This window comes from Xenopus tropicalis, chromosome 6, assembly GCF_000004195.4.
Source record: "Xenopus tropicalis strain Nigerian chromosome 6, UCB_Xtro_10.0, whole genome shotgun sequence".
NCBI classification, from domain to species: Eukaryota; Metazoa; Chordata; class Amphibia; order Anura; family Pipidae; genus Xenopus; species Xenopus tropicalis.
The window spans coordinates 6,636,935-6,703,798 of NC_030682.2; the positions used below are offsets into that span (position 1 = coordinate 6,636,935).

General features: G+C 44.3%; 2 protein-coding genes across 3 annotated transcripts; both read left to right on the forward strand.

Moving 5' to 3' along the window:
• Positions 1–562: 562 nt before the first annotated feature.
• On the forward strand, positions 563–21,820 carry znf665l (zinc finger protein 665-like). 2 transcript variants are annotated; one of them, XM_004919560.4, is made up of 3 exons: positions 563–900; positions 17,285–17,450; positions 19,051–21,820. In XM_004919560.4, exons 1-3 carry the CDS (start codon positions 808–810, stop codon positions 20,886–20,888), a joined length of 2,097 nt encoding a protein of 698 aa, XP_004919617.1. In that variant the 5' UTR covers positions 563–807; the 3' UTR covers positions 20,889–21,820. The 2 variants fall into 2 exon arrangements, with proteins under 2 accessions (XP_004919617.1, XP_002942030.1); XM_002941984.5 differs by having other exon boundaries at positions 17,285–17,411.
• Positions 21,821–37,071: 15,251 nt separating this feature from the next.
• On the forward strand, positions 37,072–59,876 carry LOC100486247. Its single transcript, XM_002941979.4, has 5 exons — positions 37,072–37,308; positions 50,087–50,207; positions 52,415–52,543; positions 53,283–53,762; positions 54,945–59,876. Exons 1-5 carry the CDS (start codon positions 37,285–37,287, stop codon positions 57,683–57,685), a joined length of 3,495 nt encoding a protein of 1,164 aa, XP_002942025.1. The 5' UTR covers positions 37,072–37,284; the 3' UTR covers positions 57,686–59,876.
• The last annotated feature ends 6,988 nt before the right edge of the window (positions 59,877–66,864 follow it).

Sequence of the window (66,864 nt, forward strand, 5' to 3'; positions counted from 1 at the left end):
TTCCGATGGTCTTAGGAATAATTTGATGGTTGGGGGTCACCACTACATGAGGAACTGTATTAAAGGGTCACGGCAATAGGCAGGTTGAGAAATACTGTTTTAAACCAATGCTTGCGGGGGGGGGGGTTAAACACACATGCACATTCTGACACGCACACGCGCACACTGATATGCTGCTGTCCTCAGATGACCGAGGTATACTGTATATATCCGTAGTACATATATATTGCCAGTTTGCTTGGAAGGAACCGGCCCCATGTCCTTTCCGCTCCTGCTGCAGCAGATCTCATATTTACTCCAGTCAGGTTGCCACCTGGCTAGTGTTTTAGTGCCGCTGCCAGTACAAGTGCCAGCCGGTGCCAATGTTATTAATAGGGAAGAAAGATAACGGAGGTAGGAAGAGCCGAAGCAGCCGTAGGTGTGCCACAGTGTAAGCCGTGCTGTGTCCCAGCAGTGACAGTGGCAGAGGGGGGGGCTGGCTGGCGGAGCGTAGCTACAGGAGTAGGAGGAGCGCAGCTGACAGCCAGGAAAGGGAGGGCAGGCAGAGAGCTGGAAGGGAGTGCTAGTGGCAGAGCAGGGCTGATTCCTTCTCCTGATGTCAGACTGAGGGAGGAACTTCCTGCTTCCTCTCAATCCCCTGCTGCCACCCATATAGGCTTTTTTTTAAAAAAAAAATTTTAGGGGCCTAGCGTCCATTGCTGCGTTGGATGTTTCGGGGCTGCTGCCCTGGTTCTTGGATGTGGGGGGAGGCACGTAGCCCCGTCAGGTTGGTCTGATCCGCTGAAAGGCCCCTATTCCGGCTCCGTTATGATCTGCTCGGTGACAGCTGGGGACAGGCTGAGCCTCACAGCAGCCCGGAGGGAACTGGAGAAGCCCCTGCCAGAGGGAGACTCGGCGCAGGTACAGGGGGGGAAAGGGGCCGGCTCTGTTGGGGGGGATGCTGGGAATTGTAGTACATTAATAGCTGCAGGTTGGACAGTGGTAAAGTGTTACTGGCACTATCTTGCCTTACTATACACACTTACAGATTTATCTCCTTTCCAAATACAGAGAGAAATCTCTGAGGGGGAGTTGATTTACTTTCCCCTCTACATGCTCTGCGGGGCCCCAAAAACAACCACTTTGGGGCCACAGAGAAATGGATGTATCTCTACCCGTGTTTGTCTGTGCTGTCAGCGCTGGGCAATCTGTGCATATGTGTGTGTGTGTATGTGGCCAGTGTGTGTGTGTGTGCGTGTTTGTGCGCACGTGTGTGTATGAGGCCAGTGTGTGTATGTGTGCATATGTGCCCAGTGTGTGTGTTTGTGTATATGTACATGTTTGTGGCCAGTGTGTGTGGCCAGTTTGTGTGTGTGTATGTGGCTTGTGTGTGTGTTTGTGTGCATATGTGGCCAGTGTATGTGTGTATGTACATATTTGGCTAGTGTGTGTGTTTGTGTATGTGGCCAGTTTGTGTATGTGTGCATATGTGGTTTGTGTGTGTTTGTGTATGTGTGCATATGTGGCCAGTGTGTGTGTTTATGTACATATTTGGCTAGTATGTGTGTGTGGCCAGTTTGTGTGTATGTTTGTGTATGTGTGCATATGTGGCGTGTGTGTGTATGTGGCAAGTGTGTGCAGAATGTTTGTGTGTGTATGTCTGTATGGCCAGTATGTGCAGTATGTGCGTGTGTATGTGAGTGTGTGCAGCAGACCCAACATGCGTGACTGGCTGAGTGGGGGGTTAGAAAGCAAGCTGCTAGGTCCAGCAGCCTGTATATTATGCACACCCACTGGGTTACCCACTGCTGCCTACCCCTGTGGTACAGCCACTCATAGCTCCCTCCTACAGGTGCACCCTAGCACCCCCCCCGCATTCTAACATAATCACCCACATTAACTTTGTTACCCTGCACAGTGTCACACTGAAGAAAGAATAGGTATGGCACGTTCATATATCTTTTAGGCTCCATTTATTTCAAGCCATAGTATAAAGGGATTCTGTCATTATATTTATGGGGTACTTTTTATCTCTAAATGACACTGTTACACAGCAAATAATTCCCTCTGCCATTTAACCTTTTATTCTTGTACCAACAAATGTATTTGTAGCTGTAATATTTGTGTGTAGGCGCCATCTCAGTGCCTTGTGCCTGAGTCTGAGCTTTCAGCCAGCGCTACACATTAGAACTGCTTTCAGCTAACCTATTGTTTCTCCTACTTCCATGTAACTGAAGGAGTCCCAAGCCGGACTTGGGTTTCTTACTATTGAGTGCTATTCTGATACCTACTGGAAGCTGCTATCTTGCTCCCTTCCCACTGTTCTGCTGATCGGCTGCTGGGGGTGAGGGGGATATCACTCCAACTTGCAGCGCAGCAGTAAAGTGTGCCTGAGTCTGAGCTTTCAGCCAGCGCTACACATTAGAACTGCTTTCAGCTAACCTATTGTTTCTCCTACTCCCATGTAACTGGAGGAGTCCCAAGCCGGACTTGGATTTCTTGCTATTGAGTGCTATTCTGATACCTACTGGGAGCTGCTATCTTGCTCCCTTCCCATTGTTCTGCTGATCGGCTGCTGGAGGTGAGGGGGGGGGGGGGATATCACTCCAACTTGCAGCGCAGCAGTAAAGTGTGAGTGAAGTTTATCAGAGCACAGGTCACATGGCTGTGGCACCATGGGAAAAACAGATTACAATGCAGGATTCTGCGGGAGAAGCTCTATTAACTGATGGGTTTTGAAAAAAAAAAAAACATATTTTCCCCTGACAGTATTCCTTTAACTTGTGCAGTGAATTAATTTTACTCCCCGTGGGTAAGTGAAACCAGACTAGACCAGTACTTACACATGGACAAAGCTCTGCTTCTTTATATTCACTGTTTTTGGGCTGCTCTCTTCCCCGTAGTCAGACAAGGGGCAGGATATGATTGGGTTGATTTCTGTAGAATAGAGAGAGCAACGTCAAACAGTTGGTGGAACAGGGGCACCCACAAGAGACCAAGCATTATCAGCCTCCCAACGCTACCAGTTATTGCAATGGGCAAACCCTCCAGCTGGCTTCTCACCAAGACCATCAAGTTTAGCTGTTTCACCAAGTAAACGTGCCTAAATTTTCCTTTAAACATTACTGAACACATTCATAAATATATATATATATGTCAGCAGATCACCCCCAGCTCATCCCTGCCTGATAGGGTGCTTATGGCATGTAATATGTACATTTATTTCTGTATCTAACTCTTTTATTAATATTTTTCTGAGGCTGAAAATGATTGCTATTGCAAACATTCTGATTTCCATGATATAGATATTTTAGAATTCTGTGCAAACAAGCAAAGTCTGTGGTTTTATATAGTATTATGATTATCTGCATGTTGTATTTGTTTTCTTTTTTTCCTCTGTCCCCAAACAATATAAGTGGCGTTTATAGGAGATGATGTGTGGGGCATCTGGCAGTGATGCCCCCTGGCTACTTTAATTGCCCTACAGACGCAGCTTTATTTGGTGCCGTATGGCCCTTGGTTGGCTGCCAGTTTGTAGCAGAGACTCAGTAGAACCACAGTATAACCTCAGTATAACACAGTATTTCCTCCTCGGTGACCAAATGTTCTACTTTGCTCTCAGTAGAGCATAAAAACCAAATACTTCTTGTTTATGGAGTTACCGCTGAAGCAATGCAGCGACATTACTCAACCCTCCATGTCTTGCTGCAAGTGGATGCTGAAACATGAATAATTTCGCTTGTGAAAGGACTGAATCTGAAATAATATCACTGAGATCTGTGTTTATGGGTCACAGCCTGACCCATAAACAGTTTAGTGCTATTAGTACACTTTGGGCCCTAGAGAGACTGACTCCATTTATGTCGCTGGGATTAGTGAACTTTGGGCGAGGAAGGGCTGACAAATAAACATGTCACTAAAATTAGTACACGTTGAGACTCCATTCACATCTCTTAAATGAATACACAGGCACAACCAAGATGCCCCTAGATCACTTTGGATCTAGCTTGGCACCCCTAGAAACCAACCTATAAACATGGCATGGCCATCGGTACACTTTGAGTATTGGAAAGAGTGACCCATAAACATGTCACTGTCACTACTACAATTGGGGCCCAAGTGGACTGACCCATAAACATGTCACTGTCACTACTACACTTGGGGCCTAGGTGGGACTGACCCATAAACATGTCACTGTCACTACTACACTTGGGGCCTAGGTGGGACTGACCCATAAACATGTCACTGTCACTACTACACTTGGGGCCCAAGTGGGACTGACCCATAAACATGTCACTGTCACTACTACACTTGGGGCCTAGGAGGGACTGACCCATAAACATGTCACTGTCACTACTACACTTGGGGCCCAAGTGGGACTGACCCATAAACATGTCACTGTCACTACTACACTTGGGGCCCAAGTGGGACTGACCCATAAACATGTCACTGTCACTACTACACTTGGGGCCTAGGTGGGACTGACCCATAAACATGTCACTGTCACTACTACACTTGGGGCCTAGAAGGGACTGACCCATAAACATGTCACTGTCACTACTACACTTGGGGCCTAGGTGGAACTGACCCATAAACATGTCACTGTCACTACTACACTTGGGGCCTAGGAGGGACTGACCCATAAACATGTCACTGTCACTACTACACTTGGGGCCCAAGTGGGACTGACCCATAAACATGTCACTGTCACTACTACACTTGGGGCCCAAGTGGGACTGACCCATAAACATGTCACTGTCACTACTACACTTGGGGCCCAAGTGGGACTGACCCATAAACATGTCACTGTCACTACTACACTTGGGGCCTAGGAGGGACTGACCCATAAACATGTCACTGTCACTACTACACTTGGGGCCCAAGTGGGACTGACCCATAAACATGTCACTGTCACTACTACACTTGGGGCCCAAGTGGGACTGACCCATAAACATGTCACTGTCACTACTACACTTGGGGCCCAAGTGGGACTGACCCATAAACATGTCACTGTCACTACTACACTTGGGGCCTAGGTGGGACTGACCCATAAACATGTCACTGTCACTACTACACTTGGGGCCTAGAAGGGACTGACCCATAAACATGTCACTGTCACTACTACACTTGGGGCCCAAGTGGGACTGACCCATAAATATGTCACTGTCACTACTACACTTGGGGCCTAGAAGGGACTGACCCATAAACATGTCACTGTCACTACTACAATTGGGGCCTAGGAAGGACTGACCCATAAACATGTCACTGTCACTACTACACTTGAGGCCCAAGTGGGACTGACCCATAAACATGTCACTGTCACTACTACACTTGGGGCCCAAGTGGGACTGACCCATAAACATGTCACTGTCACTACTACACTTGGGGCCCAAGTGGGACTGACCCATAAACATGTCACTGTCACTACTACACTTGGGGCCTAGGAGGGACTGACCCATAAACATGTCACTGTCACTACTACACTTGGGGCCAAAGTGGGACTGACCCATAAACATGTCACTGTCACTACTACACTTGGGGCCTAGGAGGGACTGACCCATAAACATGTCACTGTCACTACTACACTTGGGGCCCAAGTGGGACTGACCCATAAACACGTCACTGTCACTACTACACTTGGGGCCTAGAAGGGACTGACCCATAAACATGTCACTGTCACTACTACACTTGGGGCCTAGGATGGACTGACCCATAAACATGTCACTGTCACTACTACACTTGGGGCCCAAGTGGGACTGACCCATAAACATGTCACTGTCACTACTACACTTGGGGCCCAAGTGGGACTGACCCATAAACATGTCACTGTCACTACTACACTTGGGGCCCAAGTGGGACTGACCCATAAACATGTCACTGTCACTACTACACTTGGGGCCCAAGTGGGACTGACCCATAAACATGTCACTGTCACTACTACACTTGGGGCCCAAGTTGGACTGACCCACAAACATGTCACTGTCACTGCTACACTTGGGGCCCAAGTGGGACTGACCCATAAACATGTCACTGTCACTACTACACTTGGGGCCTAGGAGGGACTGACCCATAAACATGTCACTGTCACTACTACACTTGGGGCCCAAGTGGGACTGACCCATAAACATGTCACTGTCACTACTACACTTGGGGCCCAAGTGGGACTGACCCATAAACATGTCACTGTCACTACTACACTTGGGGCCCAAGTGGGACTGACCCATAAACATGTCACTGTCACTACTATACTTGGGGCCCAAGTGGGACTGACCCATAAACATGTCACTGTCACTACTACACTTGGGGCCTAGGAGGGACTGACCCATAAACATGTCACTGTCACTACTACACTTGGGGCCCAAGTGGGACTGACCCATAAACACGTCACTGTCACTACTACACTTGGGGCCTAGGAGGGACTGACCCATAAACATGTCACTGTCACTACTACACTTGGGGCCTAGGATGGACTGACCCATAAACATGTCACTGTCACTACTACACTTGGGGCCCAAGTGGGACTGACCCATAAACATGTCACTGTCACTACTACACTTGGGGCCCAAGTGGGACTGACCCATAAACATGTCACTGTCACTACTACACTTGGGGCCTAGGAGGGACTGACCCATAAACATGTCACTGTCACTACTACACTTGGGGCCCAAGTGGGACTGACCCATAAACATGTCACTGTCACTACTACACTTGGGGCCCAAGTGGGACTGACCCATAAACATGTCACTGTCACTGCTACACTTGGGGCCCAAGTGGGACTGACCCATAAACATGTCACTGTCACTACTATACTTGGGGCCCAAGTGGGACTGACCCATAAACATGTCACTGTCACTACTACACTTGGGGCCTAGGAGGGACTGACCCATAAACATGTCACTGTCACTACTACACTTGGGGCCCAAGTGGGACTGACCCATAAACATGTCACTGTCACTACTACACTTGGGGCCCAAGTGGGACTGACCCATAAACATGTCACTGTCACTACTACACTTGGGGCCCAAGTGGGACTGACCCATAAACATGTCACTGTCACTACTACACTTGGGGCCCAAGTGGGACTGACCCATAAACATGTCACTGTCACTACTACACTTGGGGCCCAAGTGGGACTGACCCATAAACATGTCACTGTCACTACTACACTTGGGGCCTAGGAGGGACTGACCCATAAACATGTCACTGTCACTACTACACTTGGGGCCCAAGTGGGACTGACCCATAAACATGTCACTGTCACTACTACACTTGGGGCCCAAGTGGGACTGACCCATAAACATGTCACTGTCACTACTACACTTGGGGCCCAAGTGGGACTGACCCATAAACATGTCACTGTCACTACTACACTTGGGGCCTAGGTGGGACTGACCCATAAACATGTCACTGTCACTACTACACTTGGGGCCTAGAAGGGACTGACCCATAAACATGTCACTGTCACTACTACACTTGGGGCCCAAGTGGGACTGACCCATAAATATGTCACTGTCACTACTACACTTGGGGCCTAGAAGGGACTGACCCATAAACATGTCACTGTCACTACTACAATTGGGGCCTAGGAGGGACTGACCCATAAACATGTCACTGTCACTACTACACTTGAGGCCCAAGTGGGACTGACCCATAAACATGTCACTGTCACTACTACACTTGGGGCCCAAGTGGGACTGACCCATAAACATGTCACTGTCACTACTACACTTGGGGCCCAAGTGGGACTGACCCATAAACATGTCACTGTCACTACTACACTTGGGGCCTAGGAGGGACTGACCCATAAACATGTCACTGTCACTACTACACTTGGGGCCAAAGTGGGACTGACCCATAAACATGTCACTGTCACTACTACACTTGGGGCCTAGGAGGGACTGACCCATAAACATGTCACTGTCACTACTACACTTGGGGCCCAAGTGGGACTGACCCATAAACACGTCACTGTCACTACTACACTTGGGGCCTAGAAGGGACTGACCCATAAACATGTCACTGTCACTACTACACTTGGGGCCTAGGATGGACTGACCCATAAACATGTCACTGTCACTACTACACTTGGGGCCCAAGTGGGACTGACCCATAAACATGTCACTGTCACTACTACACTTGGGGCCCAAGTGGGACTGACCCATAAACATGTCACTGTCACTACTACACTTGGGGCCCAAGTGGGACTGACCCATAAACATGTCACTGTCACTACTACACTTGGGGCCCAAGTGGGACTGACCCATAAACATGTCACTGTCACTACTACACTTGGGGCCCAAGTGGGACTGACCCATAAACATGTCACTGTCACTACTACACTTGGGGCCCAAGTTGGACTGACCCACAAACATGTCACTGTCACTGCTACACTTGGGGCCCAAGTGGGACTGACCCATAAACATGTCACTGTCACTACTACACTTGGGGCCTAGGAGGGACTGACCCATAAACATGTCACTGTCACTACTACACTTGGGGCCCAAGTGGGACTGACCCATAAACATGTCACTGTCACTACTACACTTGGGGCCCAAGTGGGACTGACCCATAAACATGTCACTGTCACTACTACACTTGGGGCCCAAGTGGGACTGACCCATAAACATGTCACTGTCACTACTATACTTGGGGCCCAAGTGGGACTGACCCATAAACATGTCACTGTCACTACTACACTTGGGGCCTAGGAGGGACTGACCCATAAACATGTCACTGTCACTACTACACTTGGGGCCCAAGTGGGACTGACCCATAAACACGTCACTGTCACTACTACACTTGGGGCCTAGGAGGGACTGACCCATAAACATGTCACTGTCACTACTACACTTGGGGCCTAGGATGGACTGACCCATAAACATGTCACTGTCACTACTACACTTGGGGCCCAAGTGGGACTGACCCATAAACATGTCACTGTCACTACTACACTTGGGGCCCAAGTGGGACTGACCCATAAACATGTCACTGTCACTACTACACTTGGGGCCTAGGAGGGACTGACCCATAAACATGTCACTGTCACTACTACACTTGGGGCCCAAGTGGGACTGACCCATAAACATGTCACTGTCACTACTACACTTGGGGCCCAAGTGGGACTGACCCATAAACATGTCACTGTCACTGCTACACTTGGGGCCCAAGTGGGACTGACCCATAAACATGTCACTGTCACTACTATACTTGGGGCCCAAGTGGGACTGACCCATAAACATGTCACTGTCACTACTACACTTGGGGCCTAGGAGGGACTGACCCATAAACATGTCACTGTCACTACTACACTTGGGGCCCAAGTGGGACTGACCCATAAACATGTCACTGTCACTACTACACTTGGGGCCCAAGTGGGACTGACCCATAAACATGTCACTGTCACTACTACACTTGGGGCCCAAGTGGGACTGACCCATAAACATGTCACTGTCACTACTATACTTGGGGCCCAAGTGGGACTGACCCATAAACATGTCACTGTCACTACTACACTTGGGGCCTAGGAGGGACTGACCCATAAACATGTCACTGTCACTACTACACTTGGGGCCCAAGTGGGACTGACCCATAAACACGTCACTGTCACTACTACACTTGGGGCCTAGGAGGGACTGACCCATAAACATGTCACTGTCACTACTACACTTGGGGCCTAGGATGGACTGACCCATAAACATGTCACTGTCACTACTACACTTGGGGCCCAAGTGGGACTGACCCATAAACATGTCACTGTCACTACTACACTTGGGGCCCAAGTGGGACTGACCCATAAACATGTCACTGTCACTACTACACTTGGGGCCTAGGAGGGACTGACCCATAAACATGTCACTGTCACTACTACACTTGGGGCCCAAGTGGGACTGACCCATAAACATGTCACTGTCACTACTACACTTGGGGCCCAAGTGGGACTGACCCATAAACATGTCACTGTCACTGCTACACTTGGGGCCCAAGTGGGACTGACCCATAAACATGTCACTGTCACTACTATACTTGGGGCCCAAGTGGGACTGACCCATAAACATGTCACTGTCACTACTACACTTGGGGCCTAGGAGGGACTGACCCATAAACATGTCACTGTCACTACTACACTTGGGGCCCAAGTGGGACTGACCCATAAACATGTCACTGTCACTACTACACTTGGGGCCTAGGTGGGACTGACCCATAAACATGTCACTGTCACTACTACACTTGGGGCCTAGGTGGGACTGACCCATAAACATGTCACTGTCACTACTACACTTGGGGCCTAGAAGGGACTGACCCATAAACATGTCACTGTCACTACTACACTTGGGGCCCAAGTGGGACTGACCCATAAACATGTCACTGTCACTACTACACTTGGGGCCCAAGTGGGACTGACCCATAAACATGTCACTGTCACTACTACACTTGGGGCCCAAGTGGGACTGACCCATAAACATGTCACTGTCACTACTACACCTGGGGCCTAGGTGGGACTGACCCATAAACATGTCACTGTCACTACTACACTTGGGGCCCAAGTGGGACTGACCCATAAACATGTCACTGTCACTACTACACTTGGGGCCTAGGTGGGACTGACCCATAAACATGTCACTGTCACTACTACACTTGGGGCCTAGAAGGGACTGACCCATAAACATGTCACTGTCACTACTACACTTGGGGCCTAGGTGGGACTGACCCATAAACATGTCACTGTCACTACTACACTTGGGGCCCAAGTGGGACTGACCCATAAACATGTCACTACTACACTTGGGGCCCAAGTGGGACTGACCCATAAACATGTCACTGTCACTACTACACTTGGGGCCCAAGTGGGACTGACCCATAAACATGTCACTGTCACTACTACACTTGGGGCCTAGGTGGGACTGACCCATAAACATGTCACTGTCACTACTACACTTGGGGCCTAGAAGGGACTGACCCATAAACATGTCACTGTCACTACTACACTTGGGGCCTAGGTGGGACTGACCCATAAACATGTCACTGTCACTACTACACTTGGGGCCTAATTGGGACTGACCCATAAACATGTCACTGTCACTACTACACTTTGGGCCGAGGTTGGACTGACCCATAAACATGTCACTGTCACTACTACACTTTGGGCCTAGGTTGGACTGACCCATAAACCTCTTATTGCCATTAGTACACTTTGGGCCTAGAACTGGCATATTAGTAGTTTAAAACCATTAATAATTCATAATGATTACAGTTTGTCTGTTTAAATAGAGACAAAAAATGTAACATTCAATGTAATAATTATAATTATAAGCTGGCGTATATTATGGCAAAGTTAATGCAGGATGGATGAATGGATGAACCAAAAACCAATCATACCTAAAGTGTAAAATGACCCAGGTGTAGGAATCCTGAGTCTGTCACTCGTATCTCAACGACCAGCTCGTAATGGGATTTTAAAAAACTCACCACTGTCGATGAGAGGTCCGGGTGCTCAAAGCCCCAAACCCGTAGCCTGAAGGAGCAATCATAGAGCAACAAGAAGTCTACGTCTTACAGCATTCCGGTGTGCAACCAAAGCCGCTTCTTGTTGATCTAGTTTGTCTATTCACCCAATACCATACATATATTTATCTGATAAGGGCATAGGCTCCGGACCCTTATCAGATATACTTTGCTGACAACCCACATTCTAACATAGAATTATAAATATAATATTAAATATTATATCCCTTGCTTCCCTTTTCATTTTTCCTTTTTCCGTCGGTGTGCAAGAATACATAATTTTATATGTAGGTACAGGTATAGGACCCGTTATCCAGAATGCTCAGGACCAAGGGTATTCCGGATAAGGGGTGTTTCCATAATTTGGATCTCCATACCTTAAGTCTACTAAAGAATCAATAAAACATGAATTAAACCCTATGGGATTGTTTTGTATTCAATAAGGATTATTTATATCTTAGTTGGGATCAATTACAGGTACTGTTTTATTATTACAGAGAAAAGGGAATCATTTAACCATTAAATAAACCCAATAGGGCTGTTCTGCCCCCAATAAGGGGTAATTATATCTTAGTTGGGATCAAGTACAGGTACTGTTTTATTATTACAGAGAAAAGGGAATCATTTAACCATTAAATAAACCCAATAGGGCTGTTCTGCCCCCAATAAGGGGTAATTATATCTTAGTTGGGATCAAGTACAGGTACTGTTTTATTATTACAGAGAAAAGGGAATCATTTAACCATGAAATAAACCCAATAGGGCTGTTCTGCCCCAATAAGGGGTAATTATATCTTAGTTGGGATCAATTACGGGTACTCTTTTATTATTACAGAGAAAAGGGAATCATTTAACCATTAAATAAACCCAATGGGGCTGTTCTGCCCCCAATAAGGGGTAATTATATCTTAGTTGGGATCAAGTACAGGTACTGTTTTATTATTACAGAGAAAAGGGAATCATTTAACCATGAAATAAACCCAATAGGGCTGTTCTGCCCCCAATAAGGGGTAATTATATCTTAGTTGGGATCAAGTACAGGTACTGTTTTATTATTACAGAGAAAAGGGAATCATTTAACCATTAAATAAACCCAATAGGGCTGTTCTGCCCCCAATAAGGGGTAATTATATCTTAGTTGGGATCAAGTACAGGTACTGTTTTATTATTACAGAGAAAAGGGAATCATTTAACCATGAAATAAACCCAATAGGGCTGTTCTGCCCCAATAAGGGGTAATTATATCTTAGTTGGGATCAAGTACAGGTACTGTTTTATTATTACGGAGAAAAGGGAATCATTTAACCATTAAATAAACCCAATAGGGCTGTTCTGCCCCCAATAAGGGGTAATTATATCTTAGTTAGGATCAAGTACAGGTACTGTTTTATTATTACAGAGAAAAGGGAATCATTTAACCATGAAATAAACCCAATAGGGCTGTTCTGCCCCCAATAAGGGGTAATTATATCTTAGTTGGGATCAAGTACAGGTACTGTATTATTATTACAGGGAAAAAGGAAATCAGTTTTAAAATTCTGAATTATTTGATTAAAATGGAGTCTATGGGAGACGGCCTTCCATAATTTGGAGCTTTCTGGATAACGGGTTTGCGGATAAGGGATCCCATACCTGTACAGGCAAATCGCTCCTGGGATTATCCCTCTATGAGACGGCTTTGGTTGGATAATACAGCCTGGGCTGTCACAGAGGGTATGGTGGCTGTGATAATTACAGTCTTGCTTTCCAATATGGTTCCCCACAACCTGAATAAATAATATATATATATGTGCCCTGGCATTCCAAGATCACTATACCAATCTCACTTTCATTTTTTGCAGTGTTTTTTTAATGTGATTTTAATTTGTAGGCAACATAACATTAAAAAATACCCACAACAATATGTCTTCAAATGGCAACACTGACACTGCATTTCCCATTACTACCAGTTATGAAGAGGAATGGCTAATGGGGCATCTAATAGGATTCCACCCCAGCATGTACCGAATCCATCATTTTTTAGGTTCACTTGAATCTATACCAGACCTGAATTCAGTGAATTGATAATTCCAACCCCACAATATGGGACAGTGCCACGTGCTGTGTAATTCTCCTGCTACACTGTGTTGTGCTTAGTGACTTCTCATTGGCCGATAGGTTTATACTTGTATTGGTTTATATTTGTATTGTGGTTACAGGGTGTCCCTTGTTTGGTGGATGTGGAACCCACCAGGGCTATACAATTTTTGTATTTGTGCCATCAGCTCTCACAACCTTAGACTGACTAAAGATGGCCATACATGGGAAGATTTTTTTAATTTGCCAAGGTCATCAAACAAGTGGACCTGTGCCCAGTCTATGCTCCAGTATGGCTGCCCTAATTAGTCCTTGTGCAAAGCTATTAGAGTAAGAGCACATCCATTTGTAGCACTCTTAAGGTGGCCATCATGGCCGCCATCAGAAACTTTGAAAGTTATTTATATGCCCCCCCCCATGAACACAAGCACATAAAGTGTTCCATTGATTAATGTGCTAATAAGTCATTCAGTTTATTGGGGGTCAGTGGAGTTTGCCCTGAGTTTAACCCCTTCCCACCTACCTGCCCCTGCTCTGTGCTGTCATTGCTTGATATGGAAGTTACGTATGTTATTGCATAGGTTGCGTTAGTTTAGGGGCCCAATGATGTTGCTGTGGGGCCCAATCTGACTCATCATTGTCGAAACGAGTGAACCTTCCCATGTTTAACCACCTTTACAATGTGATTGCATGATACGTGTTCCATACACATTTAGACTGAAAGCATCTGCGGTGGGAGAATGCAGATAAGAGAGCCCTGTGTTTACAGAATGGACACATTCCTCTCAAACAAAAATACGACTTTTTAATCAGTAAAGTGTTTTTTTTTTTTTTTACATATACAGTGGAGGAAATAATTATTTGACCCCTCACTGATTTTGTAAGTTTGTCCAATGACAAAGAAATGAAAAGTCTCAGAACAGTATCATTTCAATGGTAGGTTTATTTTAACAGTGGCAGATAGCACATCAAAAGGAAAATCGAAAAAATAACTTTAAATAAAAGATAGCAACTGATTTGCATTTCATTGAGTGAAATAAGTTTTTGAACCCCTACCAACCATTAAGAGTTCTGGCTCCCACAGAGTGGTTAGACACTTCTACTCAATTAGTCAACCTCATTAAGGACACCTGTCTTAACTAGTCACCTGTATAAAAGACACCTGTCCACAGAATCAATCAATCAAGCAGACTCCAAACTCTCCAACATGGGAAAGACCAAAGAGCTGTCCAAGGATGTCAGAGACAAAATTGTAGACCTGCACAAGGCTGGAATGGGCTACAAAACCATTAGCAAGAAGCTGGGAGAGAAGGTGACAACTGTTGGTGCGATTGTTCGAAAATGGAAGGAGCACAAAATGACCATCAATCGACCTCGCTCTGGGGCTCCACGCAAGATCTCACCTCGTGGGGTGTCAATGATTCTGAGAAAGGTGAAAAAGCATCCTAGAACTACACGGGAGGAGTTAGTTAATGACCTCAAATTAGCAGGGACCACAGTCACCAAGAAAACCATTGGAAACACATTACACCGCAATGGATTAAAATCCTGCAGGGCTCGCAAGGTCCCCCTGCTCAAGAAGGCACATGTGCAGGCCCGTCTGAAGTTTGCCAATGAACACCTGAATGATTCTGTGAGTGACTGGGAGAAGGTGCTGTGGTCTGATGAGACCAAAATAGAGCTCTTTGGCATTAACTCAACTCGCTGTGTTTGGAGGAAGAAAAATGCTGCCTATGACCCCCAAAACACCGTCCCCACCGTCAAGCATGGGGGTGGAAACATTTTGCTTTGGGGGTGTTTTTCTGCTAAGGGCACAGGACAACTTATTCGCATTAACGGGAAAATGGACGGAGCCATGTATCGTGAAATCCTGAACGACAACCTCCTTCCCTCTGCCAGGAAACTGAAAATGGGTCGTGGATGGGTGTTCCAGCACGACAATGACCCAAAACATACAGCAAAGGCAACAAAGGAGTGGCTCAAGAAGAAGCACATTAAGGTCATGGAGTGGCCTAGTCAGTCTCCGGACCTTAATCCAATAGAAAACCTATGGAGGGAGCTCAAGCTCAGAGTTGCACAGAGACAGCCTCGAAACCTTAGGGATTTAGAGATGATCTGCAAAGAGGAGTGGGACCAACATTCCTCCTAAAATGTGCGCAAACTTGGTCATCAATTACAAGAAACGTTTGACCTCTGTGCTTGCAAACAAGGGTTTTTCCACTAAGTATTAAGTCTTTTTTTGTTAGAGGGTTCAAAAACTCATTTCACTCAATGAAATGCAAATCAGTTGCTATCTTTTATTTAAAGTTATTTTTTCGATTTTCCTTTTGATGTGCTATCTGCCACTGTTAAAATAAACCTACCATTGAAATGATACTGTTCTGAGACTTTTCATTTCTTTGTCATTTCTTTGTACAAAATCAGTGAGGGGTCAAATAATTATTTCCTCCACTGTACATGTACCTTTTGTTCATGTTCATGTAAACCTTACTGCTCCTAAATTTAAAAAAAAATAATTAAAAATGTAATTGTAATTGAAGTAACTTGATACTGATATTGCTGTTTGGGATATGATGAGATGCACCATAAAATGATTGTTTCTGCCCCATAAAAGATCTTAACTTGAGGATATTTTATAGAGGAGTAAGATTTATAAGTTACTTGAATATCTGAGGTTGGCAGAGTGAGATGTTACTCAAAGGCAGAGCGATGCAGGGTGGGGAGTAGGGTCGCAACATGGGCAGCATTGTACCAGCCTGGGAAGGGCAGTATTTTATCTCAGAAGAGAGAAAAATCCTACTATCATTTTATGGCTTCCATCTTTGTAACTAGTCATGTAAATTGGTTATTGTCATAACATAGGTTGCATACCCATGGCAATAAGGTGATGTTTGGTGTATTTGAACTCAACTGGTTTATACGCATCTTTATAAACATGACTTACAGTGTGCTTCCCAAAACTGTCCCTAGTAGAACAAGACACGGGCCCAACAGTCCCTTTCACCACTATCACCATCCTTATGGCTACCATCTTTGTAACTAGTCATGTAAATTGGTTATTGTCATAACATACATTGCATACCCTTGGCATTAAGGTGATGTTTGGTGTATTTGAACTCATCTTGCTAAACATGTTTTTCTAAAACTGTTCTTAGTAGAACAAGACATGGGCCCAACAGTCCCTTTCACCACTATCACCATCCTTATGCCACCATCTTTCCCTGTTGTCTTTATCTTCTCCTGTTTCCATCTTGCCCTACTGTCATCCTCTTGCTAAATGTCATCTTCTTGCCCTACTGTCTCAATCTTGCCCCTATTTCACCATGTTGACCTACTCTACTTTTTCCATCTTACCTTTTTACCATATTGGCCTGTTGTCACATTATGGTCTATTGTTGCCCTCTTGCCTTGCCCTCCACGGATTCTGTGGAGATGACATAGTAAACGTGTCCCCCAACTCCACTGTAAACAATCCCATCTTTGCTAGCCTGTCATTATAACGGGGACCCACCCCTGCCTTTAGTAGTTCATTGATGGGTGGTGGCTCTTTTTTATAGTTATAGACACCTATACAATGTGCCGGAGTTCTAAGGAACAATGGGAAGGAATTTCCATACCAAGTATATTTTCCATACCATTGTCTGGTGGTGGCGGGGGATTATGTGTCTCAGCCTTGTAAGATCGAGATTTCTATAGATTCTCTGACACAAGATACTCTGTGTTTCAGGTCCCCGTAACGTTTGATGATGTTGCCGCCTATTTTTCTGAGGATGAATGGAAGGACTTGGAGGAATGCCAGAAGGAACTGTACAAGGATATGATGAAGGAGAATTATGAAGCCCTGATTTCTCTGGGTAATTTCACACCATACAGCAACAACACTTTACTGCTGGGTAATCCAACACCAGTGCTTTCTTCTTACTCACACCTTTACGTGTCTCTGTATATTTGTTTGTCTTTATCATTTAAAAGGACCAGCACACCCCCTTGTACAACATGAGCGCAATGAATGGGGCTTGTGCTGAAAATAATTTTTGCTTGTTGTTTTAATCATGAAAAGTTTGTTGTTATTTCTTGAACTAAACAGGGAAATTGAAACTACTCCATGTTTGGTCCTTGTGAGGTAGAATATTAAATTCCCAGTAAACAATTCCCCTCCCTTTACCTTTTGTTGTTTTGTTTGCTTTGTTACCAGGAGTCCATTATGCAGGGGAATTATCTGTACAAATAGGTTATCTGCCTCACGAAGACCAAACATGGAGGAAACCTGGAAACATTTAGAGTAAAAGTGACCATACACGGCCGATTCTAGCTGCCAATATCGGCCCCTTAGACCGTTTCGGCAGCTTATTGGCCCGTGTATGGGCCTGACACCTGGCCTGAAATTGGGCAAATCTCGATTGGGCAGGTTTAAAAATTTAGTCTGATCAAGGGCCACATCGGCTCGTTGATGCGGTACCCGAACCAACGGACGCCTATACCCGTCGGATCTTAGCGTGTATGGCCACCTTAAGAACCCACGGAGCGGTTCAGTCGTCCATGATAGATCTCTGCTCTGCGATAGCAGAGATCTATCACAGATGACTAAACCGCTCCGTGGGTTCTTAACCTTATAGGGCTTCATGTGGTTTTTCAATTAAAATGAGTAGACTTTAGAAGCAGTATGATTCCCTTCCCAGGGACAAGACCAGAACTAAGGATAGTTATTATAAACATATATTTTTTAAAGTTTTCCTTTGCCCTTGTGGTGCGGAAGACCACTATTCCTGTTTAATAGTGGTTAGAGGGTAGCGAGTCGGGTTGTGGTTAAGGCAGTTGTGGGTTGGGTAGCGATTCCAAGCTGGTAAAAATCCAGGTTGCATGTTATGCCCAGGTTTTAAAAACTGGACCCACGTAGGACTCTTATATATGTACCATTTAGTGTCATGTGGTTAGGTACCCATTAGCCAAGACTCCTTTTGCCATAATGCCTTGCATTAGTGATGTGTGGACTGGCCCGCAACCCGCGGGACCCGACAATGCATCAAAAGCAGGTCAAGCCCTTCTGCCTCCCTCCCCGCTTGCGACCTAACTGAACCCTGCTTCTGGGTCTGGCTCTGTCTATTTATAGGCGTGTGCCTGCCCTGCCCCTTCAGTGATGTCATAGGCAGGACAGGGCTGGTCTATAAATTGAAATGAAGCTGTGGGACAGTGCAGGTCGACAAATAGTCGACCTGCACATCACTAATGTGCATGTTCTGTGATTACCAGACCTGGACAGAAGGAGAATAGCAGAAATGTGCAAGACATTGTGACTGGAGTGAAATATCATGCAGAGATTGCTCCTAATTGACATTCTACATTATAAATCGGTGGGGGGGGGAGGGTGTCAAAGGGGACTTTATGTAGTAACATGCAATGTTTGTATCGGTTCTAGTAAGAGCTATGGCATTAATCTGTATATCTGTGATCTACAGGATTTCTGTATTAATTACCCTTTGTTTTTCAATGCAGATGATGGACCTATCAGTGATAAGGAAAAGTCCAAATACAATGACAAACTGGAAAGTATTGAGGCCCCACCCCTGCCCATGCTGGATCAGGTGTTACCCTGCCCCGATATGGGAAATGAAAGCACCAGCCAGCCAGAGCCAAGCCAGCCGGAGCCAAGTCAGCTGGAACGGAATCAAATGGGAAGCCCAGGAGATAATGAGGCTTCTTGTACAGAGACCTCGAACAATCAGGCAGAACCTGGGAAGGACGAGGCAGAGAAACAGTATCAGTGCACTCAGTGTGGAAAGAACTTCCGGAAAAGGGACAGCCTTAAGCGACACCAGCAGACCCACACGGGGGAGAGGCCCTACAATTGTATAGAGTGTGGCAAGAGCTTCATCCAAAAGCAGCACTTGGTGACCCACCTGCGCACACACACCGGGGAGAGGCCTTACAAATGCGACGAATGTGGCAAGAGCCTGAGCACAAATGAACGGCTGAAAATCCACCAGCGAATTCACACGGGCGAGAGGCCTTACAAGTGCGAAGACTGTGGGAAGAGCTTCAGGGCTCACCGGGTACTCAAGGTCCACCAGCAGACCCACACTGGAGAGAGGATCCACAAATGTGAAGACTGTGGCAAGCGTTTCCGGCACAAGCAGACCCTCCTGGCCCACCAAAGAAGCCACACTGGTGAAACCACCTATCAGTGCAATGAGTGCGGCGAGAGCTTTCGGACCTTCAAGCACTTAAAGTTCCACCAAAAGCTTCACCGAGGGGAAAAGCCCCATGAATGTGAGGACTGTGGTAAAGGGTTCAGGAAAAGGGAGCACCTCAGGAGACATCAGCAGATCCACACGGGTGAGCGACCCTTTTCCTGTGAAGAATGTGGCAAAGGCTTTATCCAGAAGCATCACCTGGTGAGACACCAGAGAACCCATACCGGAGACAGGGCCTTCACTGTGGTCATAGTGGAAGAATTCAATTATTCCAATAACAACGGCAACAACAACAACAATGGCAACTATAGGGGCAGTCCGCATATCTGCAGCGAGTGCGGAAAGAGCTTCACTACTTACGAACATCTGAAGCGCCACAACAGGATACACACCGGGGAACGGCCTAACAAGTGCGCGGATTGCGGCAGGACTTTTAAATCTCAGAAGCTTCTGAAGGCCCATCGACAGGCCCAGGACGAGGAGACGGGGCTCTGTAGGGAGGAGGACAGCGAGAACAGTGAAAGCCAACACATCGGGCCCGGAGAGAAGCCATTTGAATGTGGCGAATGTGGGAAAATGTTCCGCTTTCTCAAGCACTTAAAGTTCCACCTCCACACCCACACGGGTGAAAGGCCCTTCAAGTGTGAATCCTGCCAGAAAACCTTCAGGAAAAGAGACTGCTTGAAACGGCACCAGCAGATCCACACGGGGGAACGGCCTTTCACCTGCGCCGACTGTGGTAAGGGTTTCATTCAGAAGCAGCACTTGGTGAGGCACCAGAGAACCCACACAGGGGAGAGGCCTTACATCTGCAGCGAGTGCGGCAAAACCTTCAGCACCTGCGAGCACCTGAAGATCCACGGGCGCACCCACACAGGGGAGAAGCCGTACAAGTGCAACGACTGTGGTCAAAGCTTCCGCAAGCGGGAGTACCTCAAGTGCCACCAGCAGACCCACACCGGGGAGAGGCCCTTCACGTGCACCGAGTGCGGCAAAAGCTTCATCCAGAAGCATCACCTTATTGCTCATCATCGGACCCACACAGGGGAAAGGCCGTATCAGTGTAATGACTGCGGGAAAACCTTCAGGCACAAGCAAAACCTGACCACGCATCAGAAAACCCACGGCATTGGCTTGTGAGGGCTGCAAGGGGTTAGAACAGACTCGTAACTTTGAGCCCAAACTCAGATGTGGGATTTTTACTGACCTTCTCTCCAGTTTTCATTCTGGCTTCCATATGGATTAGATAGGCTTCAATCTGTTAACAGATTTTATATATATATATATATATATATATATATATATATATATATATATATATAGTGTCTGCTCTTCAGGAATGAGACAATCACGGAGGTTCTGGCTCAGCCACCTTTTTAATGCAGAACATCGGATTTTGGGGGAATTCTGTAATGATTTTGACCTGTTGTCTGGTCTCCCGTCCTTGACAATACTGAACGTATCTCGTTAAGACAATGCTTCATAATGATGCCCGCTTCCTGGCTTGGTGCCATTTCTGATATTACAGGAAAGCATAGAAGTCCATGTCCATGGAACAAACCATGAAATACATGGGGTGGGGGGATCTAGGTGTATTTCAGATCAGTGCCAAGAAAAAAAAAATATGGAACTTTAATCTTCTTACATTTGTACAAGTGTGACTTTGATTGGTGCTTAACATGTGCTGCCCCTCCACCCTCACTAAATCCCAGATATTTGGGGGTTTACTTGCCACCTTTCCAGCCTGCTGCAGTGTTACCGTGCAAGGCACAAGTGAATACAGGCTTGGCATTAAGCGCAGAATTATAGGGAAGCAAGCTATGCATCTGTTATACTCATCTCTAACATTATTATTTGTTTTAAAGGTCAACTAAAGTTGCTCTCTCTGTTCAATGCACTTTCGCCATATGACATAAAAGTAACTGGCTTCTTAATACCCCTACTTGCCTGCCCTCTGCTCTCTTTGACCGTATGGGTAGAAATTGGCTGCCCAACATTTTTTCTGTTCCTTATGGTCCAGCAGTGGGCCAGTGGGCTAATCATTTTCTTTTATGAAAAAGCAAAGGCAACAAGCACAAGAATTAATATAGTGATATTGAGTGAGACAGAGTGGCCCTCAGATGCACAAGGGCACGTATAAGGATCAGCATTTTTATGTTCGGGCTGTTACACAGAATCATGACCCAACTGCAGTAAGCAGTAAATAGTTGCCCTTTAATAAGCCTTCCCCAGAGTCTGTATCTAGTGAAAACTTCACTTAAAAGGAATAAGAGTGAAGGGGGCCATACATGTAAAGATCCGCTCGCCTGGCGAGGTCGCCAAGCAAGCGGATCTTCTCCCGATATCCCCACCTACGGGTGGGCGATATCAGGGAAATTTAGGCTAATTCGGTACAGTCGAATTATAACGACTGTAATGGGCACAGTTGATGCAGTTCCCCGATCCAACTGAATTTTTTAACCTGCTCGATCGATATCCGGCCGATTTCAGGCCAGAAATCGGTCAGGCAGGCCCATCATTGCTGCCCCTACACGGGCCGATAAGCTGCCGAATTGGTTTAAGGGACCCATATCGGCAGCTACAATCGGCCCGTGTATGGCCACCTTAAGAGTACATTTTGCACTCACAACCCAGTACCGTCATAACAGGTTTGCAGGGAGTTGTAGGTGAACAACCTCTGGAGGTCCTTCTAAAGGAAAACTTGCCGTCCTCTAGGGCTTTAACCTTTCTACAAGATATTGCAATTCAGTGTTTTAAACACTACCGACATGCAAGCGGTTAAAAATGAAGCCCTCTAGTGGAGACTCTTCAGTACTGCAGGCTGTACTGCACACTAGGATGTTTACCCACAATCATTTAAGCACTTTTGTTGATTAATTGCATTTTAAATGATAACTTGATTATGTGCACACATAGCTCATTAATTGTGCTGGTTAAAGGTGGCGAGGTCACCAAGCGAGCGGGTGGGCGATATCGGGCTAATTTAGTCGTTTGGCTTTGGGACCAAACAATCAATCAAATTAGAACGATGGGTATAGGCGCCGTCGGTTTGGGGACCGCATCAACGAGCCAATGCCGTCCCTGATCTGATGAAAAAATCAAACCTGTCCAATAAAGATGGATGATTTCAGGCCAGCTGTCGGCCGGGCAGGACCGTCGTTCGTGCCCATACACGGGCAGATAAGCTGCCGAATCGGTCTAAAGGACAGATATTGGCAGCTAGAATCAGCCCGTGTACAGCCACCTTAGAGTTACACGTCTGAGAGAAAGTATTTTGAATCCTGTGCTCTGTTTTTGGTATTAAGTTTTTAAAAGGGATACTGCCATTGTCCATTACCCTATATTTTAAACCAATTCGAAAGTTATCCATAAAAGGGCTTTTATTTTGTTTTTACATTTTTTCATCTAAAACAATGGTATATCAGCCATATCTGTGCTGTAAAGTCCATTTAAGAAGCTTTGTCAGGGCCAGAGTTAGGGATAGGCAGAAGAGGCACGTGCCAAGGGCACAATAGTAGGGGGGACCACCTGTCTGCCTACCTGGCCCTGCAACTTCTGAAACTTTGGTGGTCAGTAAGGTAGCAATTGATTGTGACAGATTGTTCTATAAGTGGCTACCTGTATGTGCAGTTTAGGAAGTTATAGAGCGGTTTCCCATCATAAAGAAACCAGATGGTTTACACAAAGCTAATGTAGTGAGATGGGGGTGGCAAGCTGGTACAGTAGCCTTCCAAATGATGTGATCAAATGCATTTTTTAATTTGAAGAAACTCATGCCCTAATTGAAATTTTTGTGATGTGTGAACGTAGGTTATGAATGAAGGGTGGTAGTATCACTTTTGGTACATGCAGTATTGAGACACAAGCCAAACAGGCCACCAAAGAGCGCGATACTGAATAAGTGAAGAATAAAAGACTTGCCACGAGGACTTACTCCATGGTGAAACTAGTGCTGTTACTCTTCATACTCATTCCGAGCTGTGGGAACTTTGCTGGTACTGCAAAGAGAAAGATGCACAAGGAGGGGGTTTATTGATGACTGATTTCAGGTATTTTAGCTACGATGAGAAGTCACAATTTCTCTTCCACATTTGCTGAGCTCTGGGCAGCTATTAGAACTGTTTCTTTGTCTGTATGGAACCAGCCAGTACATAAAATGTTCACATGGATAGATCATCATTAAGCCAATAGAGGCCTGGAATATTCATAGGGCTATAATGTCCAAGAAGAGAATTAGAAAATTTACAGCACTTAACCTGTAGCAAAGCATTGGAATTTTCACACGGATAGACCAATCTGTAGCCAATCAAAGCAACTAAATGGCCACAGGGCTTGACCAACGTGAAGCCGATGTGGAATTTTCACAGGGATAGACCAATGTACCAATAAACAGTCACAGGGCATGGCCAACGTGTAGCCAATCAGGGCATTAGAGTTTTCACATGCACAACTGTCACAGGGCTAGATCAAATTATAGCCAATCAGAGAAATGATAAGGTCACAGGGTTTGAGTGACAGCAGTCAGTCAGAGCATTAGAGGCAGAATAAATTCATCCCACTTGACCAGCTTGTAGCCAGCCAGAAAATTAAGAGTTTTTACAGCACTTGATCAACCTGTAGCCATTGTGAGTATAAGAATCTTCACATGGCTTGTCCAACCTGTAGCCAATCAGACCACTAGGGTTCCCAACCTGTAGCCAATCAGAGTGTTGAGAGTTTTTCATACATGTATAACGGAAGTGCTACTGATCTTGCCAACATTGCTACAAACCATAGGATTAGAATAATCTCTCTAGCCAGCAGCTGGATTGCTTTTGCAATGAACCTTAGCCTCCGGGGGGGGGGGCAGAAAAAAGCAAAGTGCCAGAAAGCCCCGGGCCGGCAGGGTTATAAATGCATCCGATAAATGGTATTGCCATATGTATTGTGAGACAACTGCTCTGATCCTGACTGTATATGTAAAATGCATGTAATAAAGCCATAGACCACACTCCTCCCATCATAAATTTCCTCCATCCAAGGAGTATGAGTGGCTGATTTACTGCCTATACAGGTATTGGGGGCGGAATAAAGTGGGCACTCAAAATAACTGTAGCAAATGGTCTCTGGGACCTTAAACACAAAGGGAATTATGTGCAATTGGAGCATTTGGGTGAGGATATTATAGAAATGCCAATGTGTTCAACAGGCGCTCTACGCATCAATATATATATATATAAAATCAATATATGCTGCTGGGATACAATATAAACATACGTGATAAATTCATATGTGCTTTATAACATGGACAACATATGTGCATGGGCAACATATCCGGTCAATCTATGGCCTCCAGCTCTTGTTAGACTACAACTCCTCAAACCCTTTGCTTGGGCATGTTGGGCATTGTAGTTCTAAAATAGCTGGAGAGATGTAGGCACATCGGTTGCCTCAGGTGCTAGACTTTGGGTAGGTTAGAGATGGATAAAACCTGCTTTATATATATATATATATATATATATATATATATATATATATATATATATATATATATAAATATATATACCCTTGAACAATGACTGGCCTATTGATTTTAGCTAGTGGATTAGCTACTTGCCAACATATGCAATTATGGATAAAAAGCAGTGTCGGACTGGCCAGGATACCAGGAAAAGTCCCGGGGGGCCCAGGTGTCAGTGGGCCCTCCTGCTCCTGATAATTGGCCAGCTTCATGGTCATTCCCTATTTCTAAATGGGAAGAAAGAGGAGAAATAGATGGAAGAATAGATGCTACAATGTAAATAAAAGAGACTGGGAGAATAAAGAGGTTGGGGGAGGAAAGGAAGAAAAATAGTCTTACGAGTGGGCCTATGGGCTAAGGTTTTCTGGTGGGTCCCTGGGGTCCCAGTCCGACACTGATAAAAATTGATAATAGGAGAGACGGTTCCTGCGCATCACTTATACACGACCCACTCACTCATCAATTCATTGTCATTAACTAGGTTCTGCGCTTGCCTCTGGCCATCCGATGTATGTCTAATGTAATAATGATGTCCTCTTATAATACATATTGTAAGAAGCTTATTTTGTTAGATTGTAAGCTCTTCGGGGCAGGGAGCCCATTATTGCACTTGTACCTGTTCATCAGCACTTGTTCCCTTGTCTATACCATAAGTGTAAAAGTGCTACATACCTTGGCATCGCTGCACAAATAAAATGATTCTTGCCTACATTTTCTTCACTAGCTTCTAACAGAAGAGCAAAGGGAATCCTCTGAGGGGCTGTTCCACTGAGGGGGCAGATGGTGTTGTGTTTGTGTGAGGCTAGTAAAATCACTGTACAGGTATGGGATCCCTTATCCGGAAACCCGTTATCCAGAAAGTTTCGAATTACGGAGAGGCTGTTTCCCATAGACCCAATTATAAGTAAAAAATTCTAATTTTTAAATATGATTTCCCTTTTCTCTGTAATAATAAAACAGTACCTGTACTTGATCCCAACTAAGATATAATTACCCCTTATTGGGGCAGAACAGCCCTATTGGGTTTATTTAATGGTTAAATGATTCCCTTTTCTCTGTAATAATAAAACAGTACCTGTACTTGATCCCAACTAAGATATAATTACCCCTTATTGGGGCAGAACAGCCCTATTGGGTTTATTTAATGGTTAAATGATTCCCTTTTCTCTGTAATAATAAAACAGTACCTGTACTTGATCCCAACTAAGATATAACTACCCCTTATTGGGGGCAGAACAGCCCTATTGGGTTTATTTAATGGTTAAATGATTCCCTTTTCTCTGTAATAATAAAACAGTACCTGTACTTGATCCCAACCAAGATATAATTACCCCTTATTGGGGGCGGAACAGCCCTATTGGGTTTATTTAATGGTTAAATGATTCCCTTTTCTCTGTAATAATAAAACAGTACCTGTACTTGATCCCAACTAAGATATAATTACCTCTTATTGGGGGCGGAACAGCCCTATTGGGTTTATTTAATGGTTAAATGATTCCCTTTTCTCTGTAATAATAAAACAGTACCTGTACTTGATCCCAACTAAGATATAATTACCCCTTATTGGGGGCAGAACAGCCCTATTGGGTTTATTTAATGGTTAAATGATTCCCTTTTCTCTGTAATAATAAAACAGTACCTGTACTTGATCCCAACTAAGATATAATTACCCCTTATTGGGGGCAGAACAGCCCTATTGGGTTTATTTAATGGTTAAATGATTCCCTTTTCTCTGTAATAATAAAACAGTACCTGTACTTGATCCCAACTAAGATATAATTACCCCTTATTGGGGCAGAACAGCCTTATTGGGTTTATTTAATGGTTAAATGATTCCCTTTTCTCTGTAATAATAAAACAGTACATGTACTTGATCCCAACTAAGATTTAATTACCCCTTATTGGGGGCAGAACAGCCCTATTGGGTTTATTTCATGGTTAAATGATTCCCTTTTCTCTGTAATAATAAAACAGTACCTGTACTTGATCCCAACCAAGATATAATTACCCCTTATTGGGGGCGGAACAGCCCTATTGGGTTTATTTAATGGTTAAATGATTCCCTTTTCTCTGTAATAATAAAACAGTACCTGTACTTGATCCCAACTAAGATATAATTACCCCTTATTGGGGGCAGAACAGCCCTATTGGGTTTATTTAATGGTTAAATGATTCCCTTTTCTCTGTAATAATAAAACAGTACCTGTACTTGATCCCAACTAAGATATAATTACCCCTTATTGGGGGCAGAACAGCCCTATTGGGTTTATTTAATGGTTAAATGATTCCCTTTTCTCTGTAATAATAAAACAGTACCTGTACTTGATCCCAACTAAGATATAATTACCCCTTATTGGGGGCAGAACAGCCCTATTGGGTTTATTTCATGGTTAAATGATTCCCTTTTCTCTGTAATAATAAAACAGTACCTGTACTTGATCCCAACTAAGATATAATTACCCCTTATTGGGGGCAGAACAGCCCTATTGGGTTTATTTCATGGTTAAATGATTCCCTTTTCTCTGTAATAATAAAACAGTACCTGTACTTGATCCCAACTAAGATATAATTACCCCTTATTGGGGGCGGAACAGCCCTATTGGGTTTATTTAATGGTTAAATGATTCCCTTTTCTCTGTAATAATAAAACAGTACCTGTACTTGATCCCAACTAAGATATAATTAATCATAATTGGAGGCAAAACAATCCTATTGGGTTTATTTAATATTTAAATGATTTTTAGGAGACTTAAGTTATGGAGATCCAAATTACGGAAAGATCCCTAATCCAGAAAACCCCTGGTCCTGAGCATTCTGGATAAAAGGTCCCAAACCTGTATAACCAACATACAAATAGACAGGGTAATAACCAACCTGTACGTAGCTACCACCGTTCTACGGAAGTCAGAGGCAAATCACTCAGACAAGGGAAGCGATATGGAAGTTGCCACTGATAGGAAGAAAGGTGAGTGCATGTGATTACCTAGATTGACAAACTTACTGAAAGGTGTATTTAAAGGAACGGTAACACCAAAAAAAATGAAACTATTTTAAAGTAATTCATCCCAGACAGAAGAGGGTAGGGTAGTGCTAACAGATTAAAATTCCCTTCTGTCCTGGATTGTCTTTTTCCCAGAATGCCCTGAGAGGAAGGAAGTGCTGCAGCCATGCTGTATATAAGAACTCTGTCACAGACATTAAAGGGGCTGTTTGGAGGATGGGGAGGGGCTTAAAAACGTTTAGATGAGCAATGCATTGTTCAAGAGACGCTTTTCCCAGAAGCCAACCTAGCAGTAAGGTTCTAGGCTACGACAAATATGACCATAGGTAAATAACATCCCTTGAGTGGGATTTACCTTGATGTGATCATACATCTGTGATATAAATCCCCATGGAAATTATTCAAATTATGGATAATCAATATAAGCTGGTCGTCCTTTCATCATGGGTTGGACCAGGGCACCCCACCACTTTGGCCCTGACTGAGCTTTCCTGACATCTTCAGTGTTGTCCCATTACTATGAAGCAATAACTTACTTGCCCTTTCTTCCTCTTTGATGAATACAATATAGGGGTGTGTCCATGTGCTGCACGTACTTATTATAGTAATTATGGTAAAACGCCCATACCTGGGGTGCTCCCACAAATGTGTTAAAACTTGTCCTGTTGTTTTTTATGTCTCTCCGTTCCTTTCATCCAATCAGCGAGTTTAGACTTGCTCCAATGCGTGTGATATTTAGCAGTCCAAACCACAGGGATTCATTATGGTAATCATTTGCCTGGGGGGGGGGGGGGCGGTCTGCGAATTTGAAGTGGAGAAAGTTAAAACAAACCTCCAATCAGAACATTCATTTGAATAGCGGAACTAACCAATCAGAGCATTAGAATGTTTTCAGTTCACACAAACTGTAACAAAAGGCAACAACATGGCTGAATGAGTTATTTATAGCTGCTTTATTAAAGGCCTACATAATAAGTAGGGATGCAGTGAACCCTCGTTTTTGGGTTTGGCCAAACTCGATCCGACGGATCCAGCCAAATATCTAGCATATGCTAATTAGGAGAGGAAAGGGTTAATTGTCGGTTAATTGACAATTTCCCCCCTAACATTTAACCTTTCCGTATGATAATTAGCATATGTTCGGCACAGAGCAAGGACTCAGCCGAAACCAAATACTTTGTAAAAAGGCTGAATTCGGCCCCAATCTCGAACCGAATCCGGGAATTGGTGCATCCCTAATAATAAGCGATTCTTCCACAGATCGAGATTCTTCTAATATTTATCTATGTTCTCATATTCCTTCACTGGCTTTTTCTTGCCGACACATTCAAAGCTCAAAACATCAAAATCAGTTCTCAGAGATGTCAACCAGGCTGCATTATAAGCTGGGGGCATGTTAGCCACCACCCCTTGGCCCATGCCAAGCCACGCCCATTCCACCCACAGACAAGCCCGTTTTGTCTAAACCACGCCCCAGCCACGGGTCACTAGGCTGTGACTTCAGGAGAAAATCAGGTAAATTCCCAAAAGATTATGGTGCTTTGACATGTCTAAATTCTAGCCAGAGTGTGGCACACCAGCATTTCTTTCTACTGCTAAGCATCCCTGAGAATTCTCAAGCCAGGTTAGCCATTCCATAAAAGACTATGGAAAGATTAGGCATAATTAAAGCTGCTCCACATTTGGTAAGGTAGATCATTAAATGACCACTATCCATTCACCCTTTGTTGTTACAGTTTTGTTAACATTATGCAGGGGGGGAACCACCTGGGCACTGGTAATGTTATTATTATTATTAACATTTATTTATAAAGCGCCAACATATTCCGCAGCGCTGTATACCTCCCAACATTTTGAAAATGGAAAAAGGTACAAAAAGAAATGGCGCGCGTAGCATGGCAATTTGTTTTAACCATGCCCATTTTTTAAACCACACCCCCTAAACACCACTAAATTTGGCAGGTAATTTAAAGTTTGAACACATTTCTGGGGGGTTTTGGGGTCTTGTTCTATGTGTTATCACAGTTTTGTTAAAAAAGCTGAAAGCTTTAAGCTGCGAGTCTCAGTTCCCCCGAGACCTTATTAGTTACAATTGTATCTCAGTGCAGGGGGGCTTATTACCTTTCTGGGCTCTCTGCCAAAAGCCTACTTATTTAATTAAATGTGAGAAACAATGTATCTAAAGGTGGCCACACACGGGCCAATTCTAGATGCCGATATCAGTCCCTTAAACCGATTCGGCAGCTAATCGACCCTTGTAGGGGCACTAACAACGGGCCTGCCCAACCAATATCTGGGCTGAAATCGGCCAGATATCGATTGTGCAGGTTAAAAATTTTAACTGGATCAGGGACCGCATCGGCTCGTTGATGTGGTCCCCAAACCGACTGCGCCTATTACCTTCGATCTAATTTGATTATTAGAATTAGCCTGTATTCGCCCGATATCGCCCACCCGTAGGTGGGGGATATTGGGAGAAGATCTGCTCACTTCAAGATCTGCATCGCCAAGTGAGCAGATCTTAACGTGCAGGTGACACTCGTTAAGATTTCTGGGCTCTGCCAAAAGCTACTTTTTAATTAAATTTGTATCTTTTTTTAGCATTCAGTGCAGGAGATCAAAGGGAAATGAGGGACTTTTCAGTAAGAATCCGGGACTGCAGGTTGAGCTGTCAAAAGAGGGACTGTCCCTCCAAAATTCGGACAGTTGAGAGGTATGTCTTACAAGGACCAAACATGGAGGAGCTTCAGTTTCCTTGTTCTGCTGGAGAAATAAAAACAACAACAAAAAAATAAAACAATTAAAATAATAGACAGAAAGTCGGTTCATCATAAGTTCTATTCTATGCATTATGTGCCTTACAGATTTTTGTTTTGTGCATTAAACAGTTAACAATTCTGTGAACCTGTATATACAATGATTTTGTATTTTGTGGTGGTTGTGTATTTGCCTGTGGTAGAAAGGGTAAAACTGTGAGGTAAAATGGTGATGGCAAGGTAGGCAAGCTGGAAAAGGTAGGCTATAATAGAGTTTGTTTATGTGTAACCAGCCCGGTATGGGCAGGACTGAAACAGCCAATCAGAGCTATTGACATAACTATTCAGACCAGTTAAATATTTACAATTTATCTAAAGCATCACTGCCAAGCAGATATAATGCAAAATAATAAATAAATCTGAGTTCCAACTAGAAATCAACTGATTTTTGCCATTAACATTAACTTTAAAATATCTTTAAATATCCAACACTTATGGCTTCCCTGCACTGAGCTGCTCCGGGGGATAGACTGAATAACAGAACACTATCACCCAGGCTGAATAACAGAACACTATCACCCAGGCTGAATAACAGAACACTATCACCCAGGCTGAATAACTGAACACTATCACCCAGGCTGAATAACTGAACACTATCCCCCAGGCTGAATAACTGAACACTATCACCCAGGCTGAATAACAGAACACTATCACCCAGGCTGAATAACAGAACACTATCACCCAGGCTGAATAACAGAACACTATCACCCAGGCTGAATAACAGAACACTATCACCCAGGCTGAATAACTGAACACTATCACCCAGGCTGAATAACAGAACACTATCACCCAGGCTGAATAACAGAACACTATCACCCAGGCTGAATAACTGAACACTATCACCCAGGCTGAATAACTGAACACTATCACCCAGGCTGAATAACAGAACACTATCACCCAGACTGAATAACTGAACACTATCACCCAGGCTGAATAACAGAACACTATCACCCAGGCTGAATAACAGAACACTATCACCCAGACTGAATAACAGAACACTATCACCCAGGCTGAATAACAGAACACTATCACCCAGACTGAATAACTGAACACTATCACCCAGGCTGAATAACAGAACACTATCACCCAGGCTGAATAACAGAACACTATCACCCAGGCTGAATAACAGAACACTATCACCCAGGCTGAATAACTGAACACTATCACCCAGGCTGAATAACTGAACACTATCACCCAGGCTGAATAACAGAACACTATCACCCAGGCTAACAGAACACTATCACCCAGGCTGAATAACTGAACACTATCACCCAGGCTGAATAACTGAACACTATCACCCAGGCTGAATAACTGAACACTATCACCCAGGCTGAATAACTGAACACTATCACCCAGGCTGAATAACTGAACACTATCACCCAGGCTGAATAACTGAACACTATCACCCAGGCTGAATAACTGAACACTATCACCCAGGCTGAATAACTGAACACTATCACCCAGGCTGAATAACTGAACACTATCACCCAGGCTGAATAACTGAACACTATCACCCAGGCTGAATAACAGAACACTATCACCCAGGCTGAATAACAGAACACTATCACCCAGGCTGAATAACAGAACACTATCACCCAGGCTGAATAACAGAACACTATCACCCAGGCTGAATAACTGAACACTATCACCCAGGCTGAATAACAGAACACTATCACCCAGGCTGAATAACAGAACACTATCACCCAGGCTGAATAACAGAACACTATCACCCAGGCTGAATAACTGAACACTATCACCCAGGCTGAATAACTGAACACTATCACCCAGGCTGAATAACTGAACACTATCACCCAGGCTGAATAACTGAACACTATCACCCAGGCTGAATAACTGAACACTATCACCCAGGCTGAATAACTGAACACTATCACCCAGGCTGAATAACAGAACACTATCACCCAGGCTGAATAACTGAACACTATCACCCAGGCTGAATAACAGAACACTATCACCCAGGCTGAATAACAGAACACTATCACCCAGGCTGAATAACAGAACACTATCACCCAGGCTGAATAACAGAACACTATCACCCAGGCTGAATAACTGAACACTATCACCCAGGCTGAATAACAGAACACTATCACCCAGGCTGAATAACAGAACACTATCACCCAGGCTGAATAACTGAACACTATCACCCAGGCTGAATAACTGAACACTATCACCCAGACTGAATAACTGAACACTATCACCCAGGCTGAATAACAGAACACTATCACCCAGGCTGAATAACAGAACACTATCACCCAGGCTGAATAACTGAACACTATCACCCAGGCTGAATAACAGAACACTATCACCCAGGCTGAATAACAGAACACTATCACCCAGGCTGAATAACTGAACACTATCACCCAGGCTGAATAACTGAACACTATCACCCAGGCTGAATAACTGAACACTATCACCCAGGCTGAATAACAGAACACTATCACCCAGGCTGAATAACTGAACACTATCACCCAGGCTGAATAACTGAACACTATCACCCAGGCTGAATAACAGAACACTATCACCCAGGCTGAATAACTGAACACTATCACCCAGGCTGAATAACAGAACACTATCCCCCAGGCTGAATAACTGAACACTATCACCCAGACTGAATAACTGAACACTATCACCCAGACTGAATAACAGAACACTATCACCCAGGCTGAATAACAGAACACTATCACCCAGGCTGAATAACAGAACACTATCCCCCAGGCTGAATAACTGAACACTATCACCCAGGCTGAATAACAGAACACTATCCCCCAGGCTGAATAACTGAACACTATCACCCAGGCTGAATAACAGAACACTATCCCCCAGGCTGAATAACTGAACACTATCACCCAGGCTGAATAACAGAACACTATCACCCAGGCTGAATAACTGAACACTATCACCCAGGCTGAATAACTGAACACTATCACCCAGGCTGAATAACTGAACACTATCACCCAGGCTGAATAACAGAACACTATCACCCAGGCTGAATAACTGAACACTATCACCCAGGCTGAATAACTGAACACTATCACCCAGGCTGAATAACTGAACACTATCACCCAGGCTGAATAACTGAACACTATCACCCAGGCTGAATAACTGAACACTATCACCCAGGCTGAATAACTGAACACTATCACCCAGGCTGAATAACAGAACACTATCACCCAGGCTGAATAACAGAACACTATCACCCAGACTGAATAACTGAACACTATCACCCAGGCTGAATAACTGAACACTATCACCCAGGCTGAATAACTGAACACTATCACCCAGGCTGAATAACTGAACACTATCACCCAGGCTGAATAACAGAACACTATCACCCAGGCTGAATAACAGAACACTATCACCCAGGCTGAATAACTGAACACTATCACCCAGACTGAATAACTGAACACTATCACCCAGGCTGAATAACTGAACACTATCACCCAGGCTGAATAACTGAACACTATCACCCAGGCTGAATAACTGAACACTATCACCCAGGCTGAATAACAGAACACTATCACCCAGGCTGAATAACTGAACACTATCACCCAGGCTGAATAACTGAACACTATCACCCAGGCTGAATAACTGAACACTATCACCCAGGCTGAATAACTGAACACTATCCCCCAGGCTGAATAACTGAACACTATCACCCAGGCTGAATAACTGAACACTATCACCCAGGCTGAATAACTGAACACTATCACCCAGGCTGAATAACTGAACACTATCACCCAGGCTGAATAACTGAACACTATCACCCAGGCTGAATAACTGAACACTATCACCCAGGCTGAATAACAGAACACTATCACCCAGGCTGAATAACTGAACACTATCACCCAGGCTGAATAACAGAACACTATCCCCCAGGCTGAATAACTGAACACTATCACCCAGACTGAATAACTGAACACTATCACCCAGACTGAATAACAGAACACTATCACCCAGGCTGAATAACAGAACACTATCACCCAGGCTGAATAACAGAACACTATCACCCAGGCTGAATAACAGAACACTATCCCCCAGGCTGAATAACTGAACACTATCACCCAGGCTGAATAACTGAACACTATCACCCAGGCTGAATAACTGAACACTATCACCCAGGCTGAATAACAGAACACTATCACCCAGGCTGAATAACTGAACACTATCACCCAGGCTGAATAACAGAACACTATCCCCCAGGCTGAATAACTGAACACTATCACCCAGACTGAATAACTGAACACTATCACCCAGACTGAATAACAGAACACTATCACCCAGGCTGAATAACAGAACACTATCACCCAGGCTGAATAACAGAACACTATCACCCAGGCTGAATAACAGAACACTATCCCCCAGGCTGAATAACTGAACACTATCACCCAGGCTGAATAACAGAACACTATCCCCCAGGCTGAATAACTGAACACTATCACCCAGGCTGAATAACAGAACACTATCCCCCAGGCTGAATAACTGAACACTATCACCCAGGCTGAATAACTGAACACTATCACCCAGGCTGAATAACAGAACACTATCACCCAGGCTGAATAACTGAACACTATCACCCAGGCTGAATAACAGAACACTATCCCCCAGGCTGAATAACAGAACACTATCACCCAGACTGAATAACTGAACACTATCACCCAGGCTGAATAACTGAACACTATCACCCAGGCTGAATAACTGAACACTATCACCCAGGCTGAATAACTGAACACTATCACCCAGGCTGAATAACAGAACACTATCACCCAGGCTGAATAACTGAACACTATCACCCAGGCTGAATAACTGAACACTATCACCCAGGCTGAATAACTGAACACTATCCCCCAGGCTGAATAACTGAACACTATCCCCCAGGCTGAATAACTGAACACTATCACCCAGGCTGAATAACTGAACACTATCACCCAGGCTGAATAACTGAACACTATCACCCAGGCTGAATAACTGAACACTATCACCCAGGCTGAATAACTGAACACTATCACCCAGGCTGAATAACTGAACACTATCACCCAGGCTGAATAACTGAACACTATCACCCAGGCTGAATAACAGAACACTATCACCCAGGCTGAATAACTGAACACTATCCCCCAGGCTGAATAACTGAACACTATCACCCAGGCTGAATAACTGAACACTATCACCCAGGCTGAATAACTGAACACTATCACCCAGGCTGAATAACTGAACACTATCACTCAGGCTGAATAACAGAACACTATCACCCAGGCTGAATAACTGAACACTATCACCCAGGCTGAATAACTGAACACTATCACCCAGGCTGAATAACAGAACACTATCACCCAGGCTGAATAACTGAACACTATCCCCCAGGCTGAATAACAGAACACTATCACCCAGGCTGAATAACAGAACACTATCACCCAGGCTGAATAACTGAACACTATCCCCCAGGCTGAATAACTGAACACTATCACCCAGGCTGAATAACTGAACACTATCACCCAGGCTGAATAACTGAACACTATCACCCAGGCTGAATAACTGAACACTATCACTCAGGCTGAATAACAGAACACTATCACCCAGGCTGAATAACTGAACACTATCACCCAGGCTGAATAACTGAACACTATCACCCAGGCTGAATAACAGAACACTATCACCCAGGCTGAATAACTGAACACTATCCCCCAGGCTGAATAACAGAACACTATCACCCAGGCTGAATAACTGAACACTATCACCCAGACTGAATAAATGAACACTATCACCCAGGCTGAATAACAGAACACTATCTCCCACTCTGGAAGTACAGGGATTTGCCCGTCCCGCCTCTGTGGCACAGTATTTATAGCTCAGGAGACTGTGAGGTGAAAAGCGATCATGTGACCCTGAATTCCCGCCTCTTTTCTTGATTGGTTCTTTCCAACTATTGGCTGTAGTTCCACCACCGACGCCCCGCCCCGCTTTCCTTCCTCCGCCCCCTGTACCTCACCTTCCCCCACTTTGACGCTCCACCCCCCTGCTCCCCAGTAAATCGTTCATCCATAGCAACGTCGCCCCACCTACTCCTGGATCCTCCCCTTCTCTTAACCTAGGCTCCTCCCAGTATTTTCTCCCCTCTCTCCAGCCCCACAGTGCGCAGGGGGAGAAGCCAGGTTGGAGTGACCGGAGCTGGGCGGGGAGTGCGGGCCGGGCCGACAAGGCGAGATGGCAGCGGAGGGAGTCGGACAGGTAGGAGAGGCAGCTGGGCATCTGTGAGGGGGAGCCGGGGCTGAAGTGCTTTGTTGTTGGGAGACTGGAAGTGTTTCTTGCCCGGGGCGGGTTAGGAAGGGGGATGAGCCTGAAAATAAAGGCAGCTGCCTGGCTCCCTCCTCCTGTATCTGTGGTACATTCCTGTCACTCTACCCTCTGAGTGTGGCCAGTGGTATAGCCCTGTCTTTGTACTGTCTGCTGCCCAATAGCCGAATACTGTCTGCTGCCCAATAGCCGAGTATAGTCTGACCTCTCTATAGTACTGTCTGGTACCCATTACCTCTCTATAGTACTGTCTGGTACCCATTACCTCTCTATAGTACTGTCTGGTACCCATTACCTCTCTATAGTACTGTCTGGTACCCATTACCTCTCTATAGTACTGTCTGGTACCCATTACCTCTCTATAGTACTGTCTGGTACCCATTACCTCTCTATAGTACTGTCTGGTACCCATTACCTCTCTATAGTACTGACTGGTACCCATTACCTCTCTATAGTACTGTCTGGTACCCATTACCTCTCTATAGTACTGACTGGTACCCATTACCTCTCTATAGTACTGACTGGTACCCATTACCTCTCTATAGTACTGACTGGTACCCATTACCTCTCTATAGTACTGTCTGGTACCCATTACCTCTCTATAGTACTGACTGGTACCCATTACCTCTCTATAGTACTGACAGGTACCCATTACCTCTCTATAGTACTGACTGGTACCCATTACCTCTCTATAGTACTGACTGGTACCCATTACCTCTCTATAGTACTGTCTGGTACCCATTACCTCTCTATAGTACTGTCTGGTACCCATTACCTCTCTATAGTACTGTCTGGTACCCATTACCTCTCTATAGTACTGTCTGGTACCCATTACCTCTCTATAGTACTGTCTGGTACCCATTACCTCTCTATAGTACTGACAGGTACCCATTACCTCTCTATAGTACTGTCTGGTACCCATTACCTCTCTATAGTACTGACAGGTACCCATTACCTCTCTATAGTACTGACTGGTACCCATTACCTCTCTATAGTACTGACTGGTACCCATTACCTCTCTATAGTACTGTCTGGTACCCATTACCTCTCTATAGTACTGTCTGGTACCCATTACCTCTCTATAGTACTGTCTGGTACCCATTACCTCTCTATAGTACTGTCTGGTACCCATTACCTCTCTATAGTACTGTCTGGTACCCATTACCTCTCTATAGTACTGTCTGGTACCCATTACCTCTCTATAGTACTGACAGGTACCCATTACCTCTCTATAGTACTGTCTGGTACCCATTACCTCTCTATAGTACTCTGACTGGTACCCATTACCTCTCTATAGTACTGTCTGGTACCCATTACCTCTCTATAGTACTGTCTGGTACCCATTACCTCTCTATAGTACTGTCTGGTACCCATTACCTCTCTATAGTACTGTCTGGTACCCATTACCTCTCTATAGTACTGACTGGTACCCATTTCCTCTCTATAGTACTGTCTGGTACCCATTACCTCTCTATAGTACTGTCTGGTACCCATTACCTCTCTATAGTACTGACTGGTACCCATTTCCTCTCTATAGTACTGACCGGTACCCATTACCTCTCTATAGTACTGACTGGTACCCATTTCCTCTCTATAGTACTGTCTGGTACCCATTACCTCTCTATAGTACTGTCTGGTACCCATTACCTCTCTATAGTACTGACCGGTACCCAAAAACCCAATAAACTTCTACAGTTTTGACTTGTGCCCAATACAATATATATATATACCTATATACCTGACTGGTACCTAATACCTATATACAGAATATATACAGTACTACCTGATACCCATATACAGTGTATGTGTGTATATATATATATCAGGTACCAGTCAGTACTGTATGTATAATTATATATATATATATATATATATATATATATATATATATATATATATATATATTATACATACAGTACTGACTGGTACCTGATATATATATATATATATACACACATACACTGTATATGGGTATCAGGTAGTACTGTATATATTCTGTATATAGGTATTAGGTACCAGTCTACTTATATATATATAATTATATATATATATATATATATATATATATAAAGTACTGACTGGTACCTAATACCTATATACAGAATATATACAGTACTGCCTGGTACCTGATGCCCATATACAGTTGGAGCAAGGGGAGCCAATAGCTATTGCTAATATTTCTCTACAGTCTGGTACCCATATAAATGACATATATATATATAACTGACTGGTCCAGACAGTCAGGGTTTCTAGCAGTGTGTGTAGGCACAGGACATGGCTCTGCTTTTCAAAGCTGACCAGCAAAGTTACATAGTTAGGTTGGGCTGAAAAAAGACTAAAGTTCATCAAGCCCGGTGCCCATATATACACACACTCTTAAAGGGGACCTGTCGCCCTAAGACATAATTACAAATTGTTTTCTATTGTGTTTGTCAAGCAAAATATACTTCAGTTACACTATATGGCCTAATACCCATATCCATGCACTGGTTACACAATTAGATGGTGAGGAAGGAGGGGGAATGGGAGGAGGGCAGTGACATCTAAGAAGTCCTGAATTGAAAGTGAAGTAACTGTCTGCCTAATGCATAGAGGCGGGTCAGGCAATATATGATTGACAGCTGGGACTTTTAAACACTTATATAATGGGTATAGGATGTGTTTATAAAAAAAAATGACTTTGGGTTACATGTTTAATTTAAAAAGGGCTTTTATTATACAGCGTTTTATGTCTGGGTGACAGGTCCACTTTAACAACCTATCTATACACGGGGCATATTTATTATAGTGTTTAAGCCAACATCACCGGTTATGTTGCCCATAGCAACCCATCAGCAACTGGTTTTGAATGGTCACCTACAAGTTAGAAAGCAAAAAATCTAATTGGTTGCTGTGGGTAACATCAGCCTTGATTTTAGCTTACACACTATACTAAATATGCCCTCAATATCACAGTCTACCCTGCTCCAATAATTGCCCTATCATTGACAGCGTTTATTATTCTGAATACTTTATTAGAAAATACAGGTATAGGATCCATTATGCTCGGGACCAAGGGTATTCCGGATAAGGGGTCTTTCCGTAATTTGGATATCCATACCTTAAGTCTACTAAAACATCGATAAACCCAATAGGATTGTTTTGCATCCAATAAGGATTATTTATTTATCTTAGTTGGGATCAATGACAAGGTACTGTTTTATTACTACAGACAAAAAGGGAATCAGTTTTAAAATTCTGAATTATTTGATTAAAATGGAGTCTATGGGAGACAGGCTTTTCGTAATTCGGAGCTTTCTGGATAATGGGTTTCCGATAAGGGGTCCGATATCTGTACCTTGTAAAACTTTGCATCTGGTCATTTAAAATACGGCGATGTGGCAATCTTCCCTCTGCAGAATCCACTATGCGACGATCGACTTCTCCTCCTAGCCTTCCTTCTGTACAGGCAAACAATTGACTTCCGGTTTTGGAGTCGGGCAAGGAGGAGATGTCGATCGTCGCATAGTGGATTGTGTAGGATGTTCTGCTGAGGGTGCCACCATTTGTAGCTCAGTAACGGCTAAAGCACCAAACTGTGTGGCCTCCCAGGAAGCTAAGATAAGCCTGAAGCCGCCCATGCAGATTTTAGTCTTCTTCCAACGAACGTTCGGATATTGGTTTAAATGCAATGATCTAAAACATTCAGCCTGGAATTGTAGGATAAAGCACTAAAAATAACCAATGGGAGGATGTTCTGAACATGAAATAGTAACAGGCACCAGTCGTACGGAAGTGACTCCCATTGTAGGCCCCAAGGGTATCGGAAGATACATAATACCACGCAGATTTTATCCTTATCCCACCAACGTTTCTAACCTGTCCAATCCACCAAACGACACCTTAAGCAAATTATCGGGCCAATAATTTAGAGCTCACGCATGGTCCGAAAATGGTACGAAACTAGGTTTTGTATGTTTTATCGGTACGTGCATGTCCAGCTTTAGTTATTCTAGTCCCTAATGCTTGTGCCTGTGTGGTTTATATAGAACATAAGCCAGGCTCATCTCAAAATAGGCATGTGCCTTTAAATGTGCCCCTTTAATAGAAATGCTGTCCAGCTAGCACCATCGAGCCATTCCGCTTCCTATTGGCTGCTTTCCCAGACCGTGTTGTCTGCATTAAGCGCTTTGTATTGTAGGATGGCAACCCGTCTAGGGTAGTACCATTAATACACACCCACCTCTCATTTGTAACACAGACATGGATACTCTGGGTGGTGGAATTATGGCCAATCATACCAAGCCATTTGGTTGTCCTTAAGGTGTTTCCAGGGTGCTGCCTTCATATTTGGATGACATGAAAGACTTTCAGTGCCTCCAGATATTAATTAACATAATTTGTACATTTTGGAGTTGTGTGGTAGTTGCCACCTTCTTTGTCCAACTAATCGGAAGCTTTCATTCTCTGCAATACTTCATGTAAGTAACGCAGTGAACATACTAGTCCCTTTCACCTGTAGGAACCCAGTTCAAACATAGCTTAAGTCAGCAGTATTCTCCAGTTTTATTCTGTTAGTGAAATCCTGAGTGTTGGAAAATGTCTGGATTTGCTGTCGCAGAGCCTTCTGTAAGTTCTTTAGTAGGAAGGGCAAGGACAGTCACATACGAAGACAATACAGAAGTAATTTCAATGGTCTGTAGCCCATATATTTGGCCATATCAGTGGATCTCATAGGAGTTGGATTCATAGGTACAATAAACTGAGGCTTTTGAGTCGGAGGTACCGTAAACTGAGGAGCTGGAGTCGGAGGTACCGTAAACTGAGGAGCTGGAGTCGGAAGCAGCATAAACTGAGGAGCTGGAGTCGGAGGCAGCATAAACTGAGGAGCTGGAGTCGGAGGCAGCATAAACTGAGGAGCTGGAGTCGGAGGCAGCATAAACTGAGGAGCTGGAGTCGGAGGCAGCATAAACTGAGGAGCTGGAGTCGGAGGCAGCATAAACTGAGGAGCTGGAGTCGGAGGCAGCATAAACTGAGGAGCTGGAGTCGGAGGCAGCATAAACTGAGGAGCTGGAGTCGGAGGCACCATTAACTGAGGAGCTGGAGTCGGAGGCACCATTAACTGAGGAGCTGGAGTCGGAGGCACCATAAATTGAGGAGCTGGAGTCAAGTAATTTTAATGGTCTGTAGCCCATATATTTGGCCATATCAGTGTATCTTTGCCTGATTTGGTCACACTTGGTGTGCTGCTTGAATGTGTTGGGCCAACTATCAGACCCCTTAGAATCCAGTGAAAAGCTGTTGGCTGCACGGACCATTCTGGTTCTTAGACTTTGGAATTTTCCACCTGTGTCGGTCAATATCTAATGAACAAGAAGGCATTCGTTCTGGATTTATAAATGTGCCTTTTGATTAAGAAATTGAACAATTACAAACACTGAATTGACATCCAGTATCTGCCATTTATGGGCATGTGTGGCCTTTCCATTGCTGATATATGCCAAAATAACAGGTTGTGGATTGAGACTGTGAATAACTGAGCATTATTTTGAATATTCTCAACTCCCATTGGCAAAACCTTTTATTTTCCTCGAGCCTTGGCATTTACAGCATTCTTTTACCAATGGCCTTGCCACATTTGAGAACGTCTACGTTTTGTTTCCATTTAATGAAAGTCTTGGGGAAATAATTACATAATTTTCCCAATGGATTAAGTGACGTTTTTCTATGGCTCAGCCAACTTTTTTGGTACAGTTTATTTGTCTTCTTATCATAAAATAAACCTCAAAAGTAATTCATTTATATTATTGTTTTAGTCAACAGAAATAGAGTTCGAAACCGAGCTGTGGAGTCGGATGTAATTGGACTCCTATAAATTTCAATTTTAATGAAAAAAAAAAACACTTTTTATAGATAATAATAAAGAACTTATCTGCTGTAAGAATAGTAGTTGAATCACTGGTGTAAAGTCCAGCTGATCAATTAGAACCTTATTGTTTTAATTTTTTTTCTTTTGTTTAAACTTTGAGTGTTTGTAGTTTCTTTAATAAACAAAAAGCCATAGTGACATAGATTAGTTATAGATTCAGGCCCAAACTTGCAACACGTATTCATGTTGGCAGTGACAGGCTTGGATGGCCAATAATAGTAGGGTAGTGCATCAGTTTCCTTGCCCGTAGTTCTTTGGTTTGTTCCCAAAAGCAGACCTCATCTTGATATAGCTTTAACGTCGCTGAGCTTTGGCAATGATGAAATTACTTGTATGTTGTGTTCTTTTAATCAACATGGAAAATACATTAGTATATTAAAAACAGAGGGGTTGGGAGTCGGAGGTACCATAAACTGAGGAGCAGGAGTCGGAGGTACCATAAACTGAGGAGCAGGAGTCGGAGGTACCATAAACTGAGGAGCAGGAGTCGGAGGTACCATAAACTGAGGAGCAGGAGTCGGAGGTACCATAAACTGAGGAGCAGGAGTCGGAGGTACCATAAACTGAGGAGCAGGAGTCGGAGGTACCATAAGCTGAGGAGCAGGAGTCGGAGGTACCATAAACTGAGGAGCAGGAGTCGGAGATACCATAAACTGAGGAGCAGGAGTCGGAGGTACCATAAACTGAGGCTTTGGAGTCGGAGGCACCATAAACTGAGGCTTTGGAGTCGGAGGCACCATAAACTGAGGCTTTGGAGTCGGAGGTACCATTAACTGAGGAGCTGGAGTCGGAGGCACCATTAACTGAGGAGCTGGAGTCAAGAGGTTTATGTACACACAGCCCTGCTACAAAGCATGACTTCATAGTACAGCCTCACACCAAGGGAGAGGATTGGAAGGCGCTGCTCGATTGTATCAAATTAGAGAAGCTTATGATATTGTGATTTCTGGTTGTAAATTAGAAAGAAGGAAGGAAGTCAAGTATCATTCCTAAAATGAACATTTACATGAAATACTCTGGAGGCTGAAGATCACCCATTGGGCTTTACCCACTGGTAGTATGATAATTAGCTTCTCCACTACAGAACAGTTTCACTTTCATACGATTGGTGCCTCCAACTATTTTTATTTTTAGGGCTTTATCCTACAATTTCAGTCTGAATGTTTTAGATCGTTGCGTTTAAATTTACGATCGATATCCGAACGTTTGTTGGAATAAGACTAAAATCTGAACGTGTACGGCGGCTTAAGGTACATTCCTGATAACAATAAATGATATGTCTAGTCAAATGCCTAAGTTTGAATGTTGGTGTAACTGGCCCTTTAAAAGGAGCATCCTTTCCTTTTGTTTTCCAGCCCTTTTATTGTTGGATTGGGGGCGGGCTTGTGAGAAAGATGGAGACTCTCACGTCCTGTTCTTTTGTCGGTGGCTTCCTCACCAGCTGTGAAGCTGCTACAAAATCACTGAGTTTTCTTTTTCAGCTATTCTCCTGCATGGATTGGCTACCTCCTCACCCTATTAGGCACCAGTTTGGTGGGGGGGGGGAGGGGGAAGGGTATTTCCGTGGATTCCCTCTCCTCCCAGCAGCCAGTTCCTGCTGAGGGATTACTCACAGACATTCCTGCTAAGCCAAGTGGGGAATTGCCAGTCAGGCTACAGTTCCCCCTCTAGTGTTACTGCCCACTCTGCCCACTCCCCAGCCGGGAAAGAGAGAGCGTCTCTGCTCATTCTAATGCTTGCTGTAAAGCCTAGGATACGTCGTTCTTTTCTCTTAGTCTCCCAATGTTCACTAGAAACCATTCAGGCAATCAAAGGGGAGTGAATACCAGGGAAACGGGTGTGTAAGGATTTAATTCCCCATGGGAAAATACAATGTGTATTTGTCTAAAGACTCCTAGACATGAAGTTTGTGGGCCCAACAATATGGCTTCTGTTTGCCCCCATCCTCGGCCTTTAGGCTGAGCCCCCCACCACTGTTAAATTTGGTTTGAAAATCAAGCCTCGTGATGCCATGGAGTGTTACTAGGCAGTGGCTATGGTTCCCAGATTGCTGGGGGGCCAACCAAAACAAATAATTGGATTGGCTCCGTGACTCTGTATGCGCAGGCGTTCTCCTGCTCTAGGCGTAACTCAGCAATTATAGAAGTTAGAACTCCTTTAAAGAGACGTATAATTACCAAATTTCCCTGCATATGTCACAAAACCGGGGGAACTGTAGGAGTGTCCTCATAACTGTGCCAAAAACTCTGGTGGAGACCGTTTCCTCTGCCAACTTTTATCATTTCAAGTATTGGCTCCTTATGTAAACTACAACTTCCAGCGCCCAGCCCAAATAATTGGTATTCTCAGTAGTACAGACAGTTTCTCCAGGAGAAACTACCACTTCAACTTTCATTTTTGCCTGGAACTAGTGTGTGTGTGTGTGTATATATATATATATATAACAGTCTTTTAGGAAACCGGCACTCACGTTTAAAGGTCACTGGATGCCCGGGTGCAGTATTAACAAATCGAGATGTGTACCAAGTGAAAGATACCGCACTCACAGGACTTACTTGAGAAAATTAGTGTTTTTTTATTCACAACATAGCACTGACGTTTCGGCTGTCTCCACAGCCTATTTATATATATATATATATATATATATATATAATATGGGTGTGGGTTCCTCACGGTGAGGGCAGTGAAGAGGTTAGGGAATGCCCTGCCGGGGGATGTTGGGTAGGGGGTTTCTGGCAGTGAGGGGGTTGGGGAATGCCCTGCCGGGGGATGTTGGGTAGGGGGTTCCTCACGGTGAGGCCAGTGAGGAGGTTGGGGAATGCCCTGCCGGGGGATGTTGGGTAGGGGGTTCCTCACGGTGAGTGCAGTGAGGTTTGCGAATGCCCTACCGGGGGATGTTGGGTAGGGGGTTCCTCACGGTGAGGGCAGTGAGGGGGTTGGGGAATGCCCTGCCAGGGGATGTTGGGTAGGGGGTTCCTCACGGTGAGGGCAGTGAGGGGATTGGGGGATGTTGGGTAGGGGGTTCCTCACGGTGAGGGCAGTAAGGGGGTTGGGGAATGCCCTGCCGGGGGATGTTGGGTAGGGGGTTCCTCACGGTGAGGGCAGTGAGGGGGTTGGGGAATGCCCTGCTGGGGGATGTTGGGTAGGGGGTTCCTCACGGTGAGGGCAGTGAGGAGGTTGGGGAATGCCCTGCCGGGGGATGTTGGGTAGGGGGTTCCTCACGGTGAGGGCAGTGAGGGGGTTGGGGAATGCCCTGCCGGGGGATGTTGGGTAGGGGGTTCCTCACGGTGAGGGCAGTGAGGGGGTTGGGGAATGCCCTGCCGGGGGATGTTGGGTAGGGGGTTCCTCACGGTGAGGGCAGTGAGGAGGTTGGGGAATGCCCTGCCGGGGGATGTTGGGTAGGGGGTTCCTCACGGTGAGGGCAGTGAGGGGGTTGGGGAATGCCCTGCTGGGGGATGTTGGGTAGGGGGTTCCTCACAGGCAGTGAGGAGGTTGGGGGGCAGATTCTGTTAATGCCTATAAGAGGGGTTGGAAGATATTGGTATATATATGTGAGTATGGATAGGTTGGTATAAATGTGTATATGGGCACTGGGGTTTGCTTGGAAGGGTTGAACTTGATGGACTTTGTCTTTTTAAACCCCACTTAACTATGTAACTATATCACTGACCCCGGCATCCAAAAATCTATTTCTTGTGAGGCTACAGTTTTATTGTCAGCGGCTTTTTATTGCTTGTCTTTGTATTGCTGCCTCTCCTGTTCATCTTCCAGTCTCTCATTTAAACCACTCCCTGGTTGCTTAGTGGAATTGGACCCTGGCAACCAGACTGCTGAATAACTGCTTAATGACCAGATTAATGTGTTCAGCAACCATAGCCCATGTCTGTAAGCACACTTGCTAGAAAGCGCCTTGTCTATGGATTACATTGGGTCGGCGCTGTATAACAGAACGAGAGATACAGATTCTGAAGTTGTTTCATTTGGGCAAATTTAGGATTTTTTTTTTTTTTTGCCATGATTTGCATTTGGCCAAATTTAAAGGGCACCTATCACCTATGTGTATATATATATTTCTGTCTGTGTTACATATTAGCTGCAATTTTTCTCTGTGAAACTGTTGTGTGATTCATTTTATTGCCAAATATTTTACTTTAACTTGTTAATTATTCTTCACTAATTTGTCTCTTCTAATACTGTTAATTGAATCCAGAGTGGATGCTAATTGGTATATAATTATTCACTGTGGATGTATTTAGACAGCTGACGGTTTTTTAAGTATTTTACCCAAGGGAACGGAACTGAGCCACAAAACATCATTTCTATTCAAGGAATTCCTTCTTTCCGCCAGAGATTCACACCTTGCTTTGTGATTCTCCCTTGGCAGTGCTCATCCCGCCGCTGCTGTGCACTCACGTATTAACCATATTCACTGTAGTAGTATGTGCTATTGGGTAATCCTAAATAGAAAACTGCCATTTTAGGTACTAAGGGCCGCCCCCTGGGATCTTAGGAGTCACAGTGCACACAAACAAGCCAAGGCACACATACATGCTAGGCCCCATCAGCCAATGAATGGGCAGAGTTCTGCCTTTTGCTCCCACACTACTTCCTGTTACAGTTAGAGCTGCGTCACTTCCTGTCAGCTGATCTCTGAGGGGCGTATTTATTATGCTGTGTAAAACTAATCTGCCGAAAAAATGGAGTAAAAAGCTGTGTAAAATAAATGGAAAAGATCACCATCTGAACGCCGGATATTATGCCGGATATTACACTGTTATTTTCCCATACGTTCCGGTGGAAGAAAAACCGCGTAAAACAATTATGCCATTTTTACACGGCGAAGCCTGGCGAATTTTCTCATCGTTTTTTACACAGCATAATAAATATGCTCCTGAGAGCGCACACAGCCCATCACTAAATGGCGGCTCAAGGGATGGCATCCGCATCGCTGCAATGTCCTGCAGTTGCCCACAGTTGTCTTGAGAGGAAACTTCGGTGATTTCGGGACATCACAGCGATGGGTATGCCATCCCACCGGCGATTTACATTGTAGCTAGTGGGGATGGCATTGCAGGGAGATTAGTTGCCCACCACAACTAAGATTTGTCACGGGGCGACTGATCTCCTCGTGTACCAATGCGCTAACAGTGTTCATTGCCTACGTACACACAGGATTCCAACATAGCTTTGCATGGAGTGCATGATAAGGACTGAACATGTGACCTTCTGGCTATATTTGTACTCACATAAAAGTACTGTAGTTAATATTTATGGAAAAAGTTTAGTAAAAAGCAAAGTTAAAAAAAATCAATGATTGTTGTCGGATTGGTTGGCAGAGTGACTGTGTATGTAAAGAAACCAGCCAGGAACCAGTCACAAAGGTCATCCTTTTGTTCTATCATCCCGGGAACTGGTGAGTCCATTTGGCCGGTTCCTAGCTCCATTTCATTCAGTTGCTGAAGGGACTTTGAAGGCACCAGATCTTGATCCGATTTAGCCCACCATGTGTCCAGTGATTTGGCAATCGGCTGGTAGTCCATGTACCACTTGCTTTATGTAGAAATTGGGTTTTTGGATCAGTTGAGCTTCCTCTGTGTTTGTGGGCAGTTTAGCATGGGGAGGCCTCTTTATCAGTTTTAAATTTTTTTCAAAATTCAGACACAGAAAAAAAATGTAACTAAAATGCACCTTCATTGCTAGGATATTTACAAAAAATACTAGAAAAACCCAATCATGTTAATTCATGGAAAAAACACAATTTTGCAATATTGCGATGAAAATCACGCTGTTCTATTAGTTTTTGTAAATTTTTATAGAAGCTGTCCAGGTTTAAACCACCAAATGTGTTTTGATATTTGAAATAAACTTTTTTTAGTGAGCAAAATTGTAATTATAAGAGGGATGTACCCAATCCACTGTTTTTGGGATTTGGCTGAATCCTGTGTGAAACATTTGCCCAAACACCAGGGCAGTCGCAGTCGGTCTTCGACTACAACTCTGCTTAGTTAATGGCACCACCGAATCCGACTCCAGACACCCAAAATTGATTCTGACTCCATGACACCGACTCCAGGCACCCAAATGCATTTGCAAATTAGGCTACAAAAGTCACACAATTTTAAGGATATGGATTCGACCAGGCACTTGGAACCATGCTGAAAAAAGCTGAAACCTGAACTGAATCTTGGATTCGGCCATTCACAGGCCGATTCTAGCTGCCGATATCTGTCCTTTGGACCCATTAGGCAGATTATTTGCCCATGTATGGGCACGGATGACAGGCCTGCCCGACCGACACCCTGAAATCGGGCAAATCACGATCGGGGATGTTTGAATTTTCGTTGGATCGGGGACCGCGTTGGCTCATTGATGCGCCCCCCCCCGAACCGACGGCACCTATACCCGCCTTTCTAATTTGATTGTTTGGCCTGATATTGCCCACCCGTAGGTGAGGATATTGGAAGAAGATCCGCTCATTTGTTGACCTCACTTGGCCACCTTTATAATTTACTGTTATCCTAATATGGAGCACAAGTCTACATCCCACACAACACTTACATAAAGGGCCAATACACACATGTCACACACCTATGGCAATGTAGTCAGTTCATAAAACTTTATACAGTACTGCATACTAGGCCGACTGGAATGTTGAAGCTTTTCCTATGACTACCGCTAGATATGGAAACTTTATTTACACCAAACCATGATCTGACTTTTCTATTATGGAGGAGATTAGCTGTGTTTAAATGACCGTAATATACAACACGTGAATGTTGGTTAAATTGCTCCTGTCTCTTGCAGGTCACGTTTGATGATGCTGCCATTTATTTCTCCGAGGAGCAATGGGGCAATCTGGAGGAGGTCCAGAAGAAAGTCTACAAGGAGCTCATAAAAGAAATCTATGAAATTATGCTTTCTTTGGGTACGGTCTGTTTTATATTACTCCTGCAAATCAAACAAGAGGCAATGCTTTTCCACAGGTCACGCTTTTCTAGCCAGTGGTTTCTCGGCTCATATTTCAGTCTGTGTCCGATGGAGTAGCTTTGCTACTAACATAGTAAGTTAGGTTGAAAAAAGACGTACGTCCATCACGTTCAACCATAATGCCTATATATAACCTGCCTAACTGCCAGTTGATCCAGAGGAAGGCAAAAAACCCCATCTGAAGCCTCTCTAATTTGCCGCAGAGGGGAAAAAATTCCTTCCTGACTCCAAAATGGCAATTGAACCAGTCCCTGGATCAACTTGTACTGAGAGCTATCCCCCCCTTCCCCTGTATTCCCTCACTTGTACTGAGAGCTATCCCCCCTACCCCTGTATTCCCTCACTTGTACTGAGAGCTATCCCCCCTACCCCTGTATTCCCTCACTTGTACTGAGAGCTATCTCCCCTACCCCTGTATTCCCTCACTTGTACTGAGAGCTATCTCCCCTACCCCTGTATTCCCTCACTTGTACTGAGAGCTATCTCCCCTACCCCTGTATTCCTTCACTTGTACTGAGAGCTATCTCCCCTACCCCTGTATTCCCTCACTTGTACTGAGAGCTATCTCCCCTACCCCTGTATTCCCTCACTTGTACTGAGAGCTATCTCCCCTACCCCTGTATTCCTTCACTTGTACTGAGAGCTATCTCCCCTACCCCTGTATTCCCTCACTTGTACTGAGAGCTATCTCCCCTACCCCTGTATTCCCTCACTTGTACTGAGAGCTATCCCCCCTACCCCTGTATTCCCTCACTTGTACTGAGAGCTATCTCCCCTACCCCTGTATTCCTTCACTTGTACTGAGAGCTATCCCCCCTACCCCTGTATTCCCTCACTTGTACTGAGAGCTATCTCCCCTACCCCTGTATTCCCTCATTTGTACTGAGAGCTATCTCCCCTACCCCTGTATTCCCTCACTTGTACTGAGAGCTATCTCCCCTACCCCTGTATTCCCTCACTTGTACTGAGAGCTATCTCCCCTACCCCTGTATTCCCTCACTTGTACTGAGAGCTATCTCCCCTACCCCTGTATTCCTTCACTTGTACTGAGAGCTATCTCCCCTACCCCTGTATTCCTTCACTTGTACTGAGAGCTATCTCCCCTACCCCTGTATTCCCTCACTTGTACTAAGAGCTATCTCCCATAACCCTCTATTCCCACACTTGCTAAGAAGCCATCCAGCCCCTTCTTGTACCTATATAATGTATCAGCCGGTACCACTTATTCGGGGAGGGAATCCCACAACCTCACAGCTCTCCCTGTAACAAATCCTTTCCAAATATTTAAACGGAACCTCCCTTCTTCTAATCGGAGTGGGTGCCCTCGTGTCCGTTGGAAGGACCTACTGGTAAATAAAGCATTAGAGAGGTTATTATATGATCCCCTTATATATTTATACATAGTTATCATGTCCCCCCTTAAGCGCCCCTTCCCCAGTGTAAACAGACCCAACTGGGCCAGTCTTTCCCCATAACTGAGACTTCCCATACCCTTTACCAGCTTAGTTGCCCTTCTCTGGACCCTCTCTAACTCAATAATGTCCCGTTTGAGCACTGGAGACCAAAACTGAACAGCATATTCTAGATGGGGCCTTACCAGCGCTCTGTAAAGGGGAAGAGTAACCCCCTCCTCCCGTGAGTCTATACATAGTTACATAGGGTTGAAAAAAGACCATTGTCCATCAAGTTCAACCCATCCGAGTAAACCCAGCACATTATACTTGATGGTCCAGCTTGGCGAGGTTGTTTTTCTTTCCCACGTACTGGGTCAAATAGGGCTAAACCCATCAGGCAAGAACTGCAAACACAAAGAAAAAGACCAACTCAGTCGCTCCCTACATAGAATCGTGTGCACTTAAGCAAATGCTTAGCCAAACGGCACATGATAATGTGTAAGGAATAACCCCGGTACCAGTAACTTTTAAGCAGCAGGTTGATAAGGTTCTTCCATCCTGTGAGGAAATTCTTGGATTCTGACGGGGGGGGTCGGTGGTGAACAGATAAGCAGTGACGGCTTCGGGGAACACTTTCATATTAATGGCAGCTGCAAAATTTGGGCAACAATATGAATGTAGGGGATGGAACATTTACATCTGAGTAAAGGTTGGAGAGTTTGTAACCATTTGTTTTATCATTCATGAACAGGTTATTGCATACCAAAGCCAGAAATCGTTTCTCGGATTGAACGAGGGGAAGATCCTTACGGTGTTGTCAGTAAGAAACAAAAGCTTCAGGAGCCCCAGCCGGAGGGCCTACCCACTGCCGGCAGCAAAGGTGAATCTGTGGCTCTAGGCAGCACACTCCTCAGAGAGAGCCTAGTGGTTAGAGATACTGAGATGGAATGTACTATAGCAGAATTGTACTGTCAGCACATAATTACCCCCTTCCTTTTGATTGTAATTTAGATCGATTACACAAGCTTTAACACTGCAATTTTATTTCACATATACAAATTTGTTATTTTTGGTGTGGAGTCATTTTGTTTGCTTTGCCTTAAGGTGGCCATAGACGTTAAGATGACGCCAAGCGAGCAGATCTTCTCCCAATATCCCCCACCTACGGGTGGGCGATTATCCGGCGAATCCAGGCTAATTCAGTCATTTGGCCCTGGGGCCAAGCGATCAAATTAGAACGGTGGTAATATGCGCAGTCGGTTCGGGGACTGAAGCAACGAGCTGATGCGGTCCCCAATCCAACAACATTTTTTAACCTGCCCGATCGATATCTGGACAATTTCAAGCCAGATATCGGTCGGGCAGGCCTGTCATTTGTGCCCCTACACGGGCCGATAAGCTGCTGAATCGGTCTAAGGGACCAATATTGGCAGCTAGAATTGGCCCGTGTATGGCCACCTTTAGATAAGCTTTCCTATCTCTGCAATCCTAGCTAATACCGAGGGAGCAGTGCAGTAAGGGTTAATAGTGAAGACATGATGTCGTGGGTTCTTTAGCTATAATTTTCTTAGTAGCACCTTCTGTGTAATCTCACATAGATCCCTCTTTTCTCTCTGCAGAATCAGAACCTGAAGTAAAAACAGAGCGCCAGTCTCCTATCCCTTGCAACACTGTCCGGCCCGGGGAGATCTCCTCCTCACAGGAGAAGGGCGATGGGGCCCAGTGTCAGAACTGTGGGACACACTGCAACAACCAATGTGGCTTGAGTTTCCAGTGGAACGCCCAAAGGGCGTTTCACGGATCCCCGGGAGATAGGAGCCAGGGGAAGAGATACGTGGCCCCTCAACCACTGTACTTTAGCGGGAACCCAACCTCCCCTTCTTATGCCAACAATGCAAATGGAATGATTCATCCAACATCCCCAGTGGCCAGCTATGGCAACTCACCAATGGGACCGTTATCTCCACATTGCCCTGGCTATCGAATCATTGATCCCAGTGCACCCTTTGCTGGCCCAGAGAGACTGGGAAATCCAATGTTTGGAAACTTTGAGACCGGTCCACAATCTTCTCTGGGCTCTGCTGGGAGCAATTTGGGGAGTAAGTTTTCTGTCCATGTACCGTATTCCCTATATTCATGAGATCTGTTCATATCCACAGATTTTTCAGATCACTTTTGAATTCCATGAGATCCATCGAACAAAGGTTTTTTTTTCCTGCAGATTGCCAGATAGAGCAGAAGGGGCAAGTCATTCAGTTAGTGACTTACCTGGTCTAGCTCAGTGATCACAGTGTGGCAATTGGAAATGCACATGACTTGATATCTTAGATTTATTAAATGGCCAATACACATTAGGGTTGATTCACTAAAGGTCTATAAGTTTTAGCGCACGTTTTTTTGCATTAAAATTGACGTGAAAAAAACACGTTAAGTCGCATATCGTGTGTGTTAAATTTCCATATGCGTTAATTTTACCGCTTTGCATTAATTTGCGCGCCAAATTCATACTAACTAGAGCTAAATATCGCATTAGTCTGTGCGAAAATTAACCCCTACTTGGGGCAGGCGGTAATTATAGAAAAGTACAGTTAATGAGCTTTTGGCAACACAATAAGGACTTTGCAGTGGGATTTATTCAGTCTGTGTTGGCCCCAGAGTGATGCAGCCGCCAGTTTGCAGGGAAATGGGCATTTTCATAAAAGTAGTTTTACGAAAGTAATGCCGTGTGTGGCTAATATGGCGTGCGTTTTTTCGCACGCGGAGACATTTGTGCGCGATGCGTTAATTAGCACGCGTTCCTTCAAATACCGCACGAAAATAGTCTTTGCGGCTTAAATAACGCAAACATCATCGCGTCTAAATTAACGCAAATATACTTTTAGTGAATCGTGCGTTAAAACTCAAAACTTTAGACGCGATAACATTTTTAACGCATGCTATAAATAGCGCACGTTTTAATAGTGAATCAACCCTATTGGGTTGGATTTTTATAGCAACAAGAGTTGGCCTTAAGGCCTTTGGCACAAGTAGAGCCAAAAATCAATGGAAATTATCGTGCCTGTGGAATGCTGAATCAAGTGATACCTTCCTGACTGTGCCAAAAAAATGATAGAATGCTTAGAATGATTTAATGATGAGGATTTTTGCACGTATACAAGGCAGCGGTACCTTGAGTGTAATATTCCCTTTCCAGGCATATGATCGCATCGGGAGGTAGGAATCCCTAGCTTTGTTATATGAATGCACAGTTGGCTAACATATTTCTCTTTCCCATTCTCCAGATCTGGAACATGAAACCCGAAACAGGAGGGAGCAGTTCCCCAGAGAACCCCCTTATGTGCTTCATGCACCCCCATTCCAGGAGAGAAGGAATAGTGGGATGCCATGTGCAGGCTGTGGCTCTTTCTGCAACAACCAGTGCCCCATGAGCCTTCAGAGGATGCTTCAGCCAGCTCCTGTTGTTGTCGACGGGCACCAAGGCAACCGTTACACATCCCCTCCAAATCCATATTTTAACGCACCTTCATCTCATTTTGCCAATGGCAGACCTGGAATGAGATATCCTAATCCCCCAGGAATGGCACCAATATCTCCACAGTTTCCTGGCTACCGGAGGCCTGGAGACCAAACTGGACCCAACATGGTGCGTGGTAGGTCTGAGAATCCTGCGGCGAGTCTGGGAAGTAATGCAGCTAATGGCTTCACACAAGGTGCAAATAAATTACCTGCAGCCAGCAGTGGGAATCAGAGGAGGGCACAAGCAATGTCCCCACTGGCTCCTATTGAGCCAGTTCCTGTGCCTTCCACTAGTGCCAGCCCCGGGGCTGTTCATGAGCAGAGAAATAGACACTCCATGGTGATGATAACCAGCACTGAGAACCCACGAGATAAAATGCCTTCAAACACTAGTAAAAAGCCAGAAAACTGGCGCTTCTCTGTGCAGGGAGGGAATATGGCTCCCAGAGCTGGGCAGCCTGTTGCACAACAGCAAATGAACAAAACCATACCTCAGAGGGTGGGGGAAGCAGCCAACAACAGAAGCTACTTCTTATCCGATAATAAAGCTTCCGCTGCCAAAAATGCAAAACAGACTTCTTCTGGTGCTGTGGTACTGGAGACTGGATACGTGGCACTTACAGCCAGTGGTGGCAGTAGCGCTATCAAACGTCCAACGCCTCCGATCCCCTCTGATGTTGTCCAGCCTCTCAAGAGGGCCAGCCCTCTGTCTGTACATAGTGAGGGTCCTGGCGGAAAACGTGCTACACCCCCGGGGGCTACTGGTAACCAGCCCAGTACTTCTAGCACAACACCACCCATAAACAAGCCAATAAATCTTGTTACATCTCCCATTATAATTAACGATGATCATGATGTAAAAAGAACTACACCCACAGAAACCAAAGATGGCAAGTCCGTTAGACGGAACACCCCTCCCATTACTATTAGCAGAATCCGGAATGCTGGAGTTTTTCTGCCCCCGCAGCCTAAGACTAAAAGTAGAGAAACCAGTAACAGCACACCCGAAATCATCATAATCGATGATAAAGATCCTAAAACAAACAGTCCGCACAAATTACCTGAGAATTTTACCAGCAAAGAAGTCAGAAGTTCTGCAAATTGGACTCCTCAGTCCAGTAACTCTAAAGGCAATGGAGACATCCTTGCTGCCTCCTCCCTTCAAAAAACCCAGACTCAGAGTGGCGCAGTATTAGTTAATAAAGTGCAAGTACAGCAGCCTGCCCCTATTATTGTTACTGGGAGTCCAGGTATGGCTAACCAGCCCCTTCCTGTAGCAGTGAATGGAAATCAGAGCATTATGCTGACGTTCCCAGTTACCATGGGTAGCTCCGGTATTATGCTAGCGACACCCATGAATATTGGAGAAAACCAGATTGCTGGTGTGAAGCAAAGTAACAGGGTACCAATAAGCAAGAACCCAAGGTTTGTACCAAACCATACAGTTCCGCTAAACACACAGCCAGCAAATGCCAAGTTTGCCCCCATGGCCGTCACGCCTATAATGGGTCAAGCAAACCGTGTGCCTGTACCTCTCCAATCCAATCAACCCAAGCCCATTACTGTTAACGTCAGTCAGCCAGCAGCCCATATTGCCGGTAGTCTGAATGTGCAAAATAACCTTCCGCAGGTCACCAGCGGAGCCATAAATGCAGTTCCGGTAAAGGCTTCTGGAAACCAAGCAATAGGCCAGCCCTATCCTCTTTTTGTTGATGCACATTCCGGTATAATTCTGACTGCACCCACAGTCCCTTCCAAGGATGCCGTCCCTCCGGGAATAGGCAATACTACTGTGGTCACGGTAAATGGCAACGTCGTTACTGGAAACGTGGCACCTATGGCTCTCGGTGGAAAATTAGCTTTTAGTAATATTGCTCCGGTCAATGTAAACGGGGGCCTGGGTATCGGGAATACTGCCACCTTTATTGCTGTCGACGGAGCTTTGGGTATTCCTAATGGAACTCCAGTTACAATCACAAGCAATGCCACTGCCATTAATAATACAAAGGCCACGTTGAGTATGAACAACCCAACTATTTTAACTGTCAATAGTGGCTTGGGCATCAGGAACACCGCGGTCATCGGAACCCCAGTTGGAAATATTACTCATCTTAATGCCAATGGGCCAATACAAGTCGGACAGCCTTCTACCTCCACTGTTCTAAATGCCGACCAGCAGAACACGGGCATTGTAATACGAAAGGTCAATGAGACTGCTGGGCCTGTGGTCCAACACACTTTAGCCAACACCAACCAGACACCCATAGCGGTAGAGCGACTTTTTAAATGTAGTCAGTGCGAAGAACGCTTTAGCAGCCTTGAAACACTAACCTCCCACCAAAAAGTTCACGAGGGGGCAAACTCCACTGCAGAAAGCGCCCAGCAGTCTTCCAAAGACCCCTCTGAGGCAGAAGATGCCGGTGGGGTAACCGACGAGGACGCTCCAAAAATCCTGTACACGACGCAAGGAGATGATGGAAGCACTGTGTATGTAGTGACTGTGTAGCTCGTGTTTTTATTAGATCGACTCCTCAGTATTATGTACACACACTTATGTCCCGCGACTTTGTACTTTGTAATATACGACAGTCAACTGTGCTTTCTTTTTTTAAGAGAAAAACGTGTTTTTGAGATCTTCAGGTTCAAAGTATTTTTAACTAAATCTTTAAGAAAAAAAAATCTCAATGAAAAAGGGCAAAAAAAAATTGGTTTTAGTTCGAAAATTTGCAACTTATTTATTGCTGCAAAAAAAATATATATGAAGAAAAAAATATATATATTTACCGATCAACTCTGAGACTGTAATGGAGTCTGAGGGTTGCACAGAAATTATATTGATATCAATAAAGGCTACTGTGTAGAATTAGAAAGAATTCTGTGTTTCCTAAACTGTTGAATAAAGCTGGGCATACACACCAAACAAGATCTTAACCTGATTTGGCCACCAATAGGCATGGGCATATCAAAATGATCATTAGGCCCAGGGGCCAACTATCACATCATAATGGGGTCCTATGCTGACCCTTGGGAGAAGACCACATCTACTTGGCAGGATTTACAAGATCTACTTGCCAAGTTTTTGCCCAATTTCGCCAAATGTCAGGCAGGCCATCCAGAGGGCCCCCATAAATGGCTTAGTTCTTTCCGGTCTGTGTATGACCAGCTTTAGATAAACATTTACTTTGCCTTAGAATTTCTAACTAGAGTAAAGGTCCCCATACACGGGCAGATCCGCTCGGCCAAACGATCGAATTATAACGACACGCATAGGAAAAGTCAGTCCGGGGACCGCATCAACGAGGCGATGCAGTCCCTGATCTGGCTAGATTTTCTAACCTGCCCGATCAAGATCTGGCCGATTTCAGGCCAGATATCGGTCAGGCAGGCCCGTTGGTAGTGCCCATACATGGGCCGATTAGCTGCAGAATCAGTCTAAGGGACCCATATCGGCAGCTAGAATCGGCCGTGTATGGGGGCCTTAAGTTTGCAGGGACCCCCATCCAAATTGAAAAATGCCCAATTTAAAAAAAAAAAAAAAAAAAAAACAATGATAAGGGAATATTTTAGAACTGGCAACTCTGGTTGGGCATAGTGGGGTGAAATTTTCTAATAGGTCACTTCTAGGGGTGGGGGGTTGATTCCCCAGTTCCATTATACCATGTAACACTGAAAATGATGGGTCTTGTAACAAGTAGTTTATATCAGGTATTCCTTACTCTTAAGGTAGCCATACACAGGCCAATAAAAGCTGCTGAAGGACCAAGTTGGCCCTCAGATGGGCCTGCCCGAATGATATCTGGCCAAAAATAGGGCCAAATGATCAGATGAATTCGATATCGCTCAGGGTGGGCACAACCGAGGAAAGAGCCACTTATTTGGTGACCCCACTAAATAATCTGGATCTTTCAGCGAGGAGATTCCAGATGCCCATGTGTTGGCATTGGTTCCGTAGTAACGGAGTTTGTGAATTCTAGAGTGTTTTCCTAAAGGTGGCTATACACGCACCGTTTCGCATCGAGGTTTCATACGATATTTATTGCATATATGGCGGCTCGAAGAGGTGACCGATATTGCACGGAATCGATATGGCATGCCTTTGCCTAGGACAAACTCCCATTCTATATGAACTTGCAAGCTTGAAGATGCCAAAGTTTTACATTTCAGTTTTCAGGTTTATTGCACTTAATAAAGGTCGAGTTTTTGAAAACTTGAATCGAGAAAAAAAAATCAAATTCGAATGTTGATAAATCAGCCCCTAAGTGTAAGGAATACCTGATATAAATGACTTGTTGGCGGTCCCAACATTCTCAGTGTCACATGGTGTAGTGGAATGAGCGGGAAGGCAAACCCCGCCCTCCGACATGGGTCACATCTCAAAGAAACTTCTCATTTTCCTGCTGTGTGTTGCCTTTTTGGGTTGTATGTCAAATTGGGGAGGGATTTTGTGCGTCTCTGATGTTAATGCTGTATATACCGTTACTTTTCAACCAGCAAAATGAAACTAATCGGCTGCCAACAAATAATTCAACTGTAAATATTTTTCTATATCTCAGTGTTTTACAACAAAAAAAAAAAAGTTTTAGTAAGTTCTTACGTTGATCTGTCGGTTCTACCTCATGGCGTGATTTGAGGTTCTAAGCCTTTCTTTTCATTTATTCCCCTAATTCATACTTCATAAAATAAATATTTTACCACTCCGTCTGATTGTTTTGTAAGAGTTTGGGCCAAGATTTAGTACTTGGTTCTATAGTGACAGCATTTACACAGGGCGGGCCCAAGGCAGAAGGCTGCTCGCACACTGTAGGTATATATGCCCAGTTGGGGGCACTTAGGCTGAGCCTGGGGCTAATCCCTATGTCTGGTCAGCCTGCTCTGCTGGGGGGGGGGGGTGGCTATACAGAAACAGAGGTGCAAGAGGGATTTGGTAACCACTGAAGTAGACAGTAGTGAGTCCTGCATAAAGCAGATACGCCACCTCCTGGTCAGCTCCAGCATTGCATTGGAATGGTACCAACCTTGCCACAGCCACCTTCCCCAGAGAAGGGTGCAAGTTGGATGTAAAATGTAACAGGGCTGTTAGATAAATTTCACCGCAGCCACAATAAAATTCGTTGGGATCCCATGAAACCCCATGGCTTTGTCTTGGGGTACGGTGCCTGTTCCTCACTGTAGGTCCAGAAGCCCCGCCGTAAAGCAAGACACGACTGCTGGCTGGTTGCCAGACAGGAAATAGGGATGGGTACCATTAAATGGATTCCTCTAGGCAAGAATAGAATAAAAAATAAATGGTATTATTGTGACCTGAGTGTGCTTTAACTCTTTTACTGCCAAGCACGTATGGCATACGTGCTGGCAGTAAAAGGGCTTAAACGCCAACGACGTGTCTCATACGTCGTTGGCGTTTAAGCGCTGCCCTCTGCAGCGGCGGCATGTGCCGCCGCTGCAGAGGGCTTCTAACAATGACAGCCCCCCTGGGCAATGTGCCAGGGGGGCTGTCATCAGGGTCCTGCGAGCCGATCGCTCGCAGGACCCTCCAGGAAGCAGCAGATGCGATCGCATCGCATCTGCTGCTTCCTGCTTCCTCCCTCTCCCCCAGCGCCGGCCCAAATGAGGAAGGAGGCGATCGGTCTTCAGGAACAGGTAAGGACTTTTTTTTTTATTGCATTTACACACTTTTACACACTTATACACACATTTACATACATTTATACACACTTACATACATTTACACACACTTACAGCACACATTTTAGCATTTTTTTATTTTTTTTTTTATTTTTTTATTTTTTTCATTTTTCACACTTTTATACACTTATTTACACTCATATACACACTTACACACTATCACACAACTTTTACACATGTACACACATGTATACACAAACACTTTGGTTTTTTTTTGTTTTGCTTTTTTTTTTTTTTTTTTTTCATTTTACCACTTTGTTTTTATTTTCTTTTACCTAAAAACTGTTTATTTTGACAGCGTAACTATTGGATCAGATATTCTGGCCACTAATTACACTGTCATGTAACTTATTTTGTTGTTTCACTGATTTGCACAATTTTTGTGGTTTTATCACATTTTATCCCTGTATAAGTGTTCCTGATCTGTTTTTAGCGTAGCTTTGCCAGGTGTAACTTTGGTGTACAAAAATAACTTTACCTATTTTGAATTCATCAGAATGTGTACTTTCCAAAAATATATGGTTTTCTGGGGGTCACTGTATAGTTAGGGGGGGGTTACTGCACATAATACACTGACAGGGGGCTCTGTGTGCAAAAGCTGAGCTGGCAGGCGAGAAATCCTTATGCGCTATTTTCATTTTGGGTTCAGTACATACCGCAGACTTTGGTATATCTATGCATATTGGGCATCAATCTGTTCAGTAGGCCTCTGGTGTTCCTATTTGGGGTGACTTGCCTTTGTACGCAAGAAATTGTGTGAGATAAATGCGGCAAATTGCAACATTTTTAGGCGATTTTCTGAAATCTCATAAAAACCGATAACTTTAGGAAAGCTTTGCGGCTTGGTACTTTGGTGTAGAAAGGACTCTTTACCCTTGTTGGATTTGTCAGAATGTGTACTTTCCAAAAATATATGGTTTTGTGGGGGATCTGTATAGTTAGGGGAAGTTTTGGCACATAATACACTGACAGGGGGCTCTGTGTGCAAAAGCTGAGCTGGCAGGCGAGAAATCCTTATGCGCTATTTTCATTTAGGGTTCAGTACATACCGCAGACTTTGGTATATCTATGCATCTTGGGCATCAAACTGTTCAGTAGGCCTCTGGTGTTCCTATTTGGGGTGACTTGCCTTTGTACACAAGAAATTGTGTGAGATAAATGCGACAAATTGCAACATTTTTAGGCAATTTTCTGAAATGTCATAAAAACCAATAACTTTAGGAAAGCTCTGCAGATTGGTACGTTGGTGTAGAAAGGACTCTTTACCCTTGTTGGATTTGTCAGAATGTGTACTTTCCAAAAATATATGGTTTTGTGGGGGATCTGTATAGTTAGGGGAAGTTTTGGCACATAATACACTGACAGGGGGCTCTGTGTGCAAAAGCTGAGCTGGCAGGCGAGAAATCCTTATGCGCTATTTTCATTTAGGGTTCAGTACATACCGCAGACTTTGGTATATCTATGCATATTGGGCATCAAACTGTTCAGTAGGCCTCTGGTGTTCCTATTTGGGGTGACTTGCCTTTGTACGCAAGAAATTGTGTGAGATAAATGCGGCAAATTGCAACATTTTTAGGCGATTTTCTGAAATGTCATAAAAACCGATAACTTTAGGAAAGCTTTGCGGCTTGGTACTTTGGTGTAGAAAGGACTCTTTACCTTTGTTGGATTTGTCAGAATGTGTACTTTCCAAAAATATATGGTTTTGTGGGGGTCTCTGTATAGTTAGGGGAAGTTTTGGCACATAATACACTGACAGGGGGCTCTGTGTGCAAAAGCTGAGCTGGCAGGCGAGAAATCCTTATGCGCTATTTTCATTTAGGGTTCAGTACATACTGCAGACTTTGGTATATCTATGCATATTGGGCATCAAACTGTTCAGTAGGCCTCTGGTGTTCCTATTTGGGGTGACTTGCCTTTGTACGCAAGAAATTGTGTGAGATAAATGCGACAAATTGCAACATTTTTAGGCGATTTTCTGAAATGTCATAAAAACCAATAACTTTAGGAAAGCTCTGCAGATTGGTACTTTGGTGTAGAAAGGACTCTTTACCCTTGTTGGATTTGTCAGAATGTGTACTTTCCAAAAATATATGGTTTTGTGGGGGATCTGTATAGTTAGGGGAAGTTTTGGCACATAATACACTGACAGGGGGCTCTGTGTGCAAAAGCTGAGCTGGCAGGCGAGAAATCCTTATGCGCTATTTTCATTTTGGGTTCAGTACATACCGCAGACTTTGGTATATCTATGCATATTGGGCATCAAACTGTTCAGTAGACCTCTGGTGTTCCTTTTTGGGGTGATTTGTCTTTATCTGATCTTTATCAAGAAATTGTGAGAGATAAATGCGGCAAATTGCAACATTTTTATGCGATTTTCGAAAATGTCATATAAATCTGCAAACTTAGGAAAGCTTTACAGCTTGGTACTTTGTAGCAATAAGAAATATTTACCCATTATAGATTCGGGGGGATGTGTATTTTCCAAAAATATATGGCTTTCTGGGGTGAATGTACTTTTTTTGTAGCATTATCCCACATAAAGGATGTAAATGTGTTGATTTTGCAGGAGCTGAAATGATAGATCATATGGGGGTATGTTCCCATTGGGGCCCCTACATGCCACATACTTAGGTAAACCTATACATATTGGGCATCAAACTGTTCAGTGGACCCCTGGCGTTCAAATTTAGGGTGTTTTATCTTGGTACCTAACACTATGTGGGAGATAAGATGCTGCAAATTGGAAGCTTTGAGGGGATTTTTGGAAATGTCATCAAAATTGCTAACTTTAGAAAAGCTGTGCGGCTTGGTACTTTGGAGTAGAAAGACATGGGTACCCATTTTAGATTCGGGGGAATGTGTACTTTCCAAAAATATATGACTTTCTGGGGTGAGCGTACTTTTTTGTAGCTTTATCCCACATATAATGATGTAAATGTGTTGATTTTGCATGAGCTGAAATGACAGAAATGACAGTATATATGGGGGTATGTTCACATTGGGGCCCCTACATGCCACATACTTAGGTAAACCTATACATATTGGGCATCAAACTGTTCAGTGGACCCCTGGCGTTCAAATTCAGGGTGTTTTATCTTGGTACCTAATGCTATGTGGGAGATAAGATGCTTCAAAATGGAAGCTTTGAGGGGATTTTTGGAAATGTCATCAAAATTGCTAACTTTAGAAAAGCTGTGCGGCTTGGTACTTTGGAGTAGAAAGACATGGGTACCCATTTTAGATTCGGGGGAATGTGTACTTTCCAAAAATATATGGCTTTCTGGGGTGAGCGTACTTTTTTGTAGCTTTATCTCACATATAATGATGTAAATGTGTTGATTTTGCAGGAGCTGAAATGACAGAAATGACAGTATATATGGGGGTATGTTCACATTGGGGCCCCTACATGCCACATACTTAGGTAAACCTATACATATTGGGCATCAAACTGTTCAGTGGACCCCTGGCGTTCAAATTCAGGGTGTTTTATCTTGGTACCTAATGCTATGTGGGAGATAAGATGCTTCAAAATGGAAGCTTTGAGGGGATTTTTGGAAATGTCATCAAAATTGCTAACTTTAGAAAAGCTGTGCGGCTTGGTACTTTGGAGTAGAAAGACATGGGTACCCATTTTAGATTCGGGGGAATGTGTACTTTCCAAAAATATATGGCTTTCTGGGGTGAGCGTACTTTTTTGTAGCTTTATCTCACATATAATGATGTAAATGTGTTGATTTTGCAGGAGCTGAAATGACAGAAATGACAGTATATATGGGGGTATGTTCACATTCGGGCCCCTACATGCCACATACTTGGGTAAACCTATACATATTGGGCATCAAACTGTTCAGTGGACCCCTGGTGTTCAAATTCAGGGTGTTTTATCTTGGTACCTAATGCTATGTGGGAGATAAGATGCTGCAAAGTGGAAGCTTTGAGGGGATTTTTGGAAATGTCATCAAAATTGCTAACTTTAGAAAAGCTGTGCGGCTTGGTACTTTGGAGTAGAAAGACATGGGTACCCATTTTAGATTCGGGGGAATGTGTACTTTCCAAAAATATATGACTTTCTGGGGTGAGCGTACTTTTTTGTAGCTTTATCCCACATATAATGATGTAAATGTGTTGATTTTGCAGGAGCTGAAATGACAGTATATATGGGGGTATGTTCACATTGGGGCCCCTACATGCCACATACTTAGGTAAACCTATACATATTGGGCATCAAACTGTTCAGTGGACCCCTGGCGTTCAAATTCAGGGTGTTTTATCTTGGTACCTAATGCTATGTGGGAGATAAGATGCTTCAAAATGGAAGCTTTGAGGGGATTTTTGGAAATGTCATCAAAATTGCTAACTTTAGAAAAGCTGTGCGGCTTGGTACTTTGGAGTAGAAAGACATGGGTACCCATTTTAGATTCGGGGGAATGTGTACTTTCCAAAAATATATGACTTTCTGGGGTGAGCGTACTTTTTACTAGCTTCATCCCACATATAATGATGTAAATGTGTTGATTTTGCAGAAGCTGAAATGACAGAAATGACAGTTCATATGGGGTATGTTCACATTGGGGCCCCTACATGCCACATACTTAGGTAAACCTATACATATTGGGCATCAAACTGTTCAGTGGACCCCAGGCATTCATATTTAGGGTGTTTTATTTGGTTACTTTATGACCTGTAGGAGATAAGATACTATAGACTAGAAGCTTTGAAGCGATTTTTAAAAAAAATCACAAATTTTGATAAAAACCAATAACTTTAGGAAAGCATTGCGACTTGATAGTTTGGAGTAGACAGACAGTTGTGCCTATTCTGTATTCCCCAGAATCTGTTCTTTCCAAAAATGTACAATTTTCTGGGATAAACCTTCTGTTAGTGGAATTTTGGCCTTGAAATCCAAAGTATGCAGTTTTTTTGGAGCAGTGCTTTGGGAATTTGGTAGTGTACTGCTGGGAGTTTTTGACCTATACAAGTGAGAAATCTCCATAAAACTATATATATTTGGTATTGGCACGTTCAGGAGACTTGGGACTTTCCAAATCAGTTGTATATTCGTGCATAAAATAATTTTTGTTTCTAGTATGTGTGATTATATTATGGAAAATTTGATTTTTTTTGCATTTTTAGTCATTTAGAAGCCTATATCTTGTTACAGAATTGGAATTACACAAAAATTCTACCATATTTTGAAAGCTTAGGTTGTTCTGAAAAAAACGATATATTGTTTTCCTTGGTAAACTAAAAGTCCCCCCGAGGAAAGGCCCCTAAAGTGAAACAGTGCAAAATGTTCAAAAACCGTCTGGCAATACAAGTTCCGCTTTGACCAAAATGGCTGGCAGTAAAAGGGTTAAGGGTTTAGAGCTGAATAAGGGCAGGGATCCTACAGTCTGTGCCCATATAAGCCCACGGCACCTCCCATAAACACTGCAGACACTTGTCTCACTTTAGGGTAATCATTACCTCACCATTAGAATCTCTGTGCCACTTTATCCTCTCCCAGCTCTGTGCCGCTCTCTCTATCCTCTCCCGGCTCTGTGCCACTTTATCCTCTCCCAGCTCTGTGCCGCTCTCTCTATCCTCTCCTGGCTCTGTGCCACTCTCTCTATCCTCTCCCGGCTCTGTGCCGCTCTATCCTCTCCCGGCTCTGTGTCACTCTATCCTCTCCCAGCTCTGTGCCGCTCTCTCTATCCTCTCCCGGCTCTGTGCCACTCTCTCTATCCTCTCCCGGCTCTGTGCCGCTCTCTCTATCCTCTCCCGGCTCTGTGCCACTCTCTCTATCCTCTCCCGGCTCTGTGCCGCTCTCTCTATCCTCTCCTGGCTCTGTGCCACTCTCTCTATCCTCTCCCGGCTCTGTGCCGCTCTCTCTATCCTCTCCCGGCTCTGTGTCACTCTATCCTCTCCCAGCTCTGTGCCGCTCTATCCTCTCCCGGCTCTGTGCCACTCTCTCTATCCTCTCCCGGCTCTGTGCCGCTCTCTCTATCCTCTCCCGGC

Excerpts from the sequence above, each read along its gene's own strand:
- znf665l (XM_004919560.4), top strand. The coding sequence starts at position 808 with ATGATCTGCTCGGTGACAGCTGGGGACAGGCTGAGCCTCACAGCAGCC. Across the intron at positions 901-17,284 it reads CAGAGGGAGACTCGGCGCAG|GTCCCCGTAACGTTTGATGA; the intron begins GTACAGGGGGGG and ends TCTGTGTTTCAG. Across the intron at positions 17,451-19,050 it reads CAACAACACTTTACTGCTGG|ATGATGGACCTATCAGTGAT; the intron begins GTAATCCAACAC and ends TTTTCAATGCAG.
- LOC100486247 (XM_002941979.4), top strand. The coding sequence starts at position 37,285 with ATGGCAGCGGAGGGAGTCGGACAG. Across the intron at positions 50,208-52,414 it reads TGAAATTATGCTTTCTTTGG|GTTATTGCATACCAAAGCCA; the intron begins GTACGGTCTGTT and ends ATTCATGAACAG. Across the intron at positions 52,544-53,282 it reads ACCCACTGCCGGCAGCAAAG|AATCAGAACCTGAAGTAAAA; the intron begins GTGAATCTGTGG and ends TTCTCTCTGCAG.